The 72,089-nt window shown below is 37.3% G+C and overlaps 2 long non-coding RNA genes across 2 annotated transcripts; both read right to left on the bottom strand.

Annotated features, from left to right (window-relative positions):
- Positions 1–28,260: 28,260 nt before the first annotated feature.
- LOC120537384 lies at positions 28,261–49,339 on the bottom strand. The gene is made up of 3 exons (XR_005635311.1): positions 49,297–49,339; positions 46,256–46,457; positions 28,261–28,619 (listed from the first exon to the last, which is right to left on the bottom strand). It is a non-coding gene; the product is annotated as an uncharacterized LOC120537384 (long non-coding RNA).
- Positions 49,340–51,430: 2,091 nt separating this feature from the next.
- On the bottom strand, positions 51,431–67,097 carry LOC120537385. The gene is made up of 4 exons (XR_005635312.1): positions 67,034–67,097; positions 55,274–55,351; positions 53,922–54,070; positions 51,431–51,765 (listed from the first exon to the last, which is right to left on the bottom strand). It is a non-coding gene; the product is annotated as an uncharacterized LOC120537385 (long non-coding RNA).
- Positions 67,098–72,089: the final 4,992 nt, after the last annotated feature.

Here is a 72,089-nt window from a genome sequence, read left to right as displayed (position 1 = left end):
AGAGCAGACAAAACATTTTAATGAAAATTGTTACACATTTTACATTACTATTTGCAAGTGCATATTCTGTTAGCACAGTATTTCTTGTCTTCATGAGTTACCTATTAAAAAAAATGCTAACCTGATTTTTTACCTATTCACTAAATATCAGGATTTGGCCTAATAAAATGTGAATACTGTATTTAATAATTCATTTTGAATCCTGCAATCTTCATAACAGAAAGAGTTTTGTTTATTTGAACATTTTTCACTTTTGAGAGTTTACACTTCTGTTGGCATGACTGCTGGTTTGTTCCCACCACATTGTGTCTGGCCCAGTGTAGGTGCTGAAATGTGCATGTCATATGACACAAATTGATTTCCATTATGAACCGGAACAGACGCCTCCTAAAACATATCACAGTTTGGTACTGTACGTCATGTGACATTCCCCAGCTAGCAATCAGCTGACAGTAGCCTAGCTGGGATTTGCATTTTATTTTTAAAACATGAACCATCCCATTCATTTTCCTAATTTCCTGTTCTTAAGGTCTGAATGTGCCAGAAAAGTTCAAGATGCACAAACTGACCTTTTTGGAATTTAGAGCTGTGATAAATATAAAAACATTTCAAATTAAAAACAACAGCATCATAATAGCACATAATACAACAGTAATGTGCAGAATGGCTAAAATACTTTAAATGAAAGCATTTATTTCTTCTGGCTTACCAGGTGTGTAATACCAGAGTATTAACTGATTTGATTATTTAAAAATCTAGCTAATTAAAAATTCTCTCCCTCCCTGTCTTTCTCCCCCACTCCACAAGGCTCATTCATTTCTTTGAACTCCTGTTTTATTAAGGTTCCTTTTCATTATGTTAGCTAGTAACTCTTATAGTGTGTACTATGTTAAAATGCCTTACAAAGATATTAACAATCCACTCATTATGGGAGTTTCATTTTCATTTCATCTCTGTGTGCTCACAATGGAGTCATTGCATTAGCTTAGCTCCCTTCAGATAAGAGCACAAGTTTGAGAGTAATGCCCCAGTGTGTATGGTTATGCACTGTAGATTGTAGGCAGTGTGACCTAGCATGTAAAGAACTGGATTTTAAAACAAATACGTCCACATTTCATCATCAAATCAACTGCATGCAGAAAAGGGTGTAATTAAACCAACCCACTCTTCATAACATTCTCAAGGCATTTTAATGTTATTCTAGGTTGCCTATCCTGGCAGCATTGGGCACAAGAAAGGGCAGTATGTTGGTCAATTGTAGGACCCACTCTCACAATCTCCCACACATGCCAATATGGAATCTCCATTTACCTTAACCAGTAAGAAAAACAGAATGTCCTGAAGAAAACTCATGAAGACACATTGATAATGTGAAGACTCCACATAGACAATGATCATCCATACGATTCAAAACCAGAACGCTGGATCCATGATGCTGCAACCCTAGGTACCACTGCAGCAAAAATAAATTAACCAGTTAAGAAAATACAAGGGAAAATTACTGTACGTTCTACTTTAACACACCATACTTGTGTCTATAACCTTAAGGCCAACTCCTTGGCTACTAGCCAGGACATAGAGTTTGGGAGCCTAAAGAGTTTTAGCAATAGTTACACCATCTATAATGGCAGAGTTGTATGCAAGCTAGCATTGTGCCAGCCTAGTCATTACACAGCAGATTGTAGGACAGTTTAAATGTAAGGACAGACAATTTGTCCTAAGTATTTTGTAACAATAATTATATCTACTCTCTCTCTCTCTCTCTCTCTCTCTCTCTCTCTCTCTCTCTTTATATATATATATATATATATATATATATATATATATATATATAAAGCCCTATGCCTAAAAGTGCAACGATTTTGTGCAATGATTTTATGCGACTTTTTATGTCACTTTTTTGTCACGCTTTAACTCAGGCTTATTTTAAAACCTACATGTACATGTTTGGTATCATTCTTTTCAGAATTTATCAAACTTTAATGTGATTTTGTTAGATTTTCAGATTCTTATTCTGTTTTTAAATAATAAACTAAAAAATATCAAGAACTCACGTCCCACGACACAAGACTTTGTACCAAGAGATTTAACCACGCCTGGGGCCAGAAATAAAAGACAAAGAGTAGGACAGCTGCTGTACAGGCTTTTAAATGTACAAAGCACCATGCGACATACAGATCACACAGCACGGCAGGAAGCTGATCGAGCAAAGAGGAGGTAAAAAGAAAATTTTTGTTTCCTATTGTATCACCATTTAAGAAGGGGTTTCACACCCCTCTTCACAACGCGAAAGGCAGATACGTGAAGTGACTGGTGTGTAGTGCAGGCCGGGGTTGGCCAGTGAAGCGAGCAGGGGGTGAACCCCCTAGTATTTCCATAAAATAACACTGCCTCTTAATTTATCTATCCATGATTTCTGGTATGTACAAAAAACAGAGAAGATTAAGTGCAAGAATTGGGAGGCTGTTCCTAAAGAAACAAGCAGGTCGTCAGTGGGTTGAAAAACTGCTGAGCTTAATTATCATAGGCTGCAGTGTGTAGTGCGTAAGTCTTTGGACTTCATACCTGAGGTTGTGGGTTCAAATCCTGCTACTGACGCTGTATGACCCTTACAAAGTCACATGACCTGCCTGTCCTCCAATTGGAAAACCAAAAGAAATGGAACCAATTGTATCATAAATGTTGTAAGTATATGTAACTGCTGTGTATTATTAAAGTGCAGTGCCATATGTAAATGCAGTGGGGCCAAAATATCGTGCTAAAATTTGGTGACACTGCCCTGAATGCATTTACAGAAGAAGGTGGATGTGAATGGAAAGTCACTATCATCATCATCATGTTCAACATCATCACCACAGTTTTATAACTTTATATGTGTCTTCAAAGAATTTCAAATAAATAAGTAATGCCAATATAAATATGAGACTATTTTTTTTTTAACAATACACTTATACCATGGGTTGCCACATTAATAGATACTGCAATCTCTCAACAAGCTGGTCTAACATCCACTCTGAGATTAGTCAGAATCTATAAAGAAGCTAATTGACCAAAGTGTAAAAATTACACTTAACAGAGGTTGGCATAAGTCATCACCAATGTGGCACATGATTGCTCACTGCTTATTCCTTGGAAAAAGAAGCATTAGCTTTAATGAGCTCATTCCATCAAAGGACTGAACTCTAATAAGAGTGCAGTTGACTGGATGTGTCTGGTTGGTGGCCCTTTATTGATCTAAGCCATTCCTGACATTGCACTCAGAGGGTTTACTGTTTGAGATGTTTGTGCTGGCATGTATGGCCTACTTGACTCTTGTCCATCCTACTGCTGGACTGCAAACACTTGTGATTCTTTAGTGTGTGCGTATCTACTTTAAGTTGCATTGCATGTGCAATAATATGTGGCATAATTTTAATTTCAATAATTTCTTTGGCTGGTTGTACCTAACATTGAGAATAATCCATTCCCAAATTAATAAACAGCATAATTTCTTTTCTGCTTATCTGAACACTTTCATTATCACTCTTTGACTGTATAAATTTCTGCAAACCTTTTGTGTAATGAGTAAAATGCCTAGGTGCTGCAGGTAGTTCGTTTTCAAATGTACAGAGCAATTTCCTGGGCTGCTTTAATTGACATCTAACATCTACAGATTGCTGTCTTTTAACATCCATATTTGCTACTGTAAATGAAGCCTTATCTACTGTATATTCATCAGAGTATAAGCACTTTCACATTGGCTGTACAAACTGTAATAAGCTCTTATAATCTTTAGACATAGTATTCTCAGTCTTGCTTAATCCATATTAGCAGATTACTATGTTCTGGTAAAGCCTTTTTATTTACTGTGTTTATTGGTGAATTTATTTCATGTACTCATGTACTATCCGTATAGCTTTATGCTCATTTGAAGATATAAAGAGCGGCAGGTTACAGTATTTAGAATTGCAAGGATTACAGAAGTACTGCATACTGATGAACCAATACATCAAGAGCACCTACCCAATATGACTAATATTGAACGTTAACACACTGAGGCATGGACTCTACAAGACCTCTGAAAGTTTCTTGTGGCATTTGACACCAGGACATTGTCATCAGGACTTCTAACTCCTAGAAGTTGCAAAGTGTTGCTACTGCTGCAGATTATATTTTGTTGCTCTAAAACATCTTGCAGATGCTTGACTCGATTCATTTCTGGAGAATATGTGGACCAGAGCAACATCTTGAGCTCTTCATCATGTTCCTCTAACTATTCCAAAAGAGGTGTGGAGTGTGGCAGGGTAAATTATCCTGCTGAAAGATGCCAGTTCTATTGGGGAATGCTGTTGCCATTAAGGGTTGTTCTTGGTCTACAATGATGTCTACATGTAGATAGGTGGTATGTGTCAAATTAACATCCACATGAATATCCAGACCCTGATCACTACCTAAAGCATCACACTGCATCCACTGGCTTGTCTTCTTATCACACTGAATCCTGGTAAAATATCTACCCCATGTAATCAACTCACACATACCTGTCTGTCCTTGATATGTAACAGGAATTTTGATAAATCCAAGGTCTGGTTCTGATGCTTGTGTGCCAATTGTAGGCACTTTTGACAGTATACAGAGGTTAGCATAGGTACCGTGACTGGTCTGAATATATGCAGTCCCATACACAGCAGGGTTCGATGCATTGTGTTCCATGACACAGTATATTGCAGTAGCTATCATTAAATTATCATTGGTTTATGGCTAAATAGTATTTCTTTTGGATCAGGCCAGACAGGATAGCTTTCATTGTCCTCTCACGCTGATGAGTCTTGTCCTCCCAACCCCCTGTTGGGAGGTGCCTTTCAGTGCTGGGAATGAGGACACCACAAGTCCTGTGTTGGAAATGCTGAGCCAGTTGTCTGCCATAATGATTATGCCCTCATCAAAGTCACTCATGTCTTTCTACCTGCCCATATCTTCTGCAATCCACATATTGACTTTGAGTATCTAATTTTAGCTTACCATCTAATATATCTCTTACCTTGACATGTGCCTTTGTTGTGAGACAGTCAATGTCTTTCGATTCATATGGGAGTGCTCATAATGTTTTGGCTTATCAGTATATACTTTGTATGTATATTCATCAATTTATATATACTGTATATGAATAAACAAGAGACAAACAAAAACAGTGTTATTTCTGATGTATCATGTTCTCATTCTCAGTCTCTGTTTATATTACTGTCTTTCTCTCTTTCTCTCTTAGAAAAATAAGTAACTTCATTATCTCCCTTATTCATAGTCTCACTATTAGATCACTTTTATAACATCTTAAAATTTTATTGTCTGGTATTAATTGAAACCTTTAATCTCAGAAAGATTTCTCCAGTTTCCAGCATCCCAGAGATGACAGGACAGATATATATTATTGTTGGCCTTTGTTTTCAATGACCTCAGGCATTCACTCTGAACACACACATGTCCAGATAACTTTAAAGGGGTGCTCTGTGAAGCCTATATGAGGAGAACAAGTAGAGAATCCCAGTGGACAGTTTGAAATAGCAATGAATGTCAAACCTCCAAAATGTTAGCACCCACAAAACTGTTCAGACAACATGACATCACCTCTGAAAAAAGCAGTTTGGCAAATTCACAATGCTATGACCATGCCAAGCACCAAAATAAAGAGAGACGTTAGAATAAATTAGTACAATGACCCTGAAACATAGTTATTTTCTACATTAAATTTGAAAGACAAGAATATAATTACATAGATACACTGCCTTATGTTCATCCAACCATTAATTTTCCTAACCCACTTGTCCAAGGCAGGGTTGCGGGTAGACTGCATTATGTTTACATCACAATTTATAAACAATAGCCCATTTTGAATACATTTGTAGGCAGACATTCAATACAATATGTTAGCTCGTCTTGAAATGCAAGGTTCCAGAGTTGGTCTCGTCTGTTCTGAGATGGACATCTAGAACTGAGCTCCAATGGTAAAGGTATTACTTTAATTTTTTTTACTATCATTCCAAGGTATCCTGTATTTAGTCAACCCATGACGATTTAATTACAAGTAAGCATGAGCAGCCGACCAAGGATTCAGAAAGAGACGGAAAAAGCAGATAAGGCTTCATTAATGTCTAAACCAGGCTCAAGTTCAATGTTCACGATACGGCCTGCCAAAGACTGACATAGAAAGGACAGGCAAAGGAAATGATCTACTGGGCCATCACATTGCAGTTTCGACTCCAGCTGAGAGCGAAAGTGGGAACAAAACTGAGAGTGCGAGAGGCGGGCAGTAAGAATTTAGTCAATCTTGGGTGGATTATCAGAAAGGAGCATGGCCTCTCTATCCCTGCTGTCAACTGCTACCAACACCCTGAGTGAGTCAACAGCATCAGCTCCAACCATACTCGTAACTTCGCCATTGGAGTGTGGAGAAAGTGTAAACAAACTGTCTGAGCTGAAGGTAAAGATTACAGCACTCGAGGGGAATATAAATGATATAAAGAGTAACATAATGAAAGATATTCACAAGAAAAATGTGTGATTTGTTTCAGGATTTAAAAGACTGGGAGGGATATTTATGTAATTACTTTGCTGAAACCTTTAAAGTAATTAAAGTAAGAATTGATGAAAAAATACAGGAAAATATGAGAACATTTAAGAATAAAATTAGTGTACTTAGTGCAGTTGAACAATTGACTTCCACCGCTGACAAAAAAGCAACTACTGTAGAATCTGAATGCAAAGTGCTCGGTGATAAACTAGCTGCGTTGGAAGATAGGTATAGAAGGAACAACATCAGAATCAAATGTCTCTCTGAAAACCGTGAAAGTCCAATCCTAGTGAAATTCATAGCTTAACTTTTCTGTAAAATAATTGGAGAGCACTTTACATTGGGCACTGAGATTTCAGTAGCTTACCTCACGGAATGCCTCAAAACCGAGAAGCCGTATTGTCCGTCTCAATAAACCACGTGTTAAAGAAAATGTGATGCTGATACTCAGACACAAATAGGAGATCATATCTGAAAATAACCACATTCGTATTTTCCCAGATTTCTTCCCTTCAACAGCTGCCACATGAGTCGCATTCTACAGCATTAAACAGTACTTACGCAAAGCCAAAATCAGATAGAGCCTCTTATTTCCTTATAAATTGAAAGTGACTTTTGATAACCAATTCTACATCTTCAATTCTCCTAAAGAAGCAGAAAAAGAGCTAAAAAGACTGATCCCAATATTATTTAAACTATGACCATGAGTCATATCATGCCCTGGTAATGCAAAGAAGGTTCTGCTTGCAACTTGGACTATTTTTAATGCGATATTTGCTGTAACTATACATTCTATTTCCTTTCCAGACAAGTTTTTTCTTTTAAATCGCAATATTGAAATTTCTTCTTTTAAATATATACTAGCAAATCGTGCTTGCCGAAATTTTGCAAGAATAAAAGCATTCATGAAATGATGATGAGGGAGAGAAGACCATCACACGTTACAGTAAGAAAGGAGATTATTGTGGAGATATAGTGACTTGTGAGAGGACACAATATTAGAATAGTCACATTATTAGTATGGGATGTTATTGTAGTCACTTACAACAGCATGAATATTTACAATACAAAGTGTAACAACAGGTTAACAGAACATATTGGATAAGACGGGAAAAGCAGAGCACATGAAAGTCAGTATGTGTGAAGTGTGGCTGTCAGGTAATGTAGTATACCAACGTCTATAATAATTATCGAAAAAACGCAATTTGTTTTATAAACGTTATTGTAACCCACAAGTACCTGTACATTTAACCTGGGTTTCGATGTAACTGTAGAAAAATGTAGTACAACTGACCATGGGTAAAAACAGTGCCTGGCAAATAAACTCCGACGTTATTAAACATTTGTCATTGTGATTTGGTCATAGTCATACAACATGCTAAATGAATGGGGAATTGCCTACACCATAATATAAAGGGAATATTTTATTTTGAGTTCTCAGTGTTATGGAATCCATGTAGTTTTTCTGTCATAATATTTCTTGTTGTCTGGCTGTTTTTCAGAAAGGTTGTGTATGTAATTCATTTTTTGTTCACTGTCTAGGTGAAAGACTTGCTGCTGCTGATCTTCAGTTAATGTCACTCTTTGCATTATGTTGTCTTTGTTGTTCTAAGGCATCTTGCCTGTGCTGGTTGGTCTGGCATGATGTAGATGTTTCTGCTTCTGTGTGTTGGTGTGAGAATGTAGGCTGGGGAGACCGTTTCTGTTGGTCACAGCTAGGCTGTATGTGCCTTTTCATTTTATTGGGAGGTTTACCTTGAAGTGAAGGAAAGAGGAGGTGTAAAATGGTAGTATCATAATGCAGTTTTGGTCAGTAACAAAGTATGCACCAAATAAAAAGTCAAATACCACTGTCGATAATTGGTCACATTGAAAAACTGAAGACTTGAAGATAAGCCTAGGACCAAAACTCTGGCAGAAGCACGGATTGTTGTGAAGGAATATAGTAGTTGTGGCAACCATTGTTTATATCGAGCCCAGACGGACACAACCGAAATAATTTAAGGATATACTGTATGTATGTGTGTGTATATATATATATACAGTAATCCCTCCTCGATCGCGGGTTGCGTTCCAGATCCCCCCGCGATAGGTGAAAATCCGCGAAGTAGAAACCATATGTTTCTATGGTTATTTTTATATATTTTAAGCCCTTATAAACTCTCCCACACTGTTTATAAATATTCCCCGCAGAGTTATACAGCATAATCCCTTTGTATTCTCTTAGATATTAGGTAAGATTCATTGAAATTATGTATATAAACACACTGTTTATATACAGTAAAACCTAAATATTATTTTAAAGATATTGAGTGTCTCCGATATCACATATGTTACAGCCATTACGATAGACAGGCCACCAGCAATAAATACGTACAATGCAAGAAAAATAGTATACAGTAAATGTGTGTACAGTGACACTAAACGTACGCACATGTACTAAGTACTGTAAGTAGAAAATTAATTATGGTTACTCACCAACAATGACACGATGACTTGTCCGATAACAATGAGTTTTATTTTACTGCACAACAATGGAGAGCGTTACAGCCCTTCTAAAGGAGCCACTTCAGGCGATTGTGTAGCACTGCCGTTGTTCTTCTTCTGGCAGTCTTCAATCCAAATCCCTAAAGCAGATTCCATCCAGACTACTGCCTTATTACATCCACTTACAACTTGTTTTGCACCCTGGTTAAAAGGACACTGCAGCCGTAGATCTTATATTCCTTTCCTACTTTTAAATAAAAGAATCGTAGCCTTCAACAAATCCAAAACGCTTTACCTTTTCGCAATCGTTAACATCTTCCGCTTTGCTTGGGCACGGCCCCTGAAGCAGTAGCAGATCGTTTTGGAGCCATAATGAAGGGCTTGACTATGCACAAAGATAAACACAAAAGAGCACAACTCTTTACACAGCAAAACACATTGATGCTGAATGAGCGAGACGAGACTTCCTGGTTAACACTGCATTCAGCAAGCAGGAACTTAACTGCGTGCTCTGATTGGTTAGCTTCTCAGTTAGGAGAACTTAACTGCGTTCTCTGATTGGTTAGCTTCTCAGTCATCCACCAATAGCGTCCCTTGTATGAAATCAACTGGGCAAACCAACTGAGGAAGCATGTACAGGAAGTAAAAAGACACATTGTCCGCAGAACCCGTGAAGCAGCGAAAAATCTGCGTTATATATTTAGTTATGCTTTCATATAAAATCCGCGATAGAGCGAAACCGCAAAAGTCAAAGCGCAATATAGCGAGGGATTACTGTATCCATATATACTGTATATATATATATATAAATATACTGTATATATATATATATATATATATATATATATATATACTGTATATATATGTATGTGTGTTTTGTAGTAACCACTAAGCAACTAGTTATTTACAAGTGTTATTAGACTTCTTTTTTTTTTTCTTTTCGTCCAAGGGGACTGGTTAACATCATAACCAAGATTTATTGTATCTGGACTACACTATCGTAAGATATCTCAATTTTAATCTTTACTACACTGCTGCCAGGGATTTGTTTGGTTTTGGATGTTCTCTATCTCGGAATGTCAGAGCATTGAGACTCTGTGAAGTGTGGTCTAGCCTCACTTGGGAGGGCAAAATGATGGCAGGTTGGGTAGGGAGTGAGCAAGTTACTTCTTATTTATCCTTTTCACCCCAACAACTATAAGTGCCAACATGATAATAGGGTCCATAGCCACAATACTTAGTAAAAATATGAAATCAAATTTAAAGTTATTGTAAGAAACGATGTACTACTTTTGCTTAAGTTTACAAAATGTCCTGAAAGGTTCAGAAGCAGTGTCCCTCTGACCAAACAGTGTACTTTGTGAGCTGGAATGTCAAAGGTCTCAATCACGATCTAAAGGGAAAAAAAGTACTTTCTCACCTAACAGATCTAAATGCCAGGATAGTATTTTTACATGAGACTCACTTAATACATAAGGACCAATTTTGGTTGCAAAGAGGTTGGATTGGCCAAATCTTTCACTCCAGCTACACAAATAAAACTAGAGGTGTGGGAATCTTAATACACAAAACAATCCCATTTACAGTATCAGACATAGTATCTGAAGGGCATGGGTAATATATTTTAATCTTAAGTAATTTTGATAAATATTTATTCGCCTAATGTAGATGACTGAGATTTCATCCAAAGTGTATTTGCATCTATTCTTAATGTGAACAGTCTTAAAATTATAATGGCTGAAGACTAATTGTGTTTTACATCCTAACATGGATAAGTCTTTATTACAGAGGCAATAACATCTAACACTACAAAAATAATCAATACAGTTTATAATGAATTATAACATCAGACCCATGGAGATTTTTAAATCCAAACTCAAGAGCATGTTCATTCTTCTCAACAGTACATCACAGTTACTCAAGAATTGATTATTTCTTTATTGATAATAATTTATTGCCCACCATCAAATCTTGCAAGTATTATGCTATTGTTATCTCTACTCACTCATCTTGCCCTACACACTCATCTTGTAGCTGGCATCTTAATCCCCATCATTAGCTGATGAGAACTGTACATAATACATCTCTGAACAAACTTATTAGCTTTTACAGGCAAATGCATCCTCAGAGGTCTCTGGAACATCTGAAGGCTTTTATAAGTGGACAGATTATTTCATGTTTTCCACAAAAATAAATTGGAAACCAAGACGGTATAAGAGCTGATCAGAATAGATCAAGAATATGCCAGGTCTTCAAATGAGGCACTTTATACTAAAGAAATGGAACAGCTCATCTTTAAATTGCGACTTCAATAATAAGAACATGGAGAGTAGGCTAATGAGATCTTAGCTCAACAAATCCACAAGCAGGAAGTTTGCAATATAAAAACGGAAATTACCAACACAGAGATAAAATTATTGACCATAAAAAATGATGCACACATTTAGAGAGTACTATAAGTCCTAACACACCAGAGATCATATTATCTTTGGACACAGAAAAATAATTTAATATGGTTGAATGGGACTACCTGTTCACCACATTGCACAAATTTGGGTTTGACCCATATATATATGCAATGATTAAAGCACTCTATACAAACCCAGAAGCTTCTGTTTGCATTAATAACATTTTTCAAACTGCTTTAAAGTAGAATGTGGTACACGACAAGGATGCCCCCTATCACCATTGCTCTTGGCAATCACCATTGAGCTATTGGCTATTTACTTTCAAAATGGAATTACCAAAGAAGGAATTGAGCAGAAAATATCATTATATGCAGATGATATGGCACTGTATGTATCGAACCCACAATCTTCCTTACCAGCCGTCCCCAATGCACTAGCAGAATTTTGAAAGATATCGGGACTCAAAATTAATTTGAATAAAAGTGTGCTTTTTCCACTGAACTCTCTAGCACACAATAATATGGAACCAAGGCCAGAAGCATTTTAAGGCAAAGAAGCTCTTTTATCTGTTGCATGTTTACATATGTGGTCCCCGGCCGGGGCTGGAACCCGGCTGGGACGCCCAGGGGGACCGGAGGAGGGCTTGTGCCTCCTCCAGACCGCGAGGGGGCGTCCGTCCTGATTATGTTGGGGGCCTCGGGTAAAGGGCTTTGACTTTGTTTTTTATTTTCTGTTTCGGTTAGATGCTTGGTAATTTTGATCTTATGATTTTGAACTTTTTTTTTTTATTTTTGATTATTCTTTGCCTAATCTCTTTATCTCCTAATCTGACTACATATAGTCCTTTTATGGACAAAGCTGCCATTTTCTATTTTTTTATAACACAGACAGAGTAACATAAAATGGGTCACAGACTGTTTGTGTGCGACTGAATCCTGTGATAGACTCACTCATTTCAGATTTGTTTCCTGCCTTGAGCCTTAATACACACCAGGAAGTGCTGGGGGGAAGACGACAGGGGACACCCGGACGGCTTCCGGGTACGCAGCCGGCACTTCCGCCACACAGGGGCGTGGCTACAGGGGAATGCTGGGAAGCAGCTGGAGCCTATCCGGGTTTCTATTTAAGGGGCCGCCTCCCTCCAGTCATCGGCAGAAGTCAGGTGGAAGAGGACGGAGCTGGAGGGAGGACTAGAGGCGGCCAGGAGAAAGGCATGGGAACTGTGTGGCCTGGACATTGGGGGAATCAGTGCTGGAGGCACTGGGGTTCGTGAGTGCACAAAAACTTGTACATAGTTGTAAATAAACAGTGTGTTGGGAGTAACAACGATGTCCGTCTGTGTGTGTCTGGGCCAGCATCCACACATGATAATCACTCTTTTCTACCCTGTTAAACCTACACAATATTTAATGTTTGGATTAAAATACTTAGAGATTTGTATATAATGTTTTGGCATCTTATGAACAATTATGCTTCAAATGTAACTTCCTATCAATGCAATCTTTCAATTACTTTACTGAGTTTTGGTAAAGGAAGAACAGTGTTTTCTTGGAGGGATAAGGATCTCCTAAAATGAATACCATGCTGTATGACTTACATTTATTTGCATTCAGAAAAAATATGTCCCTCCCCTAAAAGATTTGAACCTTTGTTTTTCACTTAAGTTAAACTCAAAATCTGTCTCCAGGACGAAAGGAAATATTTTGCCAGGGAAAAGTTAAAGGGATGACCTTTCTGATAATCTGATTCTTCTTGTCGATCGCCTGTCTTGTTTTTCTAGACCAATAACCTCTTAAGGGAATGTGATGCCTTCTCTTTGTTAGATAATCTTCCACTTTCTGTGGGTTAATCTGTTGTTATTTGTCCTTCAGGGCTGCCAAAAGTTGACCTTGTGGTCACTCTTGGACATCAGTTTATGGTTGGTTTAAGCCTGTGTCTAAGTGAGACATCCATGTGTCTTTTTTCAATTAGGCAAAACACTAGATATCTTAATAAATAATTCTTTTAACTCTTAGTTTGTCTGCCATAGGTTTATTTATATAGTGTTGGGTAGTAACCAATAAAGTTCTATCTATGGTTATTCCTTATTAGCAATTATTCAATAAATCCTTTTCACACTGATAATTGCAGCCTAGATGGGAGGTCAATCTATTGTAAAAAGCAAGTATCCATGACAGATTGTTCACGAGCCCCTCTTTATATTCTTTAACCATGTGCAACTGTCATATTAATTACTTTTTAGAACATCCACCATTTATGTTTCTTTATATTCCACATCTCCAAACACAAGATCCTAAACATTTATCATGATTTGTTTTATTTGATTATGATCTATGTTGTTATTTGTCAATTTCTCAGTGGCATTTTGATTTTCTCTCATTTTTTGCCATCATTTTGTACATTTTTTTATTCGAGTGTGACCTAATAATTTTTCAGTTATTTAGAGATGTTGCCAGTCTCCTGACTTGGGGTATTCCATTACCTTCTTGCACCTATAAAAGATGGTGGCACAGTAGTACCTGCATTCTGGTATTGTTCAGTGTTTTTTTACCTGTGTTTTATTCCTTTTGACTTTGTTTTTTATTTTCTGTTTCGGTTAGATGCTTGGTAATTTTGATCTTATGATTTTGAACTTTTTTTTTTCTATTTTTGATTATTCTTTGCCTAATCGCTTTATCTCCTAATCTGACTACATATAGTCCTTTTATGGACAAAGCTGACATTTTTCTATTTTTTTATAACACAGACAGAGTAACATAAAATGGGTCACAGACTGTTTGTGTGCGACTGAATCCTGTGATAGACTCACTCATTTCAGATTTGTTTCCTGCCTTGAGCCTCTCATTGTTGGGAGCTCCTCTAGCTCCTTGTAACCCTGAATTAAATTAAGATGGTTTGAGGATCTTTGTCATTATTAGCTGTTGTATTCCTAAAACACATCCACCTTTTTAAATTGCTAAGAGGTAACATGGGAAAGCTAACGGATGACCAGAGCATTCCTAACACACTGGAGGATATAAGGGTAATGCATAAAATTATAGATCTGCTTGTAAATAAAAAAGGACAGCACTGCTGCTTCACAGTTACAGTCTTGATTCAAATCCTGACTCCACCACTGTCTTGTAAGGCTTACATGTTCTTCAAGTGTCTGAATGAGCTTTACTTCAAATGCTCTGTTCTTCCTCCCCATCTCAAAGACATTAGTGCTGGATAACTGCACCGGTGTTTGATTGTGCTTTATGATTGACTGATATCCCATCTAGAGTTAGATTTTGCGCCTGATGCTGATAGGCTCTGGCTTCCTATAACCTTAAAGTGGAAAAGGTATGGATATATGGATAAAAAAAAGGCTATTCTATTGCTAAAAATAAATCTTAGTCATAAATATGCATAGTGAAATGTATTTTGTATGTCAGCATTTGATGTTCCGCTTTTCCTTATACTCACCCCTTCTTTCATCAAATAATTAGAAGATGAAGAAGGGATCAATATTATACACCAGAGCCGGCTTTTGGGTCTCCCCAGCTGCAGAGGCAAATTAAACAAAGCAAGTCCTTTCAGCATATGGGCAGCTATAAGCAGACTTCTGGATTGGCTGTGTTTTTAAATGAGCTTTCATGCTGAAAAGCAAAAATATCTTGTTATGCCAAATTACCCGGATATGTTCCATTATTACAACATTTATGAATTTATATGATGGTAGATTTTTTTTTCTGCCAAAAGCAACTTAAAATAGAATTTCCTTATGTTAAATAGTGTAGCTTTAAAATGAAGCATTCTTTTTTTATGCTACCTTTGACCTACAGGCAGCCGAGTGAGTTATCATAAGGCATTCATAATCTCAAGGTCTTTCCACAAAGCTTAATATGGTCCTTGCTTTAAAGGAATAGCAGAGGTTTTTTTTTTTCTATATCCCTTTGAAAATAGGCCAATGAGGTTTCAGTTAAGTAACTAATGATGGGTGGCCTGTTAAGTGTTACGTATCTCAGAGCATGACGTCCTGAAAATGGGTTACTGGGTCATGTGCTGAAAGCCTGAAGCAAAAAAAAAATGAGAGTATTTCTTGGACTGAATTTCCAGAGTGTGCTTATCAGCATAAAGCCTCCTACACATTTTATGATTATATTATCTAGTATCCTCAAGGCCATCTTCCAGCTTTGCCATTACAACAATTTTCTCAAATTGGCATTATTTTTACTATAGACATTTTTCAGTCTTGGACTTGTTTTCTGTCCCTGGGTCTTTAATCACATTCCACCCATTTCAAAATGCATCACAATTTCAGCATTTGTTTTGCATAGCACCTTTCATTATGAATAGTACTTCAAACCATTAGTAAAACTTTTTTTTAATGAATTCATTTTCTGAATAGATCCATGGTGATGTCTGGTGTAGCATGTATTTATAGTTTTGCTTATAATCTATAAATGGACTTCACTGGTCAGGAAGTTAATGTTGAGACCCACTGTTGGAGCTTCGACTGGGGAGATGCTCACTTGTAAACATCTGGTGGCTATGTGACTCTAGTAGTTAGCTTGGAATTAATCAGACCGTATCAAGTTATTGTCAGGTGATGGCAATGAGTGGGTCAGAACTTGGTAGTAGAAGCTAACACACTTGTAGTGCAATGGCTCTAGTTCAAGTGTAAATCTGAAAAGTACTCACTAAATATAGTCAGCCTCGTATCTACACATTACATCAGCCTCTGAAATTAGGCTTGGTGATGGGAGTAAAGGCTCTGTCCTTCTCTTGATGATCTCCTTTGCAAAAAGCAAGTATCCATGCCAGGTTTTTCACAAGCCCCTCTTTTTACTCTCTAGCCATATTCTGCTGTCCCATGAGAGAGACTTGAGTTGGTGTGGCAACACTCTCAAGTTACTAGTTGGCTATCATGGGATTCAAATTTATATGGGGCAACTTTGAGCCACAGAATATAAAACTTCATCTTTTATGTGTGTCTATGTACTTAATTACAATTAAAGTTTTCGGACCAGTCTACACTAACCCAATAACATTGAAAAACATGTCTTTTTTTTATTCGTTTTGGTCTTCTGTCCATGGCAAAACAGTATTTTCAGTCACTAAAAACGTATTATTTCAAAAGCAGTCTTCCAAGTACTGTATATAACTTTGAAAATGCCATATCTTCTGCAGCAGTCTAGATAGGGAAAACAAAGCTTTTTTGAAAACACTGACATGTAATTGCCATTTGATCCAGCACTGATTTCAGTTTGTCCAGATAATTCCCTTTGTGATCTCATCTTTAATGTGGGGATTGCCAATCCTAACCTCCTTGCATCGGCCAACTGATACTACACCTTGAAACACTTGAATCCAGTTCTTTCAGAAAGTACTCTGACTCCTTCACTTTTTTCACATTTTGTTATGTTGCAGCCTAATGCTAAAATTGTATAAATTAATTTTCAAGTCATGTTTTTCCTATCTCCAGCAGCACTGAATACCCAAATTTGAAGATTTATTTAAAAAAAAAACCCTGAAATATCACATTAACAAGTGTATTTAGACTTTTCACTCCGTACTTAAGTAAAGCATCTTTGGCAGCCATTATGGTCTGGAGCCTTCTTGAGTATGACGTAACAAGCCTCACACACCTGGATGTGGTGTTTTTCTGCCATTCTTCTCTTCTGATGCTCACAAACTATGTCTACTTTAATGAAGACCCTTTGGTGCTCAGCTATTTTCAATTCTCTCCAGAAATGTTTGATTGGCTTTAAGTCTGGGCTGTGGCTGAGCAACTTAAGGACACTTCCAGAGTTGTCTGTAAGTCACTCCTGTGTTGTCTTTAGTTTGTTGTAATGTAAAACTTTGGCCAAATCTGACGTCAAATTCACTCTGGAGCAGTTTTTCAATAAGGATATCTCTGTACCTTGCTCCATTCAGCTCTCCTTTGACTCTAGACTTCTAATTCCTGCTGCTGAAACACCCCACAGCTTGATGCTTCACTATTGTAACAGTATTGCACAGGAGATGAGAGGTTCCTGGTTCCCTTCAGACATTATGCTTAGAAGTGAGGCCAAACATTTCAATCTTAATTTATCACACTTGTTTCTTGCCGTATTAGAGTCATTTAGGTGCCTTTTTGCAAACTCCAAGTGGCCTTTCATGTGTCTTTTCATGAAGAGAGCCTTCCATCTGGCCACTCTGCCATAAATATCAAGTTGGTGGAGTGATGCTCTAATGGTTGTCCTTCTGGAAGTTTTTCTCTTCACCAATCAGGTAACCATTGGGTTTTTGGTAACCTTGTATCAAGGCATTCTTCACTGCCAAGGCACTGTTTGCTCAGTTTGGCTGGGCGGCCAGCTATTTGAATAGATTTCGTTGTTCCAGGCTTCTTCCATTCAGACCCTTTTCTATGACTCTTGAATTTTGGCTTAGGTGCATCCCAATTTATTCATCATTGAGATGTTTCTATGCCTTGTTTGGAATCTAGATATGGTACATTCAGTTGATTGCACAAGATTAGGAAAGGCACACACCCTTTTTCTATAGAAGATCATACGGTTGAGCAAAAACTAAGACCTGAGGGCGGAGGAATTGCTTGCAGAAGAGACAGGACTGTGTCCTGGATGTGAACTTGTGCCACTAGATTCAGAGTGCAGAAGAACAGCTGTCTTAGCCAGTCGATCCAAAGGAGAACTGTACTTTCTCTAGTGACCAGTTGGGGTTCTGACTGTTAGGGCATCTTCTTTTTGGTGTGGACTCCCTTCATTTCTCCCATGCTATAGTCAGGAGTCAGGAGTCAGTATGGACTCTCAATTTGCCGTTTTCCAAATGGCCGAATGAGGGACGTTTTTAAGGTAAAGAAAGACAACTTCTGTGCAACATTAGCACAGCAGAGAAACCACCTGATTTTACTGATTAAATTCAATTAACATTTCTGTTACCTTTAAATGATGATAATTTGGTTTGACAGAGATAGCAGCACATTAAAAAGACATCATGCACCAATTCAATTATAAAACTAAACTTTGTACAAAGCAATAACATAGGCTAGTGACCATGATACTTAACAGTATGATATGGTGACCAAGACAAAGGATTATGTACAGTATGTTTGAGGAGTTTGGTGAAGACATAAAAAAAGAACTTTGAAGCAGCCTCAGAATAGTTCTGATAAAATAGTTTACAACTCAGAAAAGGTATTTGAGACATCATCCTGGCATTTCTCAGTAAGGTTGGCGGTTTCTAACGTTTTATTCCTAATGTTTCTTACCTATCCCTTAAGTGAAGACAGAAATGGGTCCTTTATGTGTGGCTTTGATCATTTAAATCAGTGAGAATTTCCACATTGTTAAGCCTGTAAAGATGAATGAGATTTAAAATCCAAAACAGTCTAAGCACTTAATAACGGAGGAATTTCTTGATTCATGTTTTTCAACGGTATCTTAAGATTGGTAGCCTGAGATGGTCAGGGGATTAGAGGATATGTTTCAATGACAAGAGGAGGACACTTCTCAATCTCATCAGGATTGTTTAAAGTAAAATTATTTGAACAGAGACTCCAGCCAATAGGCAATTCATTGATCTTGGTTGAAGGTGTAATGCAGAAGCCATCATATTCACAAATCAGTTTGACTCCTTGACTTTAGACACCTGAGTGGTCATAAGAGTTAATCGATCTTGTCCTCACATGTTTTCAGATGTATAGATAAAAGAGACTAATTTGTGAAGAAATAATACATTTGTAATTATAAATATCACAGAATATCATTTTTTGAAGAAAATTCTGATAGTATACAGGGCACTCATGACATGTCAGTTGTAATGTGCTTTAGTGGAATCAATTTGGTTTCCTATTCCCACAACTTAATAATGAAATGTGGAAATCTATGTACCCTGCCATCTAACATCCCCAGCAAACCCATGACTGAGGCAAGAATGCATGCTATTCATGTAACCCCTGTTAACCCTGGCATTGTGACAGATGATATGCTGCTACCGCCAGGCTTACATAACCCTGTCCCACGTCATCAGCTGGCTGAAGAGTTCATGCTGTTCCATGGGACAAAGCTTTTGCAGTTCCTGGCTCTGGGCCGTAATCTTCTGGGTCATGCAGTTAATTGCTTTTTTGTCCTTTTTGCTGTTTTTCACAGTCCTGTGAGGAGGCAGGTGTATTTTATTTCATCCTTTATTGTGACTTCTTAAACACCTCACCCATTGTGAGAAAATAAACAGGAATGCCCCACAAATTATAAATCTAAACAACTAAACTTTCTCAACACATAAGCTGGTCACATTTAATCAACTTATGTAAACAGTGGATGCATCTCATACAAGTAGAAAATGAATAGAAAAGAATAGACGTGGTTAAAAAAGGAAATGTAGTATTTCAGTGCACAGTTGACAAGCTAAAATGTTCCAAGAGCTGATGTGTTGACAGATATTCTCCTGTACAAAATCTACATACGCATTATCAGTCATTTTGTATAAATCAGAAATGTATCGTCCTCAGACAATTACATGAAATGTCTCATTCAGTACACATTTTATATATCACAAACAGCATGTGAAAAGTATTTTGTGTTTAATACATTATTATTTTATATTGTCACAATAAAATATTGGCCTGTGAATAACTTGTTTAATGTCCTAATGAGGCTGTGCAATTGCACTGAGTTCTGAAACCGTATAGCTTCAAACTGAGCTTTATAGAATAGAAGCAGCCTACTCCCAGTTCAAATCCCAGCTCAGACGCCAGCTCCCTGTGAATCTCTAGGACAACTAATTTCACCTCTTGCTGACCTTCATTTTCCTCTGTGAAGAAAGAGTTGAGAAACTCTGCGTCTGCCAGTTCAGAAACAAATTTTTTCTTCTTTTTTTTATCTGCTTGACTCTCTCTGTCTATTCAGAGGATGTAGAGTGGCAAAGCAGTTACTAATTTTGGCTCAAAAATTGTATGCAGACCATTACTGTGTTTTTCTAATTAGGTGAGCTATTTTCTCCTCAACTTTGTCTACTGATGTTATTAAAGTGTTTGCAAGATGGCTAATCCTCTGGTTGTTAACTCTTTACCGAGGTGATTCTAGGCTAAAGGTCTCAGCATGATCTCTATAGCAAGGACAGAAAAGTTTAAGCAGCACAAAAAGATATTTAAATTTTAATATATTCAACTTTGATAACAGAGGAGTTTTAAAAATGTGGAAGAGGGTATGCAGCCTTGACACCTCAACATCCTTTGACTGATTTTTTGATTAATTTCACTGCCTCATGGTGGCTTTAGTTTGTCTCCAATAATAACCTGCCATCTAATGCCCAATGCAAGCAAGTGAATTGCTCCTGCCTGGACTCTCTACAGTTTCTACATACTTGCATGGCTTTCCTTCAGCTACTCCAGTTTTCAATAAGAGGGATAAGACATGCTGATGTAAGTTGGCGCAATGTGAAAATGTGTTTGAGTGTCCCCATTGAAATGTTGCTACCATATCCAGGGCTTGTCCCTGCCTGTGGGTCAATTTTGCCGGAGCAGTCTTCAACCCAGATGACCATGGATTAAGCTGACTTGTGACAGACATGAAAGGGTGTGGAGAAGCAGTGGAGAACGTTATGTTGCCTGTAATATTGTTTAGCATGACCGGCTTGGTGGTGGGTTAGTGATGGTCTGGGGAGGCATATTCATGGAGGGACACACAGACCTATCCAGGCTAAACAACGACACCTTGATTTCCATTAGGTATCAGGATGAAATCCTTGGACCCATTGTCAGACTTTATGCTGGTACAGTGGATCCTGAATTCCACCTTGTACATAACAATGCCCGGCCTCATGTGGCGAGAGTATGGAGGCAGTTCTTGGAGGATGAAGGAATTGATACCGTTGACTGGCCTCCATGCTCACCTTAACCTAAATCCAATAGAACACCTCTGGGACATTATGTTCTGTCCATCCAACGCTGCCAGGCTGCACATCAGACTGTCCAGGTGCTCAGTGATGCCCTGGTCCAGATCTGGGAGGAGATTCCCCAGGACACCATCTGCCGTCTCATTAAGAACATGCCCTGAGATTTTCAGGCATGCATATAAGCATGTGGGGGCCATACAAATTACTGGGTACGATTTTCAGTTGCTGCAGTGAAATTTCGGCAACATGGACTAGCCTGCCACATTATTTTTTCACTTTGATTTTCGGGGATGCCTTTGAATTCAGCCCTCTGTAGGTTGATAATTTTCATTTCCATCAAATGATGTAGCATCCTTTCATTCCTAACACATTACCCAGTCCATATCAGTATAAATATCCAGCAGGATTTTTGTTCCTGTTGAGATCTGATGTGTTTTCAAAGTGTTCCTTTAAATTTTTGAGCAGTATATTAACTAGGAAAGTTTGCAAAAATTCCTAACTCTCAAAAATGATTATGGACTGACTAAGTGCACCAAAAGCTTTTCCTAACACACTAGCATGTCATTCAAAATAGTCATATGGCTATGGTCATCTGAAAATGTATGAAATGGTGGTTCCAATGATCAAAACATAACATGAAGATATAGTAATTACACCAATATAATGATAACAATTTTGACATGAGCATCAATAGGCTTTGTGCCCTACGAACCAAGTTATCCAAACCATTCTATAACATTTCAGCAATTATTTACCGCTGTGATAATGATCTTTCTAATCATAAAATAGATCATTACAATAGCAATTGATGAGAAGAATTCATAATTAATTGCAGAATTATGGTATTTGAGGGTTCCTCAAATGCCTCTTTCTCTTGCATGATTTGGCTCAAAAACTAATCAGCACATCGTCATCTCATAACAGTCTTAAGTGTCAAGTCTGTTATTTTTCTGTCCAGCCATTTTAGCTCTAGACCATCTTCAGGAAACTGTGACACACAGACAGACACACACCTATCATCAAGATATCAATGTTTTTGGTATCGGAGACCCTGAAATGTTGAGATCTGTTGAAAACTTGAGATCAAAATCTTTGACGAATCTAAAACTTTCGCTCCTCCCCCATAGACAATAGGTTATGGTGGGTGAGTGTGCAAAGCAAAAAACAGTCAAAATGAAGATAAAAGTACAAATATTTGCAGAAATAGAATCTAAATCATAAGTCATTTTATTATTTTGGGTGACTAGGTATACAATGATTGTGTAATCAGGAAATTCAAAGATGGAGGTGGAGCTGTGTTTGTAAACACAACTCATAACTGAACAAGGATTAAAGAAGGGAGCTTGGCACACTTACCTGTGGACTGTCCGTATTAAGGATCAGCTTGGAAGATGTGCTGCTAATCCAAACATACTGGTGTCTGCCAAGAACGAAGTTCTAAGTCCAGCCCCTTTACTAAGAGCTTGGTAATGAACTTACCAAGCTGGTTTGCCATCTTTTATTGTCCAGACATGCCAGGATGGTATGAAGTTCAATGGATGTGGCATTCTCTGTGCATAGAGAAACGTCCAAATGATCTGCAACATTCAGTTTAATGTTTCCTAGCACTCTGAAAGCATTTAATCACACTGGTTTGAATGGCGCTGGTTGATAATCATTAAGGCAGCCCATTTTTATTTTCTTTCACACAGAAATAACTGTTGGCTTTTTGAAGCAGGCAGAAGCAAAAATCCTCTCAGTAAGGCAGCCAAAATTTAAGTCAAAAGAACCAATAATTGATAAATGCAGGTTTTTTAAATATTTATTTTGTTTTGTACTGTACTTGTTTTTACTGCTTAGAATTTTAGTTCCGAGGCAGAGGCTGTCAGAGTGCATTTTGTCAACTGAAGGAATGAAGCCCTTGTGAAAACATCACAGGGCTACTGATTTAGCCTCCTTCATCGGGTTAACATGAGAGATTCTATTCACCTTGTGGTACCTTTTTTAGCATTCCCATGTCCCAATTTAAACCTTACACTGGCATATTTTAAGCCACTGAGTATTTCTGCACTTGTAATTTTATGTGCCTTCTGAACATTAAGTCCTTGACCATCATTGCTAAAATTAATTGGTGATTTTAGATTCTCTCATACTTCTAAATCATCAGTCAATGATCAGCTTCATATTTCCCAGAGTCAAATAAATGGGATTTGACTCACTGATTGAAGTATTTTGTAAGTGTATAGATAGATAGATAGATAGATAGATAGATGATAAACACTTTGGTCTGAACACACACTGGAATGACTATAAAGCAAGAACATTCAAAAGAAAGAAACATTCTGCCTTAGTGTCACAGTCACAGTGAGCATTATGTCAGCATTTTACTGTTAGTATAAAGGAGTCGCAGTGGCATTTCCTGACACTGCTGAATAATTTGTTGCCTGAAAGTCCTCAGCGTTAATGTGTGAGAGAGGGGATGTGCAGCATTGTTCATAATGGCAACCAGTTTTGTTTTAATTCTGTCCTTTGCTACAACCTCCAAGGGGACCAGAGTACATTCCACAGGTGAGCTTGTCCTTTTAATTAGTTTGTTGATTTGGTGGTCCTCTCTTGAAGTGATGTTACCAACCCAACACACTGCAACATAGAAAATCACACTGAGCATCTCAGTTATAGAGGATGGAACACAGTCTCCTACGAAAAAGAACCTGCACTGCCCTTCCTTATTTAGTTCCTCTGTGTTCCGAGACTAGTTCAACTTGTCATTAATGTAGACCCCTAAGTACTTGTAGGAGTGGACCACATCTACATCTACCACTTGAATAATGAGCAGACATAGAGGCTGTTTGGTGCAGTGAACATCAATAACTAGTTCATTGTCTTTGCTGATAAAATTTAGACAATTCTCTTTACATCAAGAATCAAAGTTTTCCACATGAATCCTATACACTATCTCATCTCCTTTATCAATCCATCCCATAAGTGCAGAATCATCTGAAAATTTCTGCAAGTGACATGACCTGAAGTTATTTTTATAGTCTGTTCGTCGGAGAGTAATGAGAAAAGGAGACAGGACTGTTCCTTGTGGTGCTCCATAATTGCTCACATCCACATCAGAGACACAGCTCTTGAGTCTCACAAACTGAGGTCTGCCTGACACATAATCAATTATGTTTAAATTTACCCCTTAACAGGGATGGCTGGATGGTATTGAAGCCACTGGAGAAATCAAAAAACATAATCCTCACAGTGCTGCCAGCTTTGTCCAGGTGAAAATAAGCCTTATGGAGCAGACAGATTATTGCATCCTCCACTCCAATCTTTTTCCACTAGGCAAACTGCAGTGGGTCCAGGTGGTCTACCACAAGAGTCCAGGATTTGTCCCTCAAAGGTCTTCATGATGATGACTTGTCTGTAGTCATTAAATGAAGAGACGCCTGCCTTCTTTGGAACAGGAACAATGCAGGATGTTTTCCACAGCAGTGACACTTTCTGAAGCCTTCAGGGACAGACTGAACAGGTGAAAGAGTTTGTCACAAATTTTTTCAGCACAGGCCCTAAGATCTTGAGAATGGACTCCTTCTGGTCCTGCAGCTTTACTGTGTTTAGCCTCCGTAGTTGTCTCCTTGCTTGGATTTGTTGATGTAGTAGGCATGGCGTGGGGAGTCTGATCATTTGAAGAAGGTGGTGGCGGGGGAGGGAAATCTATTAAAAAATTGGTTCAGGGTATTAGCTTTGTCCACATCCCCTTCTAGCACCTGAGCCCTGGATTGTTGAGACCAGTAGTTATACCCAGTCTATTCCAGACATCTTTCATGTTATTCTGAGTAAGCCTGTTTTCTATTTTAGCTTTGTTAGCATCCTTTGCTTCACTCAGCTTTTTTCTTTAGCACACGCTGTACGTCCTTCGGAGCCTCTTTGTCACTGGATTTGAATGCTCTCTTTTTCTTATTCAGGAGACTTTTTAGATCCTTAGGGAAAAGAGTAATTTTCTAAAACAAATAGGCAATTATTTTATCAATAAGTCACTTTTTGTCTTGGATGACTTTGTTTTTGAAATAAATTAAATAAATGAAAGTACTCTTTCCCAACACTTATGATGTAGTCAATGATTAAGCACAAACAGAAGGAGTAAGAAAAAGTATAAATAATAGAGAAAATATCTGTAACCTTGTGGTCCCACCTACACATGTATATACTATAATGTATGTATCTATACAGTGTATTCAGAAAGCATTCAGGCCCGTTCACTTTCTGCACAAATTATTGAGTTGTACATTTAATTCTGAATGTATGAATTTGTCATGTACTCAATAACCCATTATGATAAACTGCATTTTATCTTCAAAAAGGCTTGCAAAACTATTAAGAGACACCCCTATAACATGATGCTACCGCCACTGTGCTTCACTGTAAGGAAGATATCTGGTATGTGATGAGCAGTTTCTGGCTCGCTTGACATACTGCTTGGAGTTTTGACCAAAGACTTCAATTTTTGTCTCATCAGACCAGAGAGTCTTTCTCCGCGTGGTCTGTGGTATGCTTTTATTGAAGAATGGCTTCCTTCTAGCCACTATACCATAAACACCTGATTGAGTGTTGCTGAGATATTTGTCCTTCTGACAGGTTCTTCCATTTCAGTAGGAGACTTCTGAAGCTCTGCCCAAAGCACTTCTGGCTTGGCTATTTAGTTTGGCCTGATGGAAAAGTGCTGGTGGATCCAGCCTTCTTCCATTTCACAGTTATGACATTTACTGCACTCCTGGGAACTCAAACCTGTAACTCAAAGCTTTCCAAAAGGTTTTATACCCTTGGCCTGATGTATGCCTAATCACTATTTGATCACGGTGGTCTAACAGAGAGTTCCTTGGACTTCATAGCATTGTATTTGTCCTGATACACAATGTGAATTATGGGACCTTGTATACACAGGTGTGTGTGTCTTTCTAAATGAGATTCAGTCGATTCAGTTTGCCACCAGTGGATTCCAGTCAAGTTCTAAACACATTTCTGAGAGAATTAAAGCAAACAGGAGGCACCTGAGCACAATTTGGGGTGCCACAGCAAATGGTTTGTATACTTATAGAAAAGAGAAATATCAGTTTTTGATTTTTAGTGAATATGCAAACCTTTATAAAAACCTATTTACACTTTGTCATTGGTGAGTTATTGAGTGTAGATTGTTGGGCAAAAAAAGGCAGATTGATCAATTTAAAATTTAATCTATAACACAATAAAATGTACAGAAAGTGAAGGGGTCTGAATATTTTCTGAAGCCCATATATGTACTAGATAGATAGATAGATAGATTACATAGTGACCAGCGAAGATTCACAGTAAAAGCATTAGATCTGTCTGTCTGTCTCAAAGTGGATCCACTTTTCTCAGACTCTCTGTAATGTGCCTTTATGGAAGAGGCACACCTGTGATTAGGTTCACTGCTGGCTAGCTACCTGGCCTTGCCTTAACAGTGTGTTAACAAGAAACAAAGACGGTTAGAAGAAAAGACTCATTTTCTCTCCACTGCTCTGACCTACATAGCTGACAACGGCTAATCTTTGTGTGGGAGTGGATTGTGAATAATGCAGGAAATATGTAGGAGTCATTTATGAATCATGAAACATATTCTAGACAAGCATTCCTCTAAAAACTCTAGTATACCTTGTTAGACGTGCACTGCCCAGCACACTATTTGTTCTTGTCTATGTGTTTATATTATTCATACTCATATACTGTACAGTGTAAGCCCAGCTCGGTCTGTCACTAACACTTCTGGTCTACTAGTAACCACTAGAGGGCATGTTTGAGGTTAAATGCAACATGCATGCAATGAGAAAAATGACACTGCAGCCCTCAGCATATCTTTGAAACTTATGATTTGGGGAAGTCCATTCAAATTTACAGAACCCACTACAGCTCTGAGATCAGCTAGCCATTGTATACACTGTGCCTTGATTTTAGATAGGGTGATGGCACCTGAATTTCTCTTTCGTGGTGCTCAAAGTCGTAGCTCCTTTCCATTCTAGTACCATTTTTTTACTCATTTTGTAGCAGTGTTCAGTAATACTTTGGTATCTGTTCTGTACAAACTGGTTAGCAGCTACTTATTAAGCCTACTGGTCAGTATAGGTGGTTTATTATTAATAAAGTAATAGCTGATAACAGTACTTTAAGAGGAAGTAGGTATTTACAGAATTATACATGACAGCTCAACAAATGGATGTTATTGCTTTGAGATTTACAATTAATAGTTTACAATAGAGTGATAGTAATGTTCAGGAACACTTACTGTTCACACTGATCAAAACTAGAAGAAGATGAATCAATTGTATTTTAGCATGGGGAGATTAAAAAATGCAGAATATTGGAGAAGCTTGCAGTTGATTTTTTTATGGAAAAGACCCTGACTTACAATACAGTGAATGGTAATTTCAGGAACTATAAAATAGATTATTTACTTTTTTTATTTGGTGACGTTAGCAACTCTAAATTGGCCTCCACATGAGCGTGGATGTGTATGTGAGTTCGCTCTTCAGTGAACTCCATTCCAATTCCCAACTATTGCTGCCAGTGTAGATCTGGTTCCTTTGAAAGTTTGTTTTTGATTTGGGAATTCAAAAATGAATTGAATTTTATTATACAGTTTTTCAGCTTCCTCAAATTAGGCGACATTCAAGCAAAGGTAACACTCTTTTGTACATTTTGTTCAAGGTCTTTAAACAGACACTGGTCACAACATTAAGAAACTACACTCATGGCAAAGGCCCAAATCTTTGACTTAAATTTCTTTTCCTGAATAACAAAGAGTGGCATCTTATAAAATAGCTGTTATATTTTCTGTATTGTATCTCATTCTGGTCGCTATGTTGTCTGTTTTTGGGACAGCTTCTCACAGCTTTATTCTTGTTGCCAAGGTAGATTTTCCCCTTGTTTGGGGGGCATGTCTTCCAAAGTTGTAACCCATGAGTAATGCAGCGATGTGTTTAAAAGATCGGCTATTTCACCATTTCTTTATTCAAGACAAATGCGAATAACAAACTTTTGTTAAACCTTCTGTTGAGAATTCCTTGCTTTTGTATTGATCATTTAGATTCCCAACTTTTGCTTCGCACTTCTAACCTTGATTTTTCTTCAGCGCTTTGGCTACATTGTTTTGATTCTTTTTGATCCCCCAGTTTTGATCTTTTCTTGTTTTGCGTCTCTCACCTTCTCTCCTAGTTTGCCTTTTAAATCTTTTGTCAGTTAGCCAGCATTACAACAGTCACGTCAAAATGATGTCAGACTGGTAAGAGGTGTCATTGCCATTGTTCATGCAAAACACCAAAAAACTGCATCATCTGTTAGAGAGATAAGAAACAAAACACCATGTGATAACATTATAAATATGCTTTATTCTTTGGTCACTAAATATGTTCCTGGAAAGTTGCTCTGCAGCCAGGTTGGGCAAATTGTTTTTTTCTTCAGTACCGCATGATGCTTTATGAGGCCAGTGTGACATCACAGAGCTATAGCAGCCCTACACTGAATTTTGATGCTTGTGGAACAACCTCATTAGTACTCCAGCTTTCCACTCTGCAAGCATTAAAAAATTTTAAAAACTTCCAGCATTTTCATTAGAAGGATACATTGGCTGACCTTAATGAGAATATTGCGAGAGTGCTGCCATTTGACAATTTGCATGTATAATTAGCCATGTGCCAAACAAAGACAAGTCTTAAAGGAGCCCTTTATTTTCTGAGGAAGAAAACACATGAGACCCTGTGAAATAATAATAATGATAATAATAATAATAACAATAATAAAAATAAAAGATTTATTAGAAGGTGTTTCTATTTTTTTCATGGAAGAAAAAAGTACAAAGCAACTTCACAAAGAACTGAAACAAAAAGACATGTAGCTGCACTTGGTGTCACAACTTCAAAGAACGGAACCAGCCAGTATCCTCCCTCTGCTTTGTTGCATGGCTAATGTTTTTCTCCTTTCATTAGTCAAAGGACTATGAAGATATCTGCTTCAATTTAAACATGCCTTCATAAACTGAATGTTATTTTTGATCAGCCTCTCATCTTTGATGCCCATGTCAGGTGTCTCAGTCATTTTTGTTTATTCCAATTGAGAAACCTTTCTAGGCCTGGAACTATGATGGAGATGGAAATGCTTGTCCATACTTGTCCATGCTTTTATGTCATCTCATCTTAACTATTGTAATTAATTTTTTGCATATCTTAGTAAATCTACCTTGAACTGTCTGCAAACTGTCAGCTGCCATGCTTTTAACTAGATCCAACTTGAGGTCTCATATTACACAGATTCTGTCATCCCTCCATTGGCTGCCAGTCAAATTTAGATTTCATTTTAAAATCCTGACTTTTTACTTATATAGCCCTCCACAGCCAGGCCCCCCACTACATTAGTGACCTTGTGCAACATTACATTGCCAGTCAAGTTCTTATATCCAGGAAACAAAGTCTCCTTTCTGCACCACACACCAGACTGAACTATGCCATGATTGTGCTTTTCAGTCTGGTGCTCCAAAGTTATCTCCATACGGTTCTTCATCAGGCTTATTCCTTTGAGATGTTCAAAAGTCATTACAGAGTTAGGGAATAATACTTCATGCCTTCCACCCCCAAAACCTTTGAAACCTTTCAGAACTCTTTTGAGTGAGTCTCGTGTTTTTCAATTGTGATATCACCTCCGAAACAAATTTTAGCATCAGTTTTACGAAACTGTAAATCATAGCTTACTGTGCTTATTTAGCTCATCACTAACTATGGACAACCTAGCACAGAAAATCCAATAACAATTGACTGGTTGGATTCAGATCAGACAGGGTGTTCTTCCCAATCATACCTCTATAGGTATCTTTATTATTCCTCACACGACCATAGAAATCTCCCATTAGGGCAAACATATTCAGTACATTGCCTTCCTTTCAAGCGCCAAATCCAATATATAAAAATGCTGAATACTCAACAGGGGCCTCATGTATAAACGGTGCGTACGCACAGAAATGTTGCGTAAGAACTTTTCCACGTTCAAATCGCGATGTATAAAACCTACACTTGGCGTAAAGCCACGCACTTTTCCACGGTACCTCATGCCTTGTCGTACGCAAGTTCTCCGCTCGGTTTTGCAAACTGGCGGCACCCAGCGTCAAAGCAGTGCTATTGTTCTTGTGTGATTACTCATTATTTTCATGACGCGGCTGTATAAATACACAGAAACTAACCGCATATTGTTTATTAGTGTAATGCATCTGATTGTAATTAACTCTTAACAATATAATGGTCCAGGGAACAGCCATAGTATTCCAAATGCCATAACTGCTTTAGCGTTGTTACTCTCACTGCACCTTTCTCTTCTTCTTATTTTTCTTCTTCTTCTTTCAGCTCCTCCCGTTAGGAGTTGCCACAGCGGATCATCTTTTTCAATATTGCTCTCACTGCACGACTCGGAGTATTGATATCACTGTATCTGAGTGTGAATCACAGCAGCAGCTGATCGGAAAGAGAATTATCGGTATACAGCTTTAAAGACACGCTGTCTCAGCCACTGCAAAACGTTTTAAAGCCTTTCCTGTACGGACCTCGCGGTTCAGAAACAGTTTAATCCCAAGAACTTTAAATGCACTCAATCAATTGCTCCTTGTAGAACGGTTTGTACTTATAAGTACAATCACCGCACTGTAAACTTGCATTACAGTTATAATATCGTACAACCTGAGCCACTTTATAAAGCGTGTATTTACATATGATGACGATATCATTTTTAAGGTGAAATGCAGCAAAATATGTTTGTTAAATTATACACATAAAACTTTAACTTCATTTAAATAATCTATATTCTTCACTGGGAGTGTCGTGGAGGATAGAATAATTAAACATGTACTACGAAGATAGTTCAATGTTCTTTAAACGTTTTGAAGAATCGGCGCTAAGCTTACAGATGGCTTAACGTCTATTACAGAGCAGATTGTATGGCGATCGGTTACTTGGGGAAAGAAAAGCACTGACTGCAGTGACGGCTACGCCAATATATATTGAATATAACACAGAAAGAGAAAATAACAACACAGCTAAAAACGCACCGACAAATTTCGACAAAAGATAAATGCTTGTCATGAGCACGAGGCTCATGAAACCCATGTTTAATAATGTGCTTTAGCTCCTATCATCATGAAAATGACATCACGTATACATCTCAGTATTTTAGTTATTCAGAGAGCTGTAATATCACAAATGTAATGGACTCTGTGTCCAGTTGGAGGAAGAGAGCCAGTTTAAGAAGCAAGTAGTGATTCACACACATAGATCACATACGAGTAGAAGATCAAATACAAAACAAAGCATTTAACGTGCTACTTTAATTACGATGTAATTTTGAGAAACTGGTTAATTAAACGATTTTAAGATGACGTTTATAATGTTCTACTAAATGACAAAATAAACTACGTGATTAAAGTGGAAAATTCGAGATTAAAGTTGACGTTTCGTGCTTTTTCCCCACCGTGTGCCTTTTTACTCTGTACCCTAGTAAGCTTTCATATGACACTCAGACAGTGGGCTTACGACTCTTCTTTTCACGGCAACTTTGATATGTGACTTCTTTTTTATTTCCGGCACTGGGCGATTTTGTGAATGTGAGCTTTCAAGTTTCTCCAACACGCTATGCCACTCGATCAACTTCATTTTGTTGATTATACCACGGTTTATTTGAACAAATAGTATGTTTTTCCTTTGCCTCCACTTGGTATTCGCTGAAATTCTTATATTTTCCCCGTGCATCTGGATTTTTCTGTGCATGAGGCAGGTGTCTACCAAAAAACAGTCAAATTGTTCCACTCTTCAACTTGAAATTATATTAAGAGGATCCTCTTGTTTAATGGAACAAATGCCCAAATACATAGCACCTAGTGCTTGTCCAACACCAGAGTAAAAGAGAGATCGGTCTTGTTTAAGTGCTAGTGTTGTGCATAGGGTGCTAATTCCTAGCGTACATACAGCATGTGCACAGCCATACTGTGTTAATTTTAGAGTTTCAGATGGACACAGACACATCTTTAAGATGTAGAAAGAAGTCACGTGAACCTAGGGTGGATGTGCAAACTTCTCAGTAGTACTGGATATAAGGCAGGGACCAGTCCTCAAATCAATTCTAAAGGATATTCACCCATATGGAAAAAATTTTGAGTCACTAATCAACATGATACATTTGTGGAAGAAAATCAAGGTGTCTGGAGAAAAGCTCACAAAAAAAATGGGAAGAAAAAGTCCACACCATGGACAATGTGAATTTCCCCTTGGGATTAATAAAGTATCTATCTATCTATCTATCTATCTATCTATCTATCTATCTATCTATCTATCTATCTATCTATCTATCTATCATATAGTGCCTATCATCTATCTATCTATCTATCTCTAAACCATTCATCCATCCATTATCCAACCTGCTACATCCTAACTGCAGGGTCACAGGGGTCTCCTGGAGCCAATCCCAGCTAACACAGGGTGCAAGGCAGCATCTCCAAACCATTTTCTTAAATTATTTTTTTTTCTCATTTCTACACATTTTTCAACCAAGTTCATGGAAAAGGCTTTAAGATTGTGTTTCCAATTTAAGACTTAAAAACACAAGGTCCCTGTTTTGTTATAGCTTTTTGGCTGTGAACCTGCTGAACCCACAAAATGCTACTTTAATGTTCTACTTAGAAAACGGTCACACCTTGCACTCTTTGCTTCACAAACCTCCAATTTTCTTTAAACTGTTACACATCAATCGCAAGATAATAACATGTTCATTTACAAGAAACATGGGTCACTTCCTGTATGTAAAGCTTGGATTTGGATGAATTATTAAAAAGCAGCTGTCCAATCTGAGGAGCTTAAAAGTCTACCCAGTGACACCCCTAAAAATGTTTAACTTGTTAAAATCATTATCATAACTCTCCACAAAATGGAATTGCTCCAGAATATGTCACTCTGCTTATGCTGCTTAGATGAATATTAATTTACAATAGGTACTTTGTATCAAAGACATGCTAATTAGCTTAGAGTGTGATTAAAACAGGATTCCCAGTTTAATTAAATGCAGGTCATGTTAATTATAGACATGCAATTGTCTAATTAGCTTCTTCGTTACCTCTCACTTAATGACACTTGGTAGTGCTGGCTGGAGCTGTTTACAAACCCAGTAATTAGCCGAGTTAGTTGACAACAGTAAAGCAATGATTAAATCTGGCATGTCACAGGCATTTGTTTGAAGAGAGGCATCTGCAAGGCCCTCAATAAAAGAATAATAAAGCCAGAGGAAACACTTTCTGTTCTATATATAATAGCATGTAATGCAAGAAAACTCTGATGTTTAATGAAGCTGATTAGGAAGATCTGAGAAGGAACAACTTTGTAAACAGTTTTTCGCAAATGTAACCTGCCATTGTTGTAATGACCTTTACTATGACCAGAGATAAAAGATATCCACAAGAAATATATGCAATCCTTCTGTAAACATTGATGCAATCCTTGCTCTAAGATTTTATTTAGTTTTATTTAAATGTACAAGTCATACAGAGCAGCGGAATGGTATGGCAAGAGATCAGTTAGGACTGTTGCCTCTCCACTTCAGTAGAATGGAATTCATTCCCAGCATATTCATTATATGTATTCATGTGCTAGACTGACATTCTCTGCAAGTTTGTTTCTTTCTTTTAATGGTTGAATGGATGGATAGATAGATTGATGGGCAGCATTTTTCAAGCACAATCCTGAAACGTCATTCTACTTGCCTGTTTTCATTACATCTGATTTTGAATTTTGAATCATTCAACAAACTAAAGTATAGATTTTAAATTACTTTTAAATATGAGACAACAACCAAGATGGCTAACTACTTCAGAGCAGTTTGGCCAGGGTTTGTCTAGGACAATATTGACTTTAGATACTGCTGGATATTTACAGTGGCCGTACCCTAAGGACATTTATTTATAGCAGTGGTTCTCAACCTTTGGTATGCATACCACTGGTGACCCACATGCTGTTATCTGATGGTACATAAGGAAAATAAAAAAATAAAAAAAATGATATGTTGGGAACCAGGTTTTTGTGATGGAGGAATGGACATTGGCAGCAGATGGCTCTTAAAAGGATCATTTTTTTTCCAGTGGCTGAACCTGAATCTCCATCCTTGGCTCCAGTTCAGGTCCACCAATCTGTCTCACACCACTCCTGATGCAAGATTCCTCTTCTGTCTCTCCAACCCTGTCTAACTCTTCTCTTCTGCATCCATTGCCTGCACTGATCTGAAGTCTTGCACGGCTTAAATATGGTCCAAGGAAACCATTTCCTCCAGCTCTCCACCTTGTTGAGCTGATCAGTAAGAGGATCGAGTCACACCCAGAAACCACACATCGAGACCAATGAATGTTTGCTAAGGTGTGCGTCTTAGTATGTAAGTGCTGTGTTTTTGCTCTCTTCTTCCACAGTCTGCATATGCAGTTTATGCAGTCTCTCTCGTTTAGGTGTGCTTTATGTACATTACAATATTTTTTTTAGTTTTGTTATATTTATTTTGTCTTCAGTCATTTTAGAACAGTTTTAGAGATTACCAAAGAATAAAAATATCAGTAATAAACTTTACTCATGTGGAATCACAAACATGGCAAAATAGGTGTGAGGCCTTCTAAAATGACCAGTCTGCCTGAGGATATTGACCCCAAATCCAGCTCTGCCTCACTGCTAAATACTTGCTTCAGCCTAGAAAGCTCCAAGCAAAGGGACAAAAAAAACTGCAAAAGTTTCAGAGTAAAACAATAATCTTTCCAAGAATGAGGATGACCATAAACTTTGGCTTGTGCACAAAAGGGTGAACAAATACTCTTAATATATAAAAAATGTATTGATAAAAATAGAAAAAATACAAGCAAAACTTCTAAAGTGTGAAAACAGGCAAAATGAATTGCCTAATAGGCAATCCGAGTGCAAAGAAGTAACCTCCAGTCTATGGGTGACAGGGCTTCAGCTCTATAGCTCCCAGACTTTGGAACAAAATCCCTAAATTAATGAGATCAACTGACTCCGTTCATTCTTCCAAAAAACAACTTAAAACTCATTTGTTCAGGAAGGCTTTTAATTTACCCTGACTTGACTTTCTGACCGTTCTTTTAGTTTACAGTCTCTGTACAAATGCCCAGGAAGATTTGTGTTTGTACCACACATAATGTTCAGGGTTTTATTGTGGTATCCATAACTTTGTATTTTATTCTGGTTTATTGTCTGTTATTCTTTTTCATTGGTTTTCATATCCTGCATTTACCTTTATTTAGTGTTTTTGCAGATATTATTTACTGTATATCCAAAGATGTATATTCAATCTTGTTCTTTTGAATTTCTGTGAATTGCTTTGAGCATGGGAAAGGCCTTGTATAAAAAATCAAGAGTGGTCTTCCCTAGACTTTCTCGTATACTCAGATATGGGGATGGATATTTGAGGAGCAAACCGCAAGACAATGAATATATTTTTATATTATGTATATTAAAGAACCATCAAGAGCAAATCAAATCAAATTAATAATATGTTGAACAATTATTATAAAAGTAAACTTGAATAAATCAGACTCTGCAGCTGCATGAATAAAAAAGTACCACTTCCAGTTAGCGGAAATAGCTCAAAAGTTGATAGAAATCTATGTTTTGTACCTAATACTTGTGTGCAAAATTTTGTTGACCTAAGTGAAAGTGTACTCAAGTTATCATGTTTACATATACACACAGACAGACACACAGAAATAATTCCAAAAATGGTATTTTTGGTCTAAAATGTCAACATTCATCAAAATCTCGAAATCAAATTTTTGGATGATTATAATACTTTCCCTATGATAAAGTAAACTGGACTCAGGGAGGTCGAAAATCTAGAGATTCATCAAAATCTCAAGGTCAAATTTTTGGATGATTCCAATACTTTTGCTATAATTTGTATACAAGAAGGTAAAAATGTATTATTATTACTATTATAACCCTTTTTAAAGTTCGGTACGTCAGCCATTATTCCACATGTTGCATTATAGGTATAGCGAGATTACAGTTCAATCCAAGATTACAGTACAATCCTTTCTTATCATAAGCATCAAACCGTTTTATTCAGCTCTTACCTTATAGAAGATACTTGAAAATTCCTAAAAGTGAGAAAGAAAATCTTTAAAGAGCTTTGATGCTTAAAAACATGAAGTGTTCCAATAGAAATTACTCTTTATCATCCATCCATCTATTTTTCTGAATTTACTTTTTTCTATTACAGGCCCTAAGCAGCACTGCTCCCATGATGGAAGCCAACACAAATAACACTGATAATAAGGAAAATTAAGAACACATACACAGAATTCTACATAAAATACCCTCACAAAAAATGAGCATGTAAATTTCACTTGATGTCATCAGTCATCTTTGAAGTACCGTTTAGCAATGAACAGCATATTGTCTTAAGGTACAAATGATCTCTTGTCTTAAAAAATCACAGGATTCTATCGCTCTTATTTTATTAAAACAGTATTTAGGGTGGAGATGATGAAAAGGGTTAATAACGAGTGCATCATTTTAGGTCAAAATCTGCATTTGGCTGTTCCACAAAAGTTTGATAAACCCATAGACTGTGCTTGCTGTTGTCATGTCTTGCAGATTTGTATTATTTTGAAAATGCGTGTTTTCAAAGGCATGGGTCAGACTAAAGGGCAGAACTTACAGCAGTTTAAATGCATTAGACATTTGTGATTGACATTGAATGCATTGCAAATGGTATTGTAAGGAGAGATGTTCCCAAATTAGTTGATGTTCGAAGGATTGTCCCTCATAAATTATCTGGAAAAGAATATAATCAATAAGCTTGTTACATCTGCAGATGACAGCAAACTAGGTGGAAGAAAAGATGATCTAGTACAGTATCAGCTAAATTGTTTCAGAGGAACTTGGACAGTATACAGGCCATTGGCAGATAAAATTAATGTAAGTAAATGTAAAGTATTACACGAAGGAAGTAAAAATGTTAATTTTGAATACAGTATGAGAGGTCCAAAATTTGAAAGTGCACCATATGAGGAGGACCTAGGCATCTTGGTGGACTTATTACTATCTATATAAAGACAGCATACAGAAGCAATCAAGAAAGCTAATAGGATATTAGGTTATAAATCACAATGTCTAAGTACAAGTCAAGGAAGGTTATGCTTAAGTTACATAACGGAGTAGTGAGACCTCACCTTGAATGCTACATTCAGATTTGGTCTCCATATTATGAAAAAAACACAGCACTAAAGAAAGTTCAGAGAAGAGCATCTAACAGATTCTGGGGCTAAGAGGTAGAAGCTATGAGGAGACAGTGAAGGTGTCAAACCTTTTCAGTTTAACAAACAAAGATTAAGAGAGGACATGATTGAAGTGTTTTAAATTATGAGAGGAATTAGTACAGTAGATACCAGTTATTACTTTCAAATAAACTGCAACCAGCTTATGGGCACATGGTTGGGAACTTGGTAAGAGCAGATTGTGCATAAAAGTGAGAAAGTTTTTTGTCACGCAAAAAACCATAGACACATGGAATAAATTACCAAGTAGTGTGGTGGAGAGCAGGGGCCTCATGCATAACGCCATGAGTAGAATTCAAACTATAACATGACGTAAGCACAAAAGCCGAAATGTTTTTACGCACAGAAAAATCCAGGGGATCTCTGCGTTCGCCAACATCCGCGTTCTCCCGCTACATAAATCCCAGTCAGTGTAAAAAGTAACGCTCATGCACACGCCTGTTGTCCCACCTCAACTCCTCCCAGAATTACGCCTCTTTAAATTTGCAAATCAATATAAATAGCCCTTAAGCTCAGCGTTCTGTGAAAAGACAATGGGAAAAGCGGGACAGAGGGAAAATGGAAGAATTTCAGCGAATGCCAAGTGGAGGGAAGGAAAAACATACTATTTGTTGGTTTAAACAGTGGTATAAACAACAAAAAGAAGCTGATCGAGTGACATAGCATGTCGGAGAAACTCGAAAGCTCAAGTTCACAAAGTCACACAGTACCCAAAATAAAAAATAAGTTGTCACATATCAAAGTCGCCGTGAAAAGGCGAGTTGTAGGCCACCGTCTTAGTGTCATATGAAAGCTTATTAGGGTACAGAGAAAAAAAAGGCACACAGTGGGGAAAAAGCTCAAAATGTCAATTTTAATCTCGAAATTTCCACTTTAATCACATAGTTTATTTTGTCATTAAAGTAGAACATCATAAACTTCATCTTAAAATCATTTAATCTACTAGTTTCTCAAATCCCATCGTAACTAAAGTAGCAAGTTAAATGCTGTATGTGCTCCATGTGTGTGAATCACTACGTGTTTCTTAAACTGGCTTTCTCTACCCCCAACAGGACACAGAATCCATTACATTCGTGATATTACAGCACTCTCAATAACTAAAATAATGAGATGTATACGTGATATCATTTTCATGATGATAGGAGTTAAAGCATGTTATTAAACATGGAAACATGGTGGTGCAGTGATTGTGCACAACTTTCGATGAAATAATTTATTGCAGTAGTACTCAGGTGCTCATGACACAAGCTTTTAACTCATGTCGAAATTTGTTATTTTCTCTTTCTGTTTTAAATTCAATATATATTGGCGTGGCGGCCCCTGGGATTTGGCAGGCCCTGCTGTACTGTCTCTTTCAAACGTACTAACCTCCAATTCCTGTCCTTCCTTTTCTTTCTACAAGTAACCGATCGCCTCACAATCAGCTCTGTAATGGACATTAAGCCATCTGTAAGCTTATAACGCCGATTCTTCAAAACTTTTAAGGAACATTGAAATATCTTCGTAGTACATGTTTAATTATTCTATCCTTCACGCCAGTCCCAGTGAAGCATAGAGTGCGAGGCAGGAACAACCATTAATTATTAACAATACAGATTATTTAAATGAAGTTAAAGTTTTATCTGTATAATATAATAAATATAATTTGCTGCATTTCATCTTAAAAATGATATCGTCATCATATTTAAATATGCACTTTATAAAGTGGCTCAGGTTATGCAATATTATAACTGTAGTGCAAGTTTACAGTGAGGTAATTCTACTTATAAGTACAGATAGTTCTACAAGGAGCACTTGATTGAGTACATTTAGTGCTTTTTCTGAACCGTGAGGGCCGTACAGGATATGTTTGAAGCGTTTGCAGTGTGAGAAACAGTTCAAATAGGAAGCATGTCTGAGGTAGCGTGTGCTTGATGCTGTATACCGATAATTGTCTTTCCGATCAGCTGCTCTGAGTCGTGCAGTGAGAGTAATATGGAAAAAGATGATCTGCTGTGGCAACCCCTAATGGGAGCAGCTGAAAGAAGTAAAAGAAGGTGCAGTGAGAGTAACAACACTAAAGCAGCTATGGTATTTATAATAGTTTGACCATTCCGTGGACCTTTATATTGTTACAGGTTAATTACAATCAGATGCATTAAACTAATAAACAATATGTGGTTAATTTCAATGAATTTATAAAGCCGCGTCAGGAAAAGAAAGGATAACCACACAGGAACAGTAGCACTGCTTTGACGCTGGGCACTGCCAGTCTGCAAAACCGAGCAGAGAACTTGCCTACGACAGGGTATGAGGTACTGTGGAAATGTGCGTGGCTTTACGTCAAGTTTAGGTTTTATACATCGCGATTTAAACATGGAAACGTTCTTACACAACATTTCTGTGCATATGCACCATTTGTACATGAGGCCCCAGGACTTAAGGGAACATCAGATCTCAATTTGATTTTATGTTGGGCAGTCTTGGTGAACAGGATGGGCAAGTGTGTTAGGCTGAATGGCCTGTTCTCATTTTCTAATGTTCTAATATTCTAACATTCATTGCCAATACTAATTCAAGGTCATACTTTCATATGATGCCAATTTAACATGTGACTTCCACAGTTAATTCTTCATTTATTTAAACAGCTGCAACTATGGTTTTTATAATTTTTAACATCTCCTTTAATTTTGTTCACGTTTATTTTATAAAAGTTATCAGAGCTGTCTTTCCTTTATTAAAGTGATAAAATGATCACCTTTGCTCATACTTGTGGACCCATGATTAGTGATGAGGTTATCAGGTGATTATTGTCTTTCAACTTCATTAGAACCCAACTTGTGTTTAAGTTAGTACTGTTCACAGATTGCTCCTCTTAATCCTTCTCTGCTGCCTATGGGTTCTTCCAGTAATGCCTGGGTGATATAATACCTTACAGAAATGCCACCCAGCATTCTATGGGCTGCTACTCTCCATGTCATCTCTTACTGCAGTAGTCCTCCAATAAATCCTGGCACTCTCTTTCTTTTATAGGCCTCATCCATTTATTCTTCTCAGGGGATTTTCAGCTCCAGCATCATCACCTATTAATACATTCCTGGGATTAAGTAGCAGACTTTAAAAACCCCTCCATTGCAGTATCATCAGAGTATTTAAAAGGCATATCTAGGCAGCAGCCTGGGATTAATCATTATATCAATTCACTCTCTTACAATAGACTTGACCTTTTTACTTTAATCCAAAACAATATTAAAACTATACATCTAATGAAATTCCATCCATCCATTATCCAACCCACTATATCCTAACTACAGCGTCATGGGGGTCTGCTGGAGCCAATCCCAGCCAACACAGGGCGCAAGGCAGGAAACAAACCCAGGTCAGGGCACCAGCCCACCGCAGGGTGTGCACACACACACATACCAAGCACACACTAGGGACAATTTAAAATTGCCGATGCACCTAACCTGCATGGCTTTGGACTGTGGGAGGAAACCAGAGTACCCGGAAGAAACCCATGCAGACACAGGGAGAACATGCAAACTCCACGCAGGGAGAACCCGGGAAGCAAACCCAGGTCTCCTAACTGCGAGGTAGCAGGGCTACCACTGTGCCACCATGCCGCCCCTTCTAATGAAATTAATTTATTTTATTTTAATAGTAGTAATAGTAGCAGTAAGTTAACAGTACATTAAAATTATAAATGTATGTCCAACCAACATGCAACCCATTGTCACTCTCTGATGCCATGTTAAACAACAAAGTGTTAAAACACAAGTGGGGCTCAGCACACACAGGGCAAACAGTAAGGTTCAGTTGCAGTGCTAGTTTGGTAAAAGGCAACAGCAGGTGAAACCTAAGCATAAGAAGCCTTGATAATGGAAACTAGAGGGGAGAGAGAGAGGTTGGGAGTATGTACTGATAGTGAATGGCTGCACCCACCGGTGGCTGGTGTGCCAATCCTGCCACCAACCCCCAAGTTTTCCCTGTAAATTGGAGGTCCTGTTTGCAGGGCTGGATGCAGATTAACGTCATACCCAGGACAAAGCAATAGCTGTTGGTAAAAAGTTTCTTATCTTGGAGGGAAGAAATGGAGACACACGATGGAGGTTTGAAAACACCTGCTAAATAATGCAGTGCCTATAAAATGTATTCACCCTTTTGGAAGTTTTCTAATTTTACAGTTACCCAACATAGCAGCAGATTTAGTTTGACTTTTTTGACACTGAGCAACAACAAAAACACTTTTTAATGTCAAAGTGAAAACAAATCTCTGCAAGTGGTCTAAATTGTTTAAAATGAAACATAAATTAATTCATAGCATATGTATTCACCTTATTCAAGTCAGTATTTAGTAGATGCACCTTTGACAGCCATGATAGCCATGAGTCTGTGCATACAGGTGTCTATCAGCTCTGGCACTGGCATTTTTCTCTATTTTTCTTTACAAAACTGCTGATGCTTTATCAGGTTGCATGAGGGTCCAAGTTGACAACACTTTGTCAAGTTCGGAAACAAATTCTCAATTTGGATTCTTACTTGGTCACTTCAGGATATTAACATTGTTGTTTTTAAGCCATTCCTACACCGCTTTAGCTATATTCTGGAAAACAAATTTTCTCCCAAGGTGCAGGTTACTTACAGACTTATCTGGCTTTCCTGCAGGATTTCTGTGTATTTTGCTGGATTCATTTTCTCTTCTGCCCTCGCAATCCTTCCATGGGCTTGCTGCAGAGAAGAAGGCCCAAAGCATGCTGCCACTTCCATGCTTCATGGTGGAGGTAGTGTGTTTTTAATAATGTGCGGTCTCATCTGACCACAGAGCCTTCTTCCAGTTGACTTCAGAGTCTATGACTTTCCTTCTGGCAAAATTTAACCTGGACATCATGTATTGTTGTTAACGGTGACTTTCTCTTTGCGTCTTTTCCATAAAGCTATGGCTGTGTGAAGCACCTGGGTACAAGTTGTTGTATGCACAGTTTCTCTGCTCTTAGCCACTGTAGCTTGCCACTTCTTCAGAGTTATCAGAGGACTCTTGGTGACCTTCCTCACTTGTCTTCATCTTAGGAGCATCACTTTGTTCTTGTGGATAACCATTTCCTCTTTTTATTTCTTTATGATCGATTTAACTGGACTACAAGGGCTTTTCAGTGATTTGTATATTTTCTTGTTTCCATCCCCAGACTTGTGCTTTTAAGTCACTTTTCACAGAGTTGTATGGAGTGCTGTTTTGTGTTCATTATTTAGGTTAGTCCACCATGGTGGCTCACCAAAATTTGGAGTCTCTAGATAACATGCCTTTATGCAACAATCAACTGAAACCCCTTGGCTCCAGGTTGGTGATCTCCATTGAACAATTCTACAACTTCAAAAAACAATTGGCTGAAGCATGATTTACGAGTGCTGCATTAGTGGCAGTGATGTTTATAATCAATTATTTTGTGTTTTATATTTATAATTAATTTACACCACTTTGCAGAGATTTGCTTTCACTTTGATATTAAAGTCTTTTTCTGTTGATCAGTATCAAAAATGTCAAATTAAACCCAATGTGATTGGATTTTGCAGAACAATAAAATGTGAGAACTTCCAAGGGGGTAAATACATTAGATAGATAGATAGATAGATAGATAGATAGATAGATAGATGTGTATTTATCCCCAGGGGGAATTAGTACCCTAAGCACAACACTAACACTTTACTTTTGGTCAAGACCGATCTCTCTTTTACTCTGGTGTTGGACAAGCACTAGGTGCTATGCACTTGGGCATTTGTTCCATTAAACAAGAGGATCATCTAAATATAAATTCAAATTGAAGAGTGGAACAATTTGACTGTTTTTATGGTAGACACCTGTTCAGAGTATTCAGCATTTTTACATATTGGATTTGGCGCTTGAAAGGAAGGCAATGTACTGAATGTGTTTGCCCTAAAGAGAGATTTCAGTGGTCATGTGTGGAATAATAAAGATACCTATAGAGGTATGATTGAGAAGAACACCCTGTCTGATCTGAATCCAACCAGTCAATTGTTACTAGATTTTCTGTGCTAGTTCTGGGCTAGGTTCTTTCTTATATTCTGTAAGTGCCTTGAGCATGGGAAAGGCGCTATATAAATAAAATGTATTATTAGGTTGTCAATAGTTAGTGATGAGCTAAGCTATGATTTACAGTTTCGTAAAACTGATGCTAAAATTTGTTACAGAGGTGATATCACAATTGAAAAATACGAAGCTCACTCAAAAGAGTTCTGAAAGGTTTCAAAGGTTTTTGGGGGTGGAAGGTAAGAACTATTGCTCCCTACCTCTGTAAAGAATTTAATCTGTCGCACATCTGTTGAATAAATTCTATCTGTGCCACTCACTGACATTACCACACAGGAGTGCCTTTTTTATGTAATGTGACCTGCTCATATTGTCATACAAGGACACACCAAAACACCTCATTGTACACATTACTCCATTGGAAAATCTCTCATCATGGGTCACCGCACCCACAGCCCTGTCATACCATTAGGATGCAACTGTCCTTTGATGTTTCTGGATTCTTCCAGAAGAGGTTGAGGAAATACTCTCTCCAACTGCCGTGGAGCATCGTTTCTTTTTTGTATCCTATGAATTTTTAGGATTGTTGTCACTAAGATTGTCATCATAATTGACAAAGTGCTGATTGTACTACCAAAACAAATGGCTGCATGTGACAGAAAATGAGCCAGCTGATTGTTTCCCACTAGAAATCCTTATTTAAATGACAGACAGATGCAGGCAGAATTAATGTAAACACTTTAATTTCAGACAGGAACTAAATGTATTTTTTTGTGTGCCTATGGTACAGATCTCACATAAAACAAAATATTTTGGGTTTTTTTCCAAATTATTTTGAGAAGTAAATTATTCTGCCAATTCAGTTTTGCATAAATTGTTTTGCTCACCAGCAATAAATATTTTCAGGCACTCCATGTTCAAATACAATATTGCTCATAATTATACCTGGTACCAGAGTACCCTGGGCCAAAGCCCAATGACTGACTTTATAGTCATGTCATCTGCACTGTGGCCATATGTTCTAAACTCTCATATAAAGAGAGGTACTGAGCTGTCAAGTGTTCACCACCTGGTGGTGAGCTGTCTCAGGTGGATGCTGCTATTGGGCAGAACTGGAAGATCCAAATGGGTAATGGCAATATGTTTTAGAACAACTAGAGAATGCATCTGCTCAGAATGATTTCAGCTTCCACCACTAAAGGAGCCTCTCCTAAATGGAGCCTGTTCAAGATAGTAGTACTGGAGGATATTGTGACATGCTGAGGCCCAAAATTTTCTGGTACCGGCTGTGTAAGTAATCCTTGGATCCACTGTTGGACACAAGTGGCAAAGGGGAAACCTTTGAATTGAAGAAAAAATCATCCTGTACAATATCAACAGGAAGGTCTCCAGAATTGACAGAGAGGTACCAGAAGGTCATAATGGTCCTAGTTGTAGCAGTTGCTAGAGGAAAGATGTGTGTGTGTAGTTTAGTGAACCCATGGAGAATGCCTTTCTGATGACTTCAAAGAAGTTCTAGCAAACCGTTTGACAATTCCTAGAGAGGAAGTAGAACACAGTCTATGTCACATTGACCTCAACAGGGGCATTGACAAGAAGAGTATGATGCTCTTGAACCCAAAGGATACATTGTCCTCAGAGGCAGGATTGGGTCCACCTTTTTGGCTCAAGTTCAAAAGTTCCATAATGGCATGGCCTCAGGGGTGGATAAGATTAGACTCAAAGTACTGAAAGCACTGGATATTGTGGTAGTGTTTTGGTTAATACATCTCTTCATTATTTCTTGGAAGGTGTCTTAGGCCTGGCAAACACGTGAGAAGGTTTCCATTTTTAGAAATAATTACAAGAGTTTCAAAGTAAATTCCTTTCTAGCTATAGGACAGTGGAACTACTCTTTGTCCTTTTACAGCTACTTTAATGTTAATGAGAGTTTGCAAATCCTGTATACATTCTTTTTGTGGGCTTGGAAGGCTTAAGATTGTGTACCTGGATGCTGCTGCAAGAAAATGGTGTTTCAGGACAGCTGCTCTGTGCTATATGGTCCTGTTAATTATGAGAACTTAAGGGTTGCATCTCTGATGATTGGCTCCATCAATCTGGGTTTTCTAGTGTGCAATGGAAAGGTTTGTGGCTGAGAGTGATGTGGTTGGGATGTGAATTGGCACCTTCAAACCTGAGATGCTCAGATTTCAGGCACTCTCCTGGAAAAGTTCTCATGTTCCCTGCCCTAAGTGGAGAAGTTCAAGTACATGAGCATCTTATTCATAAAACACAGGTGAGATCTTGTTCAAAAGTGAGATGATTGTAAGAATGAACTGTGGAGAAAGGAAAAAAGACTAAGCATTCATCTCAAATTGCAGATACTTACTAAAACTTGCTACAGAATTGTGTATGATTTATTCTAGCTTAACGTACACCCTATTAGTGTCATGGCATACTTAAAAAGACACATTTTGAGCTAGTTTATCTCCTCTGTATTTTAATATGGATAAGTGCATTACAGAGGGCAGAAGCAATTAAAAAAGAATTTTGTGGTACTATTTTAAAGCTAGACACACTCCCCATTATGAGCCCTGCAGCTTTTATTTACTCACCTGCTCCAAGCCTTCTAATTGAATGTACATTTTGTGGAACTCTCAATTTGCGACCTGTATTTTTTCTGTTCCTTAGACTGAATTCTTCTCTGTTTCTGCATTGCAAGCTCTTCACCATTGCCACAGAAGCAGGAAACTGATGCTAGATCTGACAAAATGTGGAATCATTAACACTTGATAGCAAGTGAAGCTCTTTGGACCCCTGCAAACAAGCAGTGACAAGAATGAAAGTGTGATTGTTGAGTAAGACAAATATAGGATTTAGTTGCCATAGTTTTCAAGATATATTAGTTGTTAAGAAGTAGAGACCATGAGTATCATGGTAGAAATAGGAAAAAAAGCAAACTAGGCTTCCCCTTGCACAGCAAAGAGGAACTGTTGCTATTTCTAAGCCAGATATAATTAGTATTTCTAGACTCTCCCCAAGTTTGTCTAAAATGTATTGTTTCTGTCTTGAGTGGCTTCAGAGCTACCACATCAATGGGAATTGTCATGAGACACATTTTGGTTCAGCTGAAAAACTGCTTTAAATTGTGTTTACTCATTCTGACAAGACAGGTTAGCTTTTTATCTATATTTCTAATTTGCTTGTTACCATAGTTGAGGATGGAGATATATATGTAGACTGAAATTAAGTGATACTACATTGTGATAAGATACATTGCAGTTAGGGATTTTCCAAATCTGACATCTAAAGCATTAGTTTAGGCAGCCAGTGTTGAAGAGATGCACTACACTGCCCAAACAAAACACTTCTGTAAAAATGTCTCCTTTGTTAGTTCAAAGTAAGCCCACACTGCACATGGCCAGATAACTTAATAATATATTTGCACTTCATACAGGTTACATGTCAAAATAAACAGTGAAATTCTGTTAATCGTAAGAGGTCAAAACCTTCCTGACAGACACATAGAGAGGGAAATTCAAACATTGAACAAATCATTTTTTGTTCCACTGTACTCTATACCTGGAAACAATAACCACAAAATTTCACATTCTGTCTACTTATCAAGAGAGATGTCTCCCAGGAGCCAAAGTAGTGACCACATAAGCTCACAGTCATCTTGGACAAGACAAACAAAAGACTGCTAGCAGCGATTAAATGATCTAACAGTCTCTTACCATTCAAGGGATCTAATTCCTGACCTCCAGTGGCATTTCTCCCATGGCTTTCAGTGCATAATTAATTTTATTTTGTTCTACTTTTCTTTTTACATTTACTGATCTTGATGCCCCAATGAGGTGTCCAAAATTTTATTTTGCACAATTTATTACATATTTATTTATTAATTGAATTTATGTAAAAAGCCAAATTCCCCCTGGGAACAAATTAAGTGTTGCCATTCCTTCCGGATATAAAAATGAAAAAAAGATCTAAAATGACTAATGGAACAAATTACTCATCTGTGTCTTTTATACATTTAAAAGGTCATAACATTAACAAATTTTGAATAATATATACTTCAATGAAGCAAACCAACCAAATTTACCAAAAACAATACTACAGGGTGCAGCAGAAATAACTCCCACATTTCGAAAAATCACTGTGGGGTCCCCAAAGCTGGTAGAGGGGTGCGGTCCATTCCGTTAGGTACGGACATAATAAAGTTTCCAGTCGTCACCATGTCGTGGTTGGGTGAGCATTGAGGCTTTGTAGTGGAGGCTTTTTTCAAAAATGGCGAATCTGTAGCTGCGACGCAGAGGGTGTTTCGCACGCAGTTCAGTTTACGTGGTAATGAAAGTGTTCCAGACCGGAAAACGATTTTGCTGTGGGTTCAAAGAGTAAGGTCAGCAGGAGGTTTTCAAACATCGTCCTCGGTCCTTGGACCAACTAAAGGAGGTTATTCAAGAAGAAATTGAAGGAATTTCGCCCGACATGTTAGTGAGAGTGATGGAAAACTTCCAAGAACGGCTCCAAATGTGTATCAGCTGTCAAGGCCACCATTTGGATGATATAATTTTTAAAACTTAAAGTAAAAAAACTTTTTTATATCTACATTTGGGAAATAAAAAGTTTTTGGTGATGCCTCGTAGCATTTTTTTTCAATCCCCCTTTCAAATGTGGGAGTTATTTCTGCCGCACCCTGTATCTTAAAAACAACAGGTCCTGTGCCAGAAACCTGGTGGTCTGGTGGCATGTAATGTAACAATATAATTCTATGTTATATCTAACCAAAATAAAAACAAAATGAAGGTCACATGCTTTTTAAGTGCTGTATCAATGGTTTCAGAAAAAAGTACATTGACATCTAATGTCATTCATTCTTAAGTGCTAATGGCTGCTTAATTTATGGAGTGTGAGCAAAGATGACAAGTTGATCGGCACTCTCTGACTATAACAATGACCTTTGTCCATTGGCTATTTTGCTGCTTATGCTGAACGTATACTCTGATAGGACACTTGTGAAAGAAATGCGCAGATATTTTTTGGCCAAATTAGACATCTTTGAACAATATCCCTCATGTGTTTTACACCATTGTAATGGATCAGGTTTACTGTCACCCTCCCCTGCCTGATTCTGATAACTCCTTAATTCAAATTTAGGCATCTCTCTTGGAGGGGGTAGCGCTTGCTGTGCTTTATTTTTATTGGAAGTAGCTACCCAAAACCGTCTTTTAAATTCTTAGCATGAATCTCAGATGAAGCTGCCGTTGCCTCTGCTGCTAGCTATCTGGTGCCAGAATCCTCTAAAGACTACTTTGGGACAACTCCATAACGGCTTTTATCATTATGTTGTCCACTCTTTTTATTTTGATGAATTTATTTTTGAAACAGGGATATACAACAACAACATTTATTTATAATGCGCATTTTCATACAAATAATTTAGCTCAAAGTGCTTTACATGATGAAGAAAGAGAAAAAAGACAAAATAAATAAGAATTAAAATTAGGGACAACTAATTAACATAGAATAAATGTAAGGTCTGATGGCCAGGAGGACAGAAAAAACAAAAAAAATCTCCAGACGGCTGGAGAAAAAAATTAAATCTGCAGGGGTTCCAGGCGGCGAGACCACCAGGCCCCTCTAGGCATTCTACCTGACATAAATGATCTCAATCAGTCCTCATGGTATTCAGGGTTCTTATGGAAGAACTTGATGATGACGGTCATGTGGACTTCTGGCCTTTAATCCATCAATGTAGGGACATCACAGTGCTATGATCAGGTGGTGGTGGCGCAGATCGCCACCACAGAAAACCGGAAAAAGAACAGAAGAGAAAGTAGGGGTTAGTACAGATTTTGGAGCCACTATGAATAATAATGATAATTAACTGAATATCCAGAGCATCAGGATTAAACTAAGATGATCTCTGAGAAAGCCATGTTAAAGTAATGTGTTTTCAGCAGTGTTTTAAAGTGCTCCTCTGTATTAGCCTGGCGAATTCCTATTGGCAAGCTATTCCAGATTTCAGGTGCATAACAGCAGAAGGCAACCTCACTACTTCTTTTAAGTTTAGCTCTTGGAATTCTAAGCAGACATTCATTTGAAGATCTAAGGTTACGATTTGGAGTTTAAGACATTCTGAAATACACTATAAGATGGAGCGAGATTATTTAAGGCTTTATAAACCACTAGCAAAATACCCGCGCTTCGCAGCAGCAAAGTACTGCCTTAAAATTTTTATTAAGAAGAAAAGTAAACCTTTTTAAACTGAGGGAGAATATACCAATAATTATTTGTTAAGGATCTCTTTGTATGCCACGTTGTCAGTTCGGCCCTCTGGTTGTAATATGACCAAGCTGTGCGCTGAGCTTACTCTTGAGCATGCAACATACAGCTGGCCATGTGAAAAGTAATCTTGCCTCAAATCTCACAGCTTGGATTGCTGCTGTCATAATCGGTTTGAGTTTCATGGTTTGTTTCAATGACGTTAGTATTTGCAGGACTTCTTGTGTTGAAGTGACATTTAGCATCTGTCAAGCATTGTAAGCACACAACCGGTTTCATCGATAACTTTGCATCCAGCTTTTGAGAGTTTAAACATTTATAAACATCAAAGTGTCCACTACTCAAATCGTCACCTGTGAATCTAAGATGTTTAAGAGGCATTGGCGGTTGTCCAAAGGTCTAAAATATTTGGCCATTTCGGTACACTTGAAAGCGACAACCGAACAATTCAGTGGCAGCCATCAACTCACATGCAGAACCATAGGTGAAGGGCTTAAGCATTTCACTCTTCTAGTGTTCCTGTGTAGTATACAGTAATTATCTCCTGTACCGTCATCAGTCCACACCTTGAACCTGTCCCAGTCATTCAATACATAAGACACAATGTTCTTCTGGATATCAAGAGTGAGCCTGATATGGCCGTGCAATATGTAACACAGAGAATGGAAAAGGCAGGCGCCATCTCCGGGCATGGAAACCACTCGGTAAGTGACAGTTCTTTGATCTATGGTGATCACCTCGATAGACATGTTAATGGGGGTACGGTTGGAACGATAAAGGAAATGGGTACCTGAGCAGTAAACTAAGTCTAAAATACCTATACAATAACTATAATCATAATAAATGAACAATAAAACAGCGGAGAAGCCATGGATTAAATAAAAAGGCTGCAGTTATCAGCAGGGAGACGTGAATACCGTGGCAAAGCAAGGAAGGGAATGAAGAGACAGGAGCGACGGATGGCCTTATATAGGCAGACAGCCAACAACGTGGGAGGCGTGGGGGTGGGGAACCCACCGCCGCCTCACATGGCGACCGAGCTGCATGCTATGGACGTATATATGTACGTGAGTAGGATTCAGTTAGCGTTGGGAACTCGCGTACCAAATTTCTTGAAGATGGGCCCATAGGTAACAAAGATCGTTGGAAAGTTCAATATGGCAGCCAACAGTGGCGTCATACCACCGAAATAAATATGTATATCGGTTTCGGTTAGCACAGGGAAGCCGCCTACCAAATTTCGTGAAGATGGGGCCATAAATAAGAAAGTTTAACATGGCGGACGTTGTCGACCGTTATAACCGTTACGCATAGAATTTCTAAATGAAACCTGCTTAACTTTTGTAAGTAACCTGTAAGGAATAAGCCTGCCAAATTTCAGCCTTCTACCTACACGGGAAGTTGGAGAATTAGTGATGAGTGAGTGAGTCAGTGAGTCAGTCAGTGAGGGCTTTGCCTTTTATTAGTATAGATTAGCAGTTTTTTAAAGTCAATTCTAAATGGCACAGGTAACCAATGTAGTGACATAAAAACTGGAGAAATGTGCTTGGATTTTCTTTTCCTAGTTAAACTAAAATACCAAATAGTGAATTCTTGAGAGCTTAGAGACTTATTCATGGATTCAACTACATCAACATCTTTCCAGGTTGATGTGAAATGCCTGGTTTAATTAATGAGATTTTATAATCCTACATTTATAATAGTTGAATAATTTCATTATAACTTCTAAAACTTTGCAATATACATTGTTTTTATCTGAATACTCACCGTTTGTGAGATGCAGTCTGTGGCCAAAGCATTGAAGACTTTTGCATGAAATCTCTAGTTTCTTGGCAGCCTGTGGAATATAATGACCTTCATTTTCACAAAGCAACATCAGAATGATGTGTTCCTTAATAAAGCTATTTCATTTTGGTAATTTTCTAACTCTGAATTTAACTTTAGAAACAACAGTACCTTGTAGCCCAAGGAGATACAATTTAAATGGTTTAATTAACAGAATAAAAGGTTTCAACTGTGCTAACAAAGTTACAATGGTTTCTCTAATATGAAATTAGCATTTAAACATAATTAATTAAGGGTAATACTGTTGCCTCACAGTAAGTGTGTAAGAAACAAACATATTAATTAAAGAAAGAAACTTATCCTCTACTAAGTCTAATAAAACCTTTTGAGTCAATAATCAGGCAGGAGAAAAAACATTTGTTGCATCATTTAATTACTCTTTGGCAAATGCGTTAGAGGGAGCATCCTTCACAGCAGTCTGTCACAGCATGCTCAGAATGATCACATAATAAAAGCAGAGCCTCATACTTACTGATAGCTGAATTTACATAACAGTGCTGATTAATGCTTACATATCATACTCTGATTGCTTAAAAGACATGAGGGGTTTAGCACAGCGCAGAAACAGCCTCAATAAAAGTCTATCTTTGTTATATCCTTGTTCTTCGATAACTCTTAGTTTAGACATTCCACTTGAAATATCAGTGACACATCAGCACCACAATGGAACAGTGTGAGGTTTTGTTTTTTTTTACAGTAGCTGGAGTGCCAATCCTGCCACCAACCCCCAAGTTTTCCCTGTAAATTGGAGGTCCTGCTTGCAGTGCTGGAATGATTAACATCATACCCAGGACGAGGCAATTGCAGGTTAAGGACCTGTAAGACATTGGAGTAATGGCTGCTGAAAAATGAATCTTTACAGTCATATGTGAATAATAAATTATACATTAGCCATTTCAAAAAGTAGTAGCCATTTTCAACATGTACAGTGCACAGTGTACAGACTAGAGTAAAATTTGTACTTGCAACATGTGAACATTCTCCGTCACCATGATTAGTGTGCTTTCTGTGCCTCGATGCTATGGCCTTCCTTACTGGAAAAATCTCTGAACATATTTGTGATAAATGCATACAACATAAATTCACATGATAGTGTAAACTTAAACATATTTTCTACTGTATATCTGAATGTGTGAAGAAAATCAAAACACCTTGAGAAAACCCCCTGTACACAAAGGGAGAATGAGCAAACTCCACACACAGGGCGGGGTATCTGATTCAGACTGAGGGTACAGTGTCAGTAAAAGCACAGCACTAATCACTGGTCTAGCTGTTTCCTAGATAAACAAATTATGAACATTAAAAAATTTCATTTATGCTAGTAGTATAGAGTTAATATACATAGAGGAGTCAAAATAAGTCAGATTGAGATTATGTTACATTACATAACTCAAAATTAAACTAACATTGAGATTAACTTGAATTGCTTTGATGATTGTTTATCCAATTTCTCTGGAGTTTTAACATAAGGAAACACATTATATTGTAGATAAACATCAGTATTAGCAATTTAGCATTAGTGTTAGTCTTTCCCCAAAAAAACCACTTTTTGTCTAATCTTTTTTCAAAATATTATCAGCACCGATGTACATGTAAAAATGAAATAACAAAATTGAAAAATTAGTACAAATATTTTCTTTTTGAATTTGCATTTACATGGTTCTGTACAATTTAAAACACATGTGAGCAGACATCTGCTCATGAGATGAGTCTTAAACAGGATGTGGAAGCAATTCGCCTCAGAGCAAAACACGACTGTACTAATTTGTAATTACTTTTAAATGATTAAATGCTCATTCTTGGACAGGGTGCTGGCACAGGCACATTGATCAATTTATGAAGTGTGCACAAACGGCTGTCACAGGTTGGACAAAATAAATATTTTGCCTCATAAACCTTTTCAACTTGGTTATCAATATATTCTTTTTCTTAAGTGACAATGAAGATGGTAAGCAGACACAAAAATAATGCAATTGTGTTTCAATTGTATTGAGATACAGAAATAAATGTGCTGTGGTACATTAGTTCAAAGTGTGCAAGGTAGTAAGATGTAAATGGCAGTATGAAATAAATTTACATTACGGTAAGTCAAATGTATTTTAGGGAGATCAGCAAATTGATAATTTGATGAAACACAAATTGGAATACCATGTATCTTCTTCACAAGGAGTTCCATTTCAACATTAACCACCAAGCATGAATTGATTGATTACTCTTCTGTCTTGGAAGAACATGTGGATTTAAACAGCCACATTTACCTGCTCTCAATAGATCTGAAAACTGACAAATACAGGCACCTACAAAATCAAAAGAAAATACCAAGTCAAGTAAGGAAACTAAAATTCAACATTTCAAGTACGAGGTTGTTTGTTGAATTTACTGGTGACTTTCAACCATAATCTTATCATCAACTCATGGATTTATATTTTAAGGAAACTATAATAAAAGTAATAAAAATATATATGCAAAGAATGTATTCAAAAAGAAAAATAGGACCAACACTTTGGCACATAGTATAAAAATGTTTTAAAAGAAGAAAATGAAAAGTGGCCTTAAAAGAAAATCACTCCGCATACAGCACAGGCTTAAGTTACCATTTAAAAACATTTCCATATAATTTGTAAAGATATTTAAAAGAAGCAAGGGTTCTCGGTTAAAAGACAGTTCTTTGTTTCAATACCTTTCTAACAAAAGGAGGATGCAGCTCCTAGTTAAACTTTGACTGGTTTGATGTACCAAAACAAATTATCTCAAAATTATGAAGAGTGTTACCCAATCCTAGCATTTGAGAACCCCAGACATGCTGGAGTATCAAAACCACTGACCTGCTTAACCTAGGAGTTTGGAATTGTAGCCCATCATAACCGTCCATCCTCTGAACTTCTCTGGATGCTCTAACAGTACCAAGATAAGACAACAGCCAGTGCACCTGATAGCATCTTGAGGGTCGTAACCACTATAACAACATTCACCCTCCCAATATTCAATGGGGCTTTCCTGTTAGAGCCTGACGTAAACTGATTCTTCAGTGCATGCGTTCTTAAACTATGGGTCATGATGGGTTTTGTGTTGTCTGGATTTGTGTCGTGGAGATTCATGATTCATAATAGTACACAATGAGAAAGGGTCACGCTTGGGTTACAGCGGAGTGTCTTATGATGGATGCTAGATAGAGGTGATTCTGGGTCTCAGAGACAAAAATGGCAAAAATTTATCATAAAAAAAACATTTTAAGAACCACTGCTTTAGTACATTTATTTTCTTAGCATACGCTTTTATGCAAATACAAATAAGGTCAACGTAATCGAGTAAACATCAGTCTGAGCTCTGTTTGGGAAGAAGTGCTACAGGACAGGGTTACAAAATTAGTTATCAAAAGTGAAGAGCTCAGAACAAAATACATGCAAGTTACAAGCTAGCTGTTTGTGTCATGATTGTTTTTTTTTTTTGTTTGTTGTTGTGCTTATTTTGTCGCCATTGCAGCCTTGCAGAAGGACTACCTTTCCAAAGTGCCTTTCTCACTATTGAGCTTGTTCTGTTTGTGGACGTGATGCTCCCTTCTGGATGCAGTTAAATACCTGTGAAAAAAAAAATCTAACATAAAAGGAATATTCAATACATTTTAATAGAAATTATATTAAATCTTTGTTAACAAATTAGGTTGCAAGAACTGCATTTGTAAATAACTACTCCAGAATACAAAAATAAACAGACAAAAATAATTCCAACCAGTTCTCCTTTATTGTAATTGGACTTTATAAAACCAGCAGAGACATTACTAAAAAAAAAAAATATGACTGGAGGATATGGAGGTTGGGGGCAGGCCAAGGGCAATAACTGAAATCCAAACCAATCCTTCACCGATCTTTCATCAAGAAAAATCATTCTTCAATCAGGAGTTAAAAAAGTAAAGTTCTTTTAGCAAAGCACTACAGTAGGAGATTTATTCATCAGGATTGAGTACTGAAGGATTAATGTACTGTATGTGATCTTTATACTGTCACTTGAATGAAGTCATAAATGAGTACCTCGTGGGGAATTTGGGGAATGGTTTCCAAGTCAGTGAGTAAAACAAAATGGCGTGGCAGAAAAAATGAACACTAAATTGAACTTTTGATAGAAGCAGGATTTACCAAAATAGACTTCAAATTTGATATCATTGGCATTAGAAACCCATATTTGACTTGAAAATGTATAAAAATCATAACAAACAAATGAGGCAAATAAGCAGACCATAACACAATAGGGAAACTGATGTTAGAGAAAAAATCAAAAATACAAAGAACTAACAAAATAAACTCTCTTTAAGAACAAGGAAAAAACAATGGTGAATATCACCGTATATACTCCCATGGAAAAGTTGGGGCTTGATTTTAACATATAATTTCCGGTATTTTATAATGTCGCTCATATAAGTCGAATACGAAAAACTCACGTTATTGGTCCAAGAGATTATGATATGCTAAAACCCACCTGAGAGAGTAACCACGGAGCACACTGCCTTTTTGTTCTATGTATTGTGTCTATGTGACCACACGGTAATACCTGAACTATTCTGAAGCGACGTTTACACTGTTTTGTGTTTTTTGTATCTCACACCCTCATTCATACACCTTTATTGTAAGAGCATCCTTTATCTAAGATGGAGCGTTTGATCAGAACAAAATATGAAGCTGGTTTTAAATGAAATGTCGTTGAAGTGGTGAAAGAAATTGGTAACTATGCTGCTAAAAAAAATTTGATGTGTCTGGGAAACAAATAGGCATGAGATTCGAGGAAGCAAGAAAAATTAAAAAAAAAAAAGTGTCATATTTTTGAACGGGCGTATAAGTCGGGGTCTGATTTTATATCGATTTTTCGGGTTTCAAGACCCGACTTATACGTGAGTATATACTTAATCCACAAAACCCATGAGTCAAAGTCATGGAGGAACAAGTCAATGCTTCAGCATAGCAGTTAGGCTGCAGCAGCTTTTTTTGTCGAGACTCACATAACTACTGCAAAAGCAAAACACTTGACACTGTAACTCTGTGCTCAATCCTATAAAAGAGTAAGCGAAAATGATGAACAAATACAAGAAAGGTAAGAAAAGGAAGGGAAGAGAACAGAAGCAATGGGGAAAGTCTCTGTCAAAATCCCAACATGCACTACTCTGCACCACCAATTGGAATTCTGCTCTGTTATCATTGGGCTCCACTACAAGTGTTGTTCCTCTGCCAAAGCTGTTACAGGCGTTTCACTTCTTTTTAACATGATGATATATCCCGCACATTAATCTGCTAGATGCAAAACTACAAGAACTGCTCCAAACACTACTGCTAAGATTTCTAGTCGCCTGACTTTATATTTTAGTGGCTGCTTATCTGTGCAACACTTTTACATTTCTAAACTCTTCATTATTTAGATAATTCTCAGGATTATTGTTATAAAGTAAGATAAGAACACTCAGCCCAGAGCACAACAGTCTCCATCTATCATGCTAAAGGAGATATCAACATAAGTGAAAATGTAATTAACTGGAGTCCCAAGGAGGTAGTGAGGTTTTGAGACTTCATAAAACTGAAATGTTCACAGTCTCCTCTTCTGGAAAGCACAATCCATACTCTGTTGCACTCTGTAGGTCCAAAGCTAGTGACATATTAATATGGTGCACATAGGCAATAGTGGCTTCAGTTTGGAAAGCATTTAGTAAGTGAGCTAAGTAAGCACTGCATTTCTCTATTTAATTAATAATTTATTTTACATGCCATCAAGTTTGAATTTCTGAATGCAATCAGAAAGGGATTAAAAAGATTATGTTAGTGGCTTTAATGAAATATATGTACATTATTTATGTATGCTGTTTTGGAGTTAACAGCCACTGTGACATCTCTATCTGTTTACTTGTTCTATTGAAGGTTCCATACTGAAAGGAGTAAAAACCCGTGTTCTTGTACATTATAAAGGCAAGAGAAATTAAACCATTTTTTTATTGCTGAGATTATTTACTGTAATTACTGTAATTAGGTCTTGGTTTCACATAGTACACTTGTTTCCTGTTATTGTCTGTAACTTGATTTTAGTAGTCTGCAGTTAATACACCAGCAAGCATACTGGTGTTTCCTTTGGTTATGAGAAGCGCTTTATTTTTCACAAGGATTGTGCGTACCTAGATAAATATATGACTCATGAAGCTTTAATAATTTATACTTTCAAATTAACATAGCATAACATCAATAAACATACTTACCGGTAATCTATTTCAGATTGAATATAGGTTTAGACACTTTAACAACCTTGCTACTTCCAGGCCAGGAGTCACATTTTATATGTTAGTAGTATTTTATGTACGAATGATTTTGAAATTAGTGTTTATGTATGTAAATGTTCTAAGTGTTAGTACTTTACATGTTAGTGTATAAGAGATGTAAATTTGAGTTAGTGATCTGAGCTTGTGCTCATTAGAGCTAACAAAAAAACTGCACTGAAAAGCATGAAAAACTCCTGACTAATTTTTATATTTGATTTAATGAATTATAGTTTTGGTTTTTACTTTTGAAATAAAACATTTGTTATAAATATTTCCAGAAATGTACAGCATTGTATTAAAATCCCTTACTTTACCTGACCAGAAGGTCGATGTGGCAAGTGGACAGGAAGAGCTGCAGAGTGTTCCCTGCCATAGCCAGGAGGTTGGCAGAAGATGTCAGTGTGGAAGTGGGTACTCTGGCATCCTAGCAGGTTTAGACCGAGAAACAATAACTAGCCAGGATTCCAGTGTGATGTAAGGACAGAGGGAGACAATTTGTCAGGGCGACATACTCCCACGACACACTAGGTGGCAGCATCCCTGTATGAATACTCACAAGGCATGCTGGGAACTGTAGTCCCATGGGGTAGCCTTGTTTGGGTCTGTGGGTGCTGCCAGGGAATGCTGCATGTTGCAGGAGGAAGAAGGACAAAGCTTGCCCGGAAGAGCAGAGGAGTGGTAGAAGGAAGAAAAAGGGAGAAGAGAGTTGTGCTTGCATTTGTTATTACAAAGATGCCTATTTGTAAGGTATTTCATTATAATAAATATTGTATTCTCACCAGGGACTTGTGTCAGTCAGGTTGTTTCTAGGGATTGGGGTGCTGCAACACCCCCTGGTGGTTCACAATAACCTATGCATTTGATACCCCCATCACTATAGAGTATCATTTAACTGATGAGATTAGTCATGAGTAATTCACCATACTGGCAACATTTAGGTTTATGTTTGTGCGCAATATACTGTAGTCTAACACCTCCAGAAGATTGTTTCTGTATTGGCCTGGTCACTGCATACATTGAATTTACATATTCTCTATGTGTAGATTTTGTCTGGGTGCTCCAATTTTCTTAATTCAAAGATGCATATGTGAGGTTAACTGTCAAGTCTGCCAAAATCTTAAAAGTGCACGGTCATGGACTGGCACCTCTTGTTCCTGGTGCTGCCAGTATAAGCTCCACTGCACCATAACTGATAAAGTAGGTTAGATGTTGACCTGTGAATGCTGCAGCTATTGCTGAATTTATATCTACACTACAGTCTAATGAATATTCATTTACTAAAAAAAACTGTTTTCTCAGACTGTAGTGACAATTTGTCATCCATTCACTGTTAAATCTAATTGAAGAAATTACCTGAGGTTGCAAAAGAATACAAGTATCATTATATTTTATGGAAAAGTAAAGCTGAATGGCATCAGTGTACAAATGAAAATTAATGTTATTTTTAAATGGAGGGGAGAAAAATATTGTGAATCCTTAGGAGTATCCATAATGCTGCAGTAATTTGATCTAACAAAGGTCATACATGTCTAATAATAGATAAAAGAGAATCCAATTAAAACAAAGAACATTTGCACTTTTTCTTATTTGTCACATTTAACAAATAAAATAAATGAAGAATATTACAAGATAGCAGATAATTCTAAACATTTCACAAACAATTTGTCACCTCTATGTTATCTAGTCTAATGATAACAAGGAAAATATTAGCAGCACCAGACAGGAGCCTTGCAGAACATCAAATTGAAAGCAATATAAAAGTTTCAGGCTCACCAGTAGTTTAAAGGATGGCATGGTAGCAGAGTGGTTAAACCTGCAGCCTCACAGATTTAGCAGCGTGGATTTGATCAGTTATTATCTTGTGGAGTTATCTTCTCCCCCATCAACATAGCTTAACCTCCAGGCACTTGAGGTTTTCTGCCACACCTCTAAAAATATGTTGATTTAGACTAAAAATAATATAGTAATTTTAGAAATTTGTCACCTCAAGTGTTAGCACAAATGCCAGAGTTTCTACCCCATAAATGAGCAACAGACTTTATTATCTCCATTCACTCTAGTGCTCCATTGTGGGTTGTGACCCAATAAAGTGTGACCATACCAGTTTATGTTAAAGGAAGGGTAACATAGGCAGGCATTAAAAACAACAACAGCATTTATTTCTATAGCACATTTTCATGCAAAAGATATACTATAGCTCAAAGTACTTTGTAACATGTCAAAGAAGTAGTTACATGCAAAGAAAAACAAATTAAAGTTAGATAAGAATAATAATGTAATGTAATAGTCTACAAAAATAAATATTGCACACTTCTGTAAGACTGCGGTGGGCTGGCGCCCTGCCCAGGGTTTGTTTCCTGCCTTGCGCCCTGTGTTGGCTGGGATTGGCTTTAGCTGACCCCGTGACCCTGTAGTTAGGATATATCGGGTTGGATAATGGATGGTTGGACTTCTGTAAGATAAATATATAATTAAGAGAAATAGGGTCCTTAAATATGGAATTGTTTTTTTAAATTTTTAAATGACAATCAGGTGGCCTTTGTGGACAATAAAAATTTAAAAAATCAATAATAAAAAAGAAAAAAACAAAATCTTTAGGGATTCCAGGCTAAAAGACATTCCAGACCACACTGGGCATTCTGCCGAATATAAATGTTTTTAAGTAGTTTTTTATTTATTTATTTTATTTTTTCATTATTATTATTATTATTATTATTTCGTTTTGTCTGAGAGGATTCAGCGCAGTGGGTCACATGGTAAATTGGGGTATTATCTTTCATTGAAACATTCAAATATGTCAGGTGGCTACACAGAACTTTGATCAGGAGGTGGTGATGCAGAATGCAACCACAGAAGAACCAGTAAAGAAAACAGAGAAAAATAAAGATTAATAAAGATTGCATGTTCATTGAAGAGTATGGTAATTCTATGCTAAAAAATTCTATTCTAAAATGTAGCTACAGAAAAACCAAATTACAAATGTGGGGTTTTAGGCATTTTTGAAAATGATCTGCGTGTTAGCATGGTGTACATCTAGTCACTGACCCTCTAACTCAAATCACTGGGGACGGTGGCAGAACTTGAAATATAAAATCCTAAAGAAAGATTCACAATTCAGAAGTCAACCGTTTCACAATTTAAAGGCCATCAGAGACCACCAACTTGATCACTCCACTTGGCTCTCAGTGTCTGAGCAAGCGTTTCCTTTTTTCCACTTTGGCCGCCTCTGTGTTCCTGGATTAATTGTCTAAACTCCTGATTGCTGGATATTCATTCTTCTAATGTTTTGTTACATTACTTTGATTGAAAACTATTGTATCCTTGTGGCTACTGCTTTCTCAAACTCTCTTCCTAATTCTTCCTGTTTTTTAGGTCTACTTGCCTGTGTTTAAAATGTATTTAATCAAGTTCAATACCCTCTTCTCTTGCTAATTCACTGTACTCTTTATCAACTTATTTTCAGTTTGCACCTTTAAACTGTTCTTCACTGTTTCCAATGTTTTTATCATTGTGTGCTATTGTTCAATTTTATTGTCTTTAATTCCATTGTTATCTTGTTGCTATAGTGCTTGTAACAGTATTTGCTGTGAGTGAGCACTATTTGAATTTCATAATGATTAATTATCAGCAAGTTTAGATAGTACTAAGAACATCAGTCCTCTCTGCTTGATGTCACTTCTGCCCAATAGACATATATGTGTAAATAAAATGTCAGTTCTATAGTGCCTTGTACCCAAATGTCTCCTCTTTACACAGCCCAAGACAAATGTATTACTCAGTTAATTCAGTATGTTCCTCGATGAAAACTCATTGCAAATTAATTTCAAGTATTAAGTGTTTACAGCAAACAAAGGGTTCCATGCAACTGAAGTTTGCACAGTGCTGTTGGGGTCCACCCACTTCTTTAAACTAATAGTGTGAAACTGCACACTTGACCCAGGCTGGCACAACTGTTTCCAGTAATCGGCTACTATCTGGGTTGGAATGAGTGGGTTGTTATTGTAGAATCGGCATTAAATGGCTGCTTGCAAAAGGTAAAATGTCAAAACGTCTAGAATCATGCCATCTTTCCATATCCACTTAAAAGCAAACACAGCCCACAAAGTAATGGAGAGGCAACAGGCTTCTACCATGAATTGTTAGTCAAAATCTGTATTGTACATGTTTAGGTCAAAGGAGATCTATAAATTTCCCAGATGTAGCGGATGCGAACCAGACAGTTAATAATATAAGTTAAAAGTGTACCGCTGAAAAAAAAATATAATTGTAAAAGCTTTCAAGCAGGCTAAGTCAAAAGCCAAAATACTGTGGATTCAGACCCTTTCACTTTATTGTGTTGTAGATTTCATTTGAAATGGATAAATTTGCCATTTTTCCCCATCGATCTACACTCAATACCTCATAACTACAAACTAAAAGCAAGTTTTAGGGAAGGTTTGCAAATTGATTAAAAATCAGAAACTGAAATCTCTCATTTTTGTGCATATTCAGACATTTTGCTGTGCACTCCAAATTGTGCTCAGATGTGTTCTGTTTGTTTTAATTATCCCTGAGATGTGTCTAGAACTGGACTGAATTGATTGGACATTGTTTAGAAAGGCACACATTTGTGTATGTAAGGACTCCTACAATTCACACAGCATGTCAGGACAAAAACCAAGCCATGAAGTTCAAGAAACTCTTTATAGACCTCCATAATTAAACTGTGGTGAGGCATTGATCACGGCGAAGGTTTAAAACCGTTTCTAAATCTTTGAGTGTTCAACAAGAGCACAGTGGCCTCAAAAAAAAAATTCTTCCTAGAGTTTGTTCTCTAGCCAAATCCATTAACCTGGCAAGAAAGGAGCAGATAACCAAAAACCCAATGGCCACTCTAACAGAGCTTCAGAAGTTGTCCTTCTGACAGGTTCTCCCATCTCAGCAGCACTCTATCAATCAGGTGTTCATGTTAGGGTGACTAGACAGAAGCCAGTCTTAGGAAATAGCATTTAAAGGGCCCCGAGGATATGAGAAAAAAGATTTTCTGATCTGTTTAGATAACAATTGAACTCTTTGTGCAAAACACCAAGCACCATTTCTAACGAAGACAAGAAACTATCATCACCTGCCTATTTCCGTGCCTACATTGAAACATGGTGGTGGTAATCTCATGCTATGAGGTTCTTTGCAGCGGTAGAGACAGGGAGACTGATCAGAATTAAGGGAGGGATGAATGCAACCCAATGCAGAGAGGTTCCTGAAAAAAAAATCTGCTCCAGAGTCCATGCAAGCTCAGACTGGGGTCCACCCTGGCCATTGGGCCTTATTTTTATTCTAAGTTAATTAATGTTGACTTATTTTATTTTCTTACTGTGTCTTTTATTTTTCTATTCTTCATTATGTAAAGCACTTTGACCTACTTTTTGTATGAAAATGTGCTATATAAATAAATGTTGTTGTTGTTGTTGTTGATGGTTCACCATTCAGCACAGCAATGACCTGAAGCATACAGCAAAGACAATCTGAAAGTCGGGTTTGCATTTTGTCATTGTAGGTTATTGAGTGTAGACTGATGGGCAAAAATGGCAAATGTATCCATTAAAATGAAAAAAAAACACAACACAATAAAGAAAGTGAAGGCTCTGAATACTTTCTGAATTCACTGCAAATACAGAAAACCGTGCTTTACAAAGATGGTGTCACAAAGGAGAAAGGTGTAGGATGCTGAACAATTATAAACAAAGATCTTATTATTATTGAGTCTTCATCAGAAAGTCTTTTCAGAAGCCATACTTTAACTCCATTGTTATCATGTATTGATGATGTGCAAAGACATAATATGGAAAATATTTTTTCAGTTATTGCATTCTAGTAGCTTTTTATATTAGTTCAAATATGCATTATTTTATTCAGCAACAAAATATGCTATGACTTGTGTTGCCTGCCATGTGTCTCTGCCCATATAAAAGTGAGCCCCAAACATACCATAGCACTACTTAAGACCAATAAAATTATTTCTTAGCTTTTCTTTTTTTGAATTATTTTTATTAACATCTAGAAATAAAATATTAAAGGTGGTAAAGTACTCAAGTGCACTCTGTACCTCAGGTATGGCGCCTGATGCTTGAAATAGGACATCTAAACCTGTAAGTTGTTTCTACTGCTGCAGTCACTCACTAACTCCTGGTTTTACAAATGTATAATGATAAAATGGTCTCTTTAATTGTATTCTAACCAGCAGACAGGTTTACCCAACTATCTCAAAATATACAGACAATGTTATTATGATGTATATCCTATTATTTACTTTTTTCTCTACCATTAATAGGGAATTCTTGAAAGTCGCTCTGTAATATATAAATTAAAAAGTAAGTAGAAATATGAAACAAGTAATTAAGTGTATTAAGATTTAGATAGATAGTGTGATATCAGCAGACATTCAGCCAGAAAGTGTGTTGAGGAACTGGCATGTCCCCAAACTGTCATCAAACTGACTGCTTCCTTCCAGTCCCAGGTGGTTTTACCGTATAGCACTGACCCTCAGAAGACGCCGGTCATAATGACCCTGAGGTGACGTCACTCATCTTCTGACCAACATTCCCCTGAACTGCAAGTGGAAAGAGAGATTGTGTTAATAAGAGTGCCCCCTCTTGAAACAGGATGGTATTGCTTACCTGTGTAAGGATGCCTTCTATCGCACGTGCCTGACAATAGATATAACTTTATTTGTCCCTGGGGCAAATTTTACTTTTTACCGAAAGTCACTAAATAAATGAATACACACACACACTATGGCATAAACACATACTAGAGTGACTAAAAGAAAGAAACCTGAAAAGAAAGAAAACTTCTGACTTGACATTTACTGTCCCAGTGAGGCATTATACAGACATATTGCTGTTGGTATAAAGGAGCCCCAGTAGTGTTCCTTGACCAACTTCTGCAGAATAATTTGTTGGATAGAAGTACTCGGTGTAGTGTTTCACAGAAAGAATTATTCACAATATAAATAGTTGTATTTTCTACAAGCTATAATATAACACAAACAAGATGGTTAGGAATGTTAAATCACTCAATATCATAATACAAGTTTGACAGGAAAAATATTTCACATGAAGCAAGGGAATGATACTTTAAAAATATCTAGAGAGCTGTTTAAGTTTTCACTGTGTGACCACCAGTCATATCAATACTTGTGCATTGATATAATAAACAGGTAAAAATAGCACAATTTTCTTTATAGTATGCTCCTGTTAATTTAAAATGCTGTACTCCTCATTTGAATGAAATTGTTGCAGTGCTGCATCCATTTCTGTAGTTAATCCATCATGTTGGATTTCACAAACATCTCACTGCTTTTTTCTTTATTGTTTTATCCTGTATTGTTATGTGTATCAGTGAGGCCAACACTGTTTTATAGATTACAGTATTTGGAATCACAAACTCATCTAATGCATATACTGTTTCTTTAAGATATGGAGGGGGAGACAGCAAACTACCTTGAGAAAAGCCCATACAGTCATAAGGAGAACCCATAAACTCCACAAAAACAAAAGCTGAGCATAGGCCTTGAACACAATACACTGGATCCACTGGATCCACTGGAAGCAACAGCACTAAACATTGTTCCATCATGGTGCCCACACGTGTTCATACCAGATTATCTTCAATTTGCCATTCACTCTATCTACGTTTTCATGCCGGGAAACCTGAATTTACCAAAGAATCACCTCGGACATAAAATTCACACAGAACTCAAATGCTGAAAAGGCATAAATAGTTGTAAATGTTACAGTATCCAGTGAAAAGAGGATTTCTGTCTTTCTCCCCTTTCTCGTAATTTAGAGAAGATCATTACTAATGTTTGAGCACTTCATGAAAGTTACTAAGGGTGATGATGATTATATTAGCATTGTATTCTAGTAAAAAAGCTTCAGGAGCTTCAAAATTATAATAAACAAGTGATACGTGTTTTCTTGTTAATTTGTTAGGAGTTTTGAAGAATTCTACAATGTATCATTTTCCATTTCAAAAATTCTGAATTTGAATTCTGCCAGATTCTGGAAAGCCATATACTGTATCGTTGGTCAAGTGATTTACCTCTTAAAGAGTTACAGTATTTAATATTTTCATGAACTGCCAGTGTATGCACAAACATGGGCATACTCCGATTTTTACTATATACAATACTATATGTCGGAATATTTCATTCAACTGTTATTTATTCATAATGAATTTATATGAGTGACCTTAATCTGAGAAGCATCTAGTGTTGATTTATACTACCTGTTTTCTAGTTTATTCTCTTATATTTTAGAATTTAAGGTTTAAAATATTTTTCATAAATGAAAACTCTATGTAAATAATAATGATTTAGAAACAAGAGTGACATGACATTTGTCCTTGCTGCTTTTTGGCCTGTTGACATGAGGTTTGGTTTCATGATGGGATGCTACCATAGTGGAGTTGCCTTTTGCATGTTCCCTCTTGTTGCAATGCAGTACTTATTAACTGGACTTCACTTTTCATTTGTGTCTATTCCTTATGGATTCCCTGCCACAGATTAGCTACATATCCAGAATAAGATCCTTGAATGTGTCTTTGTCACATACTGTATATTCAAAATTAAAACAGTTTTACATTAGTCCTTATCTATAAATCATCCATGTTAATTTTTAAATGAAGACTCATTTTTAGTTTTCCTATATATACCATATGTATGGATATGGCTGGGAATCAATTCAATAAAATGGAATAATAGGTAGGGATAATTATTACGCTTCTGTTTCATAGAATAATGTCATTATATTAGGCAGTAAGCACTATAAGCTATCTGGCAGACTTGCAAGTTAAATACAGAGGAACTAGAGACTTATTTTGGTTTAAGTGCCACTCAAAGAAAATGTATTTTGCATGTATCTGATATGACATTGATTCGATCTTCTTACAGAAATATGACATGAAAAAAGAGAAAAGAAAGCATAATTTTTACCTTTTTCTACTTTTCGTTAGTATTGCTCCAGGACTACCATAAACCGCCCTTCCTCCCACTCTCCTGCACCTATGTACGTGCAAATCAAGAAAATGGATACCAGTACTGACATGTGGCAAGGTGTTGTGAAACATGTAATTTGAAACTTTTACATAACATTTTATTTCTCAAGATTTTTAAAGGTAGTATAAAAATACGGTATTGGATGTGTATGTAACTCTTTATCTTCACAATTTTTTTAATTATTGTTTCGTAATGTAAGGAAACAAAAAAAAATGACATGAAAATGCATCCCTGACCAAAGCACAGTCTGACAGGATCACCTCCTTGCCCGCCCTGGATGCAACAGTATTTTTCAATGCTCTAAGGCCACTAATGAGTTAAATTAATGAGTTAACCATCCCAGGCCATATGCCATATATATATATACTCTCTATATATAAAATCCTAAGCCTAAAAGTGAAACGGTGACGTTTTTATGTCACGTTTTTTGTCACGCTTTAAATCAGGCTTATTTAAAAACCTATATATATATATACTGTATAGGGCGGCACGGTGGCGCAGTGGTAGCGCTGCTGCCTCGCAGTTAGGAGACCTGGGTTCGCTTCCCGGGTCCTCCCTGCGTGGAGCTTGCATGTTCTCCCTGTGTCTGTGTGGGATTCCTCCCACTATCCAAAGACATGCAGGTTAGGTGGATTGGCGATTCTAAATTGGCCCTAGTGTGTGCTTGGTGTGTGAGTGTGTTTGTGTGTGTCTCCTGCGGTGGGTTGGCACCCTGCCCAGGATTGGTTCCTGCCTTGTGCCCTGGGATTGGCTTCAGCAGACCCCTGTGACCCTGTATTCGGATTCAGCGGGTTAGAAAATGGATGGCTGGATGGATATATATATGTATGTATATATATATATATATATGTATATATATATATATATATTAGCATTATTCTTTTCAGAATTTATCGAACTGTAATGTGATGTTGTTAGATTTTCAGATTCTTATTCTGTTTTTAAATTATAAACTAAAAAATATGAAGAATTCACGTCTCGCGAGATGGGACTTTGTGCCAAAAGATTTAATCTACATCTGGGCCGGAAATAAAACACAAAGAGTGAGACAGCTGCTGTACAGGCTTTTAAATGTTCGAAGCGCCATGCGAGATGCAGATCCAGCAGCTGATCGAGCAAAGAGGAGGTAAAAAGTACTGTATTTGTTTCCCATTGTATCAAAATTTAAGAGGGGGTTTCGGAGGAGCGACCGCGTCTCCTTGGGGTGTGTTGAGCCCCCCTCTTCACAACACGAGCAGCAGAGACACGAAGTGGCAGTCGAGTGAAGCGAGCAGCGGGGAACCCCCAAAAACAGTGTATGATGGCACTCTAACAAAACACACAGCTCAGCCTCTCCCTTGTTCTCTGACCAAAAGGGGCGGAGTCAATTGCCCTCACTGGCTGTCTTCTCCTCACTGGAGAAGGGAGATACAATACAATTAGCGACAGCGTCTCCTCTCATCCTAGTGTCGGACTACTTAGCCAAGAACGTTGATCCACAGGCACACATATGTGATAATATATATAAAACAAAATTTGGAGTTTGACCTTGAATTTATATATTTTAAGCATTTCTGAACATGATCAAACCATGTTTTTAAAGCTGCTTTAATTTCTTTGTCTGTCTTTATGTCAAAATGTGAGCCAGTGGAAGTCACCAAATCAACAATCCAAATGAAGTCTGATTGCATGTGAATAGGTGTGGTTACTGGACATTCAGTATTCAATTTGAGTCATGTTTTGCATATACATTAGTCTGTAGTGTTCTTTCCTTGTTATTGGGGCCTTTCCTTTTCACATCAGCTATTCGATTTTAAACCTGAGGTGTTGCCATTTCAAATTAGGCACTCAATAGCCAAATGATTTTCCTGAGCAGTGGGTAGTTGCGAGGCTCCCATTTTGCTTAGCTTTTAAATTTGTATGGCTGTATTTTGTCAGATGATGATTATGTCAGAGGGTATCACAGTGATCTTTGGAAGGTGCATAAAAATGCATGTTTTGTTAGTCATTAGCAGAAGAGGAACCAAAATTACTAGTTTGGTAAGTTATTGTTTAAGATGGAGAAGTCTGCATGAATACAGGAAAGTTATGGTATGGCTCCACCATAATTTTCATGCCAAAAACTCCACATCTAAACCCAAAATTGCATCTTGAGGGCAGTGAATGCTTTTTTGAGAATTTTTTTAAAGAAAATAATTTTTAGAACTATCATATAAATAAAAAATGCATTTTTTCATAAAAATACTGTGAATAATTCTTTCATGCAGGAGCTCTCAGCAGTAGCACTTAATCAGGTCAGCCAGCTTTAAGGAAATAATGATGGCAGACATCTAAAAATGTTCGCCCACTCACTTCACCCACTCACTTCATTCTCCTTACCTCAGGACTCTCTGTGTTGTGGTTGGCATTCTCCTTTGGTTGGTACCATTATTAGTAAGGCATGAGTAAGCAAGCAGACATGAGCTTGTGCAGAATTGAGATGTTTCTTATATGTCATAGGGTCACCTTGCAGATGCCCTGCTATGCTAAAAGTGCAAACAAAGAATCTGCAAGTTTCTATTTTTAAATCCAGAGTCAGCAACTTTACAATTAAATGACAAGCTACATAATAATTTATATAAACAAGCACAGAAAATATTGATTTAAAGAAACACTGAATGTGCACTGATTCAGTTCATTTCTCCCTGTCTTTCTTTGAGATGAATTTCAAATTGGCATGATGTAATCTTATTAAATTTCCATATAGTATGAGGATTTAAACAGCTTGCAATGGATTGGTTTCCCTATCCATGCTATCAATTCTGTGTAGTTACTACTTGTTTACACACTGTGAGTACCATAGGAGATGGACAAGCATCCTGAAGGAGATAGAGGATGATTCCTTGCCTAGCCAGGATGCCATAATTCATGAAAATGGACTGACAGCTTTTCCAGCCAGGATGGAACAAGAACCTTTATCAGCTGGAAGGCCAATATAATGTCAGAACCGGGGGAGACCCCAATGTTTGGATTGTTTATCCCCCAGGCCACCAGATGGCAGCATCTCCGGGTTAGGATTCCCACACTGAATGTTCGCCGGGCATGCTGGGACCTGTAGTCCAGTGAGGCAACCCTGTTTGTGTTCCATGGGGGCTTCCAGTTGGAGTTTTCAGGATCAGTAATGCCGGAAGTGTTACTGAGTCATAGATAAAAGAAGCCATTCACCCTCATCCAAGCGAGTTGGAGTAGGGAGGCAGAGGATGAAACTTGTTTGGAGGAAGAGAAATAGGATGAAAAAGGAGGGACAAATCTTTACTTTGTGCTGTGCTGTTTTACACAGAGGATTCTAAAAAATGCTGTAAAGGTTCTGTAAAGAACAAAATCACTGTATTGGAAATCATGGCAGTGTTTGTGTTTGTTGTGTCCAGGCTTTGGGGCTCAGTGACACTCATATGTTTCACAACACATGCATTAAAGTCTCCATGTTTGTAATATTGGTTTGAGCAGCACAAAGGTGCTGCAGTTTGCTGTCCTACTTCATGACTTAAAGAACCCCCATTTGATTTTTCCCTTGGTCACTGCCTGTGTGGTGTCTGCATGCTTTCCCTCTGCCTGTAGGGTTTTTTTTCTCCTGGTATTCAGATTTCCTTCTGCATGCTAAAGACATAAATTTAAATGAATCTGTGACTCTAAACTTGTCCTTTATGTGTAAGTGAGAATGTGTGCTCTCTGATAAATGGGTTCACCTTCCCGGACCTTATAGCAAAAGGAGTTAACAGACTCCAGCTATACATAAAGTTATTTAAATCAAATTAATAATACAAATTAAAATTGGAGATGAAAATAAATGAAACAAAAACATCTACAAAAAATAAAATTAGATTATTTGGACTAAAATATAAATAGACCTAAGGGTTTCATTAAATGCATGGATCTTTATGTCAATATACATTACTCATGTATTTTTTGTAGCATTAAGAGGTGCACTATGAATAAAGTTTATCACGTATGTTCACAACTTATCACCTCTAATGGAAAACAGATGGCATCTTGGTGCAATGATTAACACTGCAGTCTCACAGCCCCATAGACCTGAGTTTAATCCCTAATTTACTTTCACTGTATACCTCTGTGTATATATACAGTATGTGACAAATAAAATCTACATCTTAATCTAGTTAATCTCAATTCAGTTCTCTTCAATTCAATTTATTTTTATATAGCACTCAGTTTATTTTTATATAACTTTATAAATGACCATTTACATAATGTATTCACACAAAGACCCAGATTTGTTTAAACAGACAGGGAAACAGTGCATTTCTAAGCTGATTAATATAAATGAAATCTTAGCAATGTATGTCCATTAACATTATTATTGAACTATTGCTGGTTGACAATGTTAAAAAGGCGTCTCTGGAGAAAATAAATCTCTAGGTGGTCATTGGTCATTGAAAGACAAAGTCAGCTACATTCACAGTCCTGGGCTCCTAGAGCAAATGGCTGCCATGCCCCATCTGGGTATTCTACAGTAGACTCAGTGCTGGGCCATCTAACATAATGACAGACCCTTTCCATCCATTGATTCCGATATGCTCAGTTTGTCTCCTTGGTTTTTGTTCAATATTCCAAAGACACTAATTGACAATTGTAAACAGGATCTGAATGAGTGAGTGGGGATTTGTGTTTCTGAGTGTGTCTTGTGACTCTAATGGAGTCCTGACAGGGATTGGTAATTGATTTGTGCTCAGTTTTTGATGCTTGAGGCACTGTAATTAAACTGTACACAAGTGGGCAAGTAACTGCAACTGATATTATATTACACAGACCAGATTCTGTGTAAACAGGCCCAATTTGATTTCCATCCAGTTTTATTTGATTCAATGTGTATTCTCATTGACCAGCGTTTCTCAGCCTTTAAGTATTTGTGACCCAAGTTTTCATAACAGTTTTAATCGCGCCCCCTAACATTTTTTTGAAATGTAGATGCATATTTTATTATACCTACTTAACTTTTATCGACATTTATCTAACT

This window comes from Polypterus senegalus, chromosome 10 (genome assembly GCF_016835505.1).
Source record: "Polypterus senegalus isolate Bchr_013 chromosome 10, ASM1683550v1, whole genome shotgun sequence".
In the NCBI taxonomy this organism is placed as follows: domain Eukaryota; kingdom Metazoa; phylum Chordata; class Cladistia; order Polypteriformes; family Polypteridae; genus Polypterus; species Polypterus senegalus.
This window is presented reverse-complemented; position numbering and strand designations above follow the sequence as displayed.